At 37.8% G+C, this 55,491-nt stretch overlaps 4 protein-coding genes and 1 pseudogene across 4 annotated transcripts; all 5 read left to right on the top strand.

Moving 5' to 3' along the window:
* The first annotated feature begins 9,081 nt into the window (after window positions 1-9,081).
* Window positions 9,082-9,942, top strand: LOC111783616. The gene has a single exon (XM_023664531.1). The coding sequence runs from the start codon at window positions 9,082-9,084 to the stop codon at window positions 9,940-9,942; it is 861 nt and encodes a 286-aa protein (XP_023520299.1).
* A 2,554-nt stretch (window positions 9,943-12,496) lies between these two features.
* Window positions 12,497-14,218, top strand: LOC111783614. Its single transcript, XM_023664530.1, has one exon. The coding sequence runs from the start codon at window positions 12,497-12,499 to the stop codon at window positions 14,216-14,218; it is 1,722 nt and encodes a 573-aa protein (XP_023520298.1).
* Window positions 14,219-26,155: 11,937 nt separating this feature from the next.
* LOC111783613 (protein NUCLEAR FUSION DEFECTIVE 4-like) lies at window positions 26,156-27,877 on the top strand. The gene has a single exon (XM_023664529.1). The coding sequence runs from the start codon at window positions 26,156-26,158 to the stop codon at window positions 27,875-27,877; it is 1,722 nt and encodes a 573-aa protein (XP_023520297.1).
* A 7,917-nt stretch (window positions 27,878-35,794) lies between these two features.
* Window positions 35,795-37,513, top strand: LOC111783612. The gene is made up of 2 exons (XM_023664528.1): window positions 35,795-36,205; window positions 36,527-37,513. The coding sequence occupies exons 1-2, from the start codon at window positions 35,795-35,797 to the stop codon at window positions 37,511-37,513; spliced, it is 1,398 nt and encodes a 465-aa protein (XP_023520296.1).
* A 10,343-nt stretch (window positions 37,514-47,856) lies between these two features.
* On the top strand, window positions 47,857-54,293 carry LOC111783611 (annotated as a pseudogene).
* Window positions 54,294-55,491: the final 1,198 nt, after the last annotated feature.

Here is a 55,491-nt window from a genome sequence, read left to right as displayed (position 1 = left end):
AACTACTTAAGAAAAATGACTTTGATTTCTCATACATGAATCCATAATTTAGAATGTCATTGATGTAACAAAGAATCCTTTTTGCTGCAATTAAATGAGTCTCATGTGGCTTATCCATAAATTGAGACATAACTCCTACTGAAAAGCAATGTCTGGCCTTGTGATAGTTAAATAGAATAAACTACCAAAAAGGTGCAGAAAGAATGTAGCATCTTCTAATAACTTCCCTTAATTTCTAGCTAATTTAAGATTTGGTTATATAGAAGTAATTTTATCTCTTGAATTCTCTTGAATTCTCTACTGATTTCAAAAATATCATCACGAGTAATAATCACGTCATCAACCTAAAGTAAGGGCAGGGTGCATACAGTTGTTTTTTTCTTAACATATAAGCTCGAATCAGCACATGAAGACTTAAAACAACAAAAATTAAGATATTGAGCAATCTTACCAAACCAAGCACGAGGAGCTTGCTCGAGTCCGTACAATGTCTTCTTAAGTCTGCACACATAATCAGGATATTCCTTAGAGGTAAATCCTTGCGGCTGCTCCATAAAAATATCACGATCCAACTCTCCGTAAAAGAAAGCATTTTCCACATCAAGCTGCCATAACTTTCAGCCTTTACTAGCAGCTAAAGAGATGATTGTCCGTAATGATGTCATCCTTGCGACCGAACTAAAAGCCTCATCATAGTCTCGACCATATTGCTGAGAGAACCCACGAGCAACAAGACGAGCTTTGTGTCTATCAATTCTATCATCAGCTTTTTTCTTCAACTTGTAAACCCTCTTACAAGTAATTGAATCGGCATCATGAGACTTGGGTACAAGATCACAGGTGTCATTTTTTTCAAGTGCTGAAATTTGTTCCATCATTGCATTTTCCCATTCTGAAATCCCTTTAGCTTCACTATACAACTTCGGCTCACTTTCCCTTGTATCTCCCATAAAAAAACAAGATAGAACAGAAAATTGTCAACTACAAAATCGGACAAATGATCTCGTGACTTTTTCTGTCTTTGAGGATTTTTTCTTGTGCCAAGCTCAATATTTGTAGTGGCTTCTGTATTCTCCTCAGCTTAAATGTCTGTCGCAATTGAAAATTTTCTCTCTCCCTAACGTAGAATCATTAGGAAAGCGTGCAATAGTAGTTGTACTTTTGCTGCCATCTGCATCGTCTTTGTAACATGAAATTTCATCAAACACCACATCACGAGATACAATAACCTTCTTTGTTTCCAAATCCATACCCCACCAACGCTTTCTATGAGTATCATAGCCAACAAAAATTCATTTCTTGTCTTTTGGGTAAAGTTTAGTTCGATTATGTTTCAGTACATGAACATAACAAATAGACCCAAAATTACGAAAATAACTCACTTTGGATTTACGGTGATAAATTAGGTCGAATGGTGATGATTCCGTCCCTGGCCATGGAGGCAGCCATTTACAACATGACAAGCTATTTGAAAAAACGATGCCCATAACTCTCTTGGAAGACTCCTCGCATGCAGCCAAGACAAGCAAACTGATGTAAGATGAGCTAACTTGTGCTCAGCCACCCCATTTTGTTACGGGGGTTCTGGACAAGTCAGTTGACCCTGAATCCCATGCTCCTTGGAGTATTCCATAAAATCATTTGAAAGAAATTTCCCTCCATTAGCAGTGCGCAAGCACTAGATTTTCAATTCAAATTGTTTTTCTACAGCATACTTAAACTTGTTAGTGAAAGAATGAGTGATTGAATTGTTGATAAGAAGATTATATTATGAAGAGCAAGAATGATCTATATATATACAAACAATACAAAAAGATATTTAGAAAATCTATCTAAAAATATGCAGAAAATCTGGTAACAAACCAGTAAACGAATAAAAAACTAAATCAAATCAAAATTAAATCAAATCAAAATTAAATCAAATTAAAGCTAAATCTAAATCTTAACTATAAGGAGATTTAATCAAATACAACAATCTAAACAAATACATGATCTTTTAACACTCCTCCTTGTTTAGATGTTGTGGACTCGAAGCTTTTTCCTGAAGATCCATCTTACTCCAATTATCTTTCTATTCAGAGGTCAATTAACCAATTCCCAGGTTTTGTCTTTCTCGATCATCGAAAGCTCCTCCTTTGACACGTGCATCTCATCAACCAAAGCATCTTGTCGTTCATCTTTAGACTCTTCTTGTCGTTCATCTTCAGACTCTTCTTGTCATTCATCTTCAGACTCTTCTAGTCGTTCATCTTCAGACTCTTCTAACATGCTACCAAAGATTAAATTGCTTGGTGCATTAGAAATCTGATTCACCTTCGTCAATTCTTCCCAATTCCATTGCGCATTTCCAATAAAATGAATATCTCGGCTCACAATAACACGACTAGTGTGTGGTTGAAAAACTCTGTAAGTTTTGAATATAGTGCTATACCAAACAAAGATGCCAACTTCTGCCTTTTTGTCGAGCTTGTCAAGCTTATCATGCTTGACCTGTGGAATGTAAGTGAAGCAAAGACCCCCATAGGAACTTTAAAGAAGGTTTGTAACCATATCAAGCTTCAAATGGTGTCAGGTTCTTCACAGATTTTGTTGATATTCGATTTTGCAAGTACACAGCAGTGTTTGCTGCTTCTCCCCAAAAACGTTTTGGAAGATTCTTCTCATGAAGCATGCATCTCGTCATCTCCATTATGAATCTATTCCTCCTTTCACTAACGCCATTCTGTTGAGGAGTGCATGGTGCTGTCAATTGATGTTCGATTCCAGCCTCTTCACAAAACCTGTTAAAAGTTTCCAAAGTGTACTACTTGCCATTATCTGATCTTACAGTCTGAATCAAGCATGCAATTTCATTCTCAACTCTGGCTTTGAATTTCCAAAATACACCCGCAACTTCTGACTTTTGCTTCATAAAGAAGATCCAACACATTCATGTTAGATCAGCAATAAAAATAATGTAATAAAGATTACCATTTAATGATGGTGTTTGCTGAGGACCACAAAGATCAGTACGAACCAGCTGCAGTTTTTTCGAGGCTCTCTATGCCTGTTTAGGAAAGGGTTGCCTATGTTGCTTCCAAAAATTACAAGCACCGCAAAGAGGCATGTCATCAACAATGTCAGCGAGTCCTGCCAGTTTCTTTGACTGCATATGAAGCAAACCTCGATGATGAGAGTGCATAAGTCTTTTGTGCCAAATCTCAGCGGCACTAACTCTAGATATAAAGGCCGTCGGATTTAGAGAAAAGATTTTTCCTTTCATTTTGACATTGAACAAGTCTTTGCCACTAGCATCTCTGATCAAGGACTGCTTATTCTCAAACAACACTTTAGAGCCTTTATCAAGTAGCTGACCAAAGCTTAAGAGATTTTGATCAATTTTAGGCACAAATAAAACATCTCGAATAAATTTTGTACCTTCATAGCTTGTTATAGCTACTGTGCCTTTTCCCTTGACTTCCAAGTGTTCATCACTGTCAATCCTCACTCTCTTGACTTCAGTGTCTCTTAATTCCTCAATAAACTGCTTGTCATATGTCATGTGATTTGTGCACCCACTGTCATTCAACCATCTCTCGCTTGATTCTTTGCCTGTGGAACAAGTGACCATAAACAATTGATCTTCTTCTTCTTCTTCTTCTTGATCAACTACATGTGCATCTACTTCTTTCACCTGATCTTTGGCTTTGCAGATCACAACTTCATGTCCAAGTTGATTGCATTTGGAGTAGAAGGTGTTAGGTCTTCTCCAACACTTGTATGGTGGATGACCTTTCTTCTCACAATGGCAGCAAGGTGGATAGGATTTTTTGAAACCTCCTCCTTTTGTCTTCTGATAATTGGCAGATGGATCTCCATTCGTTGATTGATTTTTGAAAATTTTCTTGTTTTTATACCTGCTGTTGTTTTGATGCTTGACATGTAGCACACCTTCAATCACCCCTTCTTGCCGCCTCATAGAACTCCTTTGCTCTTGTGCTTGTAAAGCATTTAAGAGCTCTGTAAGAGAAATCTTTGACAAGTCTTTGGTGTTCTCCAGAGTAGTAATGGTGGCTTCAAACTTCTCTGGAACAGTGACTAGCAGCTTTTCAACGATCCTGGAATCATTTAACACAAAACCAAGCAATCTCACCTTGTTGGCAATGCTGAGAAGTTTGTCAGAGTACTCTTTCACTGAATCCGACTCCTTCATCATCTGCAACTTGAAATCCCTTATCAAATTCAGGACTTTCATTCCACGAATCCTCTCATCTCCTTCATATTCAACCTTGAGGTAATCTCAGATTTCCTTTGCTGTTTTGAGGGACATTATTTGCATGAAAATCATTTGAGTACCTTATTCTGGGGACACTATGGATGCGGCCCACTTTTGTATATGATATAAACAATGTGATCACTAAATTGTACATGTGAAGACATGTAAGTGGGGGCATCCTATGCAATGAGTATTGCATAAGATCGGACCATGAAGAAAATCACTCTCACTTTATAATGTCGTTTACGGTTGAGACTGATTTTCTTTTCATTCGATGACCTAGGTAACTCGATCTTAATCCTGAGCTAACCATGAACTCCTGTTTATTAGGAATTATCCTTAGATTTGCATGGGTGAGAGTGGCTCAAGTTTGCCGACTCAATAGACCTCCCATTTCAGGGGTAAGACTGGGTGAATAGCTGGGGACGTGGGGTGCAAGATGGAATTCGCTCCTACCCACTTTTAGGGATAGAAGAGAGGTAGTTCCCTTAAGTACTGACTCCAGATCTTGAACAAGGGGCCCCACCCACTCATTGACCTAAGAGGGATTCGGTTTACTGGTTGGACCACAAACCAATTGTTCATAAGAGTATCAGTGGGACATAAGGAAAAAGAAGCAACTTCAGGGGTAAAACGGCTAATTGACCCAACTTTAACTACGAACAACCTGTGAAGGATCGACTTACTAATCATGGTTATATCAAATGGACAAAAATATATCTATAGTGAGGGGAGTACAACTACTAGGCTATAGTGGAGTGTCCTAGTAGTTAACGAGTGTTGTTGATTAACAAGGTTAATGAGTTTAACCGGTTAATCTTGGATCGTTGGAGCCCATGATCTATAGGTCCATTAGGTCCATCTGCTAGCTCATATCGAACTAAACAATAGAATAGTGTGACGAGTGAGTTCGAAGTGTTCGAATTCAAATTAGAAAATATGCGCTACATATGTACGATATATTTAACCGCATTTTTGTTTTATTTACGAATTAAAAAAAAAAAGAGAGAATTTGAGATATTTAAATAAGTTTTAAAGATTTTAATCAAATATGTGTCGGAATTGATTGGGATTGGCCTTTTGAGTTAATATTAAATATTAATTAAATAGTTTAATTACTCATTTAATATTACTTTAATTTGAAATTAATTATTCAAATTAATTGTTGAATTCAATTGGCTTCATTTAATGAAAAAATCAATGTTAGTGGAATTTTGAGGTGTCAAAATTTGGTTTAACCAAACTTGCATGCTTGCCAAATAAACCCCACAAGTTTGAGTGGAATTTTGAGTATCAAAATTTGGTGATCTCAAATTTGCATGAACATGCAAACATGACTCTATAAATAGAGTGATCATGGTACATGAAAGTTCTTCTCAGTGAAAAACCTTGAGAAAAACCTCTCACAAACACTCTCTTCATATCTACAAAATCCCTCCCAAGTCTAGTCACTCACCGGATTCCACAATCCCGTTCTAAGGCCGGAGGATAGTGGAGAAGACACTAGTGGTGGTTCGAAACCGGTTCGTGAGGAAAAAGAAATTTGAACTACAAAAGGTTAGTATTCAAACTCATTAAGTTTTAATACTTGTGAACATGCTAGTTATTTACTATAATTGATGTTCTAAAAGTGCTTGAGATCCAAGTTGCTTCTGCATGTGTTATATTAACACCATCACAAACTTCTATTCCAGTGACTAGCAGCTTTTCAACGATCCTGGAATCATTTAACACAGAACCAAGCAATCTCACCTTGTTGGCAGTGTTGAGAAGTCTGTTAGAGTACTCTTTCACCGACTCCGATTTCGACTCCTTCATCTTCCGCACTTAGAAATTCCTAATCAAATTCAGAACTTTTATTCCACAAATCCTCTCATCTTCTTCATATTCGGCCTTGATATAATTCCAGATTTCCTTTGCTGTTTTGAGGGACATTATTTGTATGAAGATCATTTGAGATACAGCGGCAAATAGGCAAGCTTTTGCCTTTGATTTTCTCGTCTTCTTTTCCTTCTGTACTTTGATTTGTGCTACAGTAGGATTTGCTGGAAGCGGAGGGACCTCGTAATCCTCTTCTATTAGTTCCCAAATATCCAAAGCCTCTAGATAACTCTCCATACGAACTGCCCACATTTGATTATTGTCTCCATCGAAGACTGGTGGTGCAATAGCTGAAAAACTGGATTCTCCTTCCATTTTGATCTCACCGATCACTTAAGAAAATAGCTCTGATACCAACTGTTAATGAAATAATGAGTGATTGAATGGTTGATAAGAAGATTATATTATGAAGTGCAAGAATGCTCTCTCTATATATATAAACAATACAAAAAGATATTTAAAGAATCTACCTAAAAATCGGTAGAAAATCGGTTAACAAACGAGTAAAGAAATAAAAAACTAAATCAAATCAAAACTAAATTAAATCAAAATTAAATCAAATCATAACTAAATCTAACTCTTAACTATAAGGAGATTTAATCAGATACAACAATCTAAACAAATACGTCATCGGTAACAAAACTGAATAAACTTTGAAAAAACTTCACTTTTGTGTTCTAAGAAGTACGCCCAACTGAAACGAGAGAAATCATCCACAAACACCATCACGTACTGAAGGCCGATATAGCTTGTTGTTCGCGTGGGACCCAAAAGATCAGAATGGATGAATTTCAATACTGTTGAAGCTCTACTCCATGAGCTTGGGAAAGGAAGACGATGAGACTTGCCATATTGTCAGCCTGGACAAATCTCATCATGCTGAATATCTTTAAAAATAGGAACGATGTTCTTTTGTGGATATTTTCTGCAACAACAGAAAAACTCACCTAACCCAAACGAACATGCCAAAACGTTGAGCTTGCATTATGACCAATTTTCTTGATATATTCATCCCTAGCCGATAAAACATACAAGGATTCTTTTCTTTTTCCAAAGAACAGGATATCAACAGCAACATGTTTCACATAAGAAAGAATTTGAATATCTTTAGGACCAAAAAGAATATACTCTCCTGAATCTGTTATTTGTGATACAAAAAGCAAGATTTTTCTTCAAACCAGGAACATGATAATTCAACGATCTACTGGAATTTGTGTGTCATCACATTCAATTAAATTAATTAGAAATTAAATGTGAGTTAAGAAAAATTGATGCTTAGTTTTGATGAAATGTTAATTAAAGTATGTGTCGAAATGCTAAATGAAGGGTATCCGTCAATTATGTACGTCACGATACGAATTTTTAGGAAGCAATACTCGTAGAGAACGCTATTCATGCTAGTGAAGTTACCTTAGGTGGTAACTTTCCATGAATGAATTGAAGTAATGTGATTATATTGATTTTGGTTGTAATATGTGAAGCATTATGAGAATGGTAGAGTGTTGCACTTATGCTTTAAACTTCCGTTATATATATATATGTGTGTGTGTTTAATTCATGCCGAAAGAAGGATGAGAATTTGTGAACTCTGTGGCAAACTTTTAAGCTTAGGATGTGAATAGAGCCTACAAGTAGGCAGTATAATTTTTATACTCATCCTTATCTTCCTATCTTTTTTAGGTGTTTGCTTGCAACCGGTCGAGGTGAAGGAGCTTTCGAGAGCTGTCCGGTCATAAGGGGGTCAGTCAGATTGATAAATTAATATTCGAGAACTTTCTTTCCCACATAGAATGAGAAATTAATTAGAAATCAAATGTGATTAAGGAAAATTGATAGATGAAATGTTAATTAAAGTAGAAGGGACTAAACTCACAACCAACAAATGAATGAATGTCTTATTTTGGTGAGAGCATGTAGTTATGCTTTGGGTTATTTTAGGGTAACAAAAAGACAATGGTTATGTTGAGATGAGGAAGTTTGAGTTTGGCTTGTTGTCCATTAAAATTTACCAAAGCACACCAAACTATCGAATTGAATTGGTTTTAAAAGAGTGAGGCACTTAATTGCTTGACACCAAGAAAAGATATGGCAACAAGGGAGGATCAGAAGCTTGGGTTTTCATCAAACAAGTGGTAGCAGGACGATGGTTTAGTGTATTCGCGGGACTGATAATGATGATCGGCAATGGCACCACTTACGTGTTTCCAACATATTCCAAAGTCATAAAAACCCAATTTGATTACAGCCAAACCCAAATTAACACATTGGAATTCGCCAAAGATCTCGGGTCGAACATCGGAATTATCGCGGGGCTTCTGGCGGAGGTGACTCCGACGTGGGTTCTCTTCATAATTGGGGCATTTCAAAACTTCACCGGCTTCTTCTTGATTTGGCTCTCCATAACTGCCCGGATCGCCAAGCCAAAATTCTGGCAAATGTTCATTCTGTTTTGCTTCGGTACTAATTCTTCAAATTGGGCCAACACTGCCATTATGGTGACGAGCGTGAGAAACTTCCCCGACCGACGAGGGATCATTTTGGGTCTTCTTTAAGGGTATGTGGGTATTGGAGGTGCCATCATAAGCCAACTTTATTTAGCCATTTACGGCCACAATGATCCATCCAATCTGGTTCTTCTTTTCGCATGGCTCCCCTCTCTCCTAATCCTCATCCTTTTCCCCTCAATTCGACCCATCCGTATCCGTAAGCATCCTGATGAACTCAAAGTGTTTTACGAGTTACTTTACGTCTCAATTCTTTTGGCCATTTTCATCTTGTTTTTAACCATTGCACAAAAACAAGTGGTTTTCTCTCAAGCTGGGTACGTAGGTGGCGCATCCTTTGTGGTTTGCTTACTATGCGTACCCATTTTAATCGCATGTAGAGAAGAGTTGTTGCTCTACAAACTCAACAAGCAAACCGCTGGTCCTTCTATCCCAGTCTCCATGCTTCACCAAAACCCTCCCACCCTCGCTACCTCTGCCAGTTCGGAAGTCCCCGAGGTTTCGCCCTCGTGTTGCCAAAACATATGGAACAAGCCTGAAAGAGGGGAGGATTTCACCATCTTGCAAGCCGTGTTCAGCAAAGATATGGCTCTTATTTGCTTAGCTACATTTTCTGGATGTGGGTCCTCTCTAGCCGCTATAGATAATCTAGGTCAAGTTGGGGAATCACTTGGCTACCCACAACGAGCCATAGGCATCCTTGTTTCTTGGGTTTCCATATTCAATTTCTTCGGCCGAGTTTTCTCTGGCTTCATCTCAGAAACCCTCATGACCAAATACAAGTTGCCTCGTCCTCTAACCTTTGCTTTTGCCTTTCTCATCACTTGCATTGGCCAGCTTTTCATCGCCTACCCTTTCCCAGGCTCCGTCTACTTAGCTGCCATAATTATTGGGTTTGGATTTGGAGCTCAAAATCCAATGCTATTTGCCGTAATATCTGAGATGTTTGGTCTTAAACGTTACTCGACGCTGTTCAATTGTGGGCAATTGGCAGCCCCACTTGGGTCTTACATACTGAACGTGGATGTTGTCGGGAAGCTGTACGATATGGAAGCTTTACGTGAACATAAGCAGATTGCGGGGAAGGGGTTAACTTTCACTAGAGCTCATTGCTTTGGTGGGTCTTTCACAATATTGGCTGCAGCGACATTGTTTGGAGCCGTGATTATGTTTGTGTTGGCTTACCGGACTCGAGAATTCTACAAAAGGGATGTGTATAAGAACTTTAACGAGGAGATATGGATTCCACAAACCGAAATGGAGTTCTATCACTTAGATAACAAGAAGAACATTGAGGATTAAATTCAAACCATTAATCTTTCAAACCTCCCATGCCCACTGAATTTGAGGACACCCTTAGGGTCCTTTGAGAAAGATATTTTCTGACAGGGAAGATTCAAATATTTGTATCCCTAAATTTTTTAATATTTCATTTTAATATGATTATTCATTTCATTATTAACATAAAACTTTATTATAAGACTTTTTTGTTGACAGAACATGAAATATCGAAAAAATGAGCAGAAATGACAATATTTTTCTTTTGAAATAGAGCTGCTACTACATGCATCACATGACTGTTAACTCACGACAACATATTAAGACATATAACATGCATAACCTATGGGATAGTAGCTCGTAATCTCATTTTTAGCTTAAAATATAATTTAAATTGACAATTTATAACTCATACTAACCTTAAATGCTTCAATAAGGTCAGAAATAGCTCTAGAAGGGCCAAGGGCCAAAAGCGTAGGGAAGGAGTCCAAAAACCCTAATCCAACCCGAATAAGCACATTAGAAGTCGTGGAGAACTGAGTCATGTTGAAGCTAAGCCGAGCTAAAGACAGTGGCGCGTACAGGTCAAAACTGTGATCGAGTTTCGTTTGTGGGTCGATTTTAGGGATAGGAGTTCACGCGAGTTGTAGAATTGAGTCGGGGCAGGACTGCACGCGATGTGCCATCGAGGAGGTTGAGCCCCGAAGGGGGGTGGACGCGAGGCGGTGTGCCTGCAAGGATGTTGGGCCCCAATGGGGAATTGATAGGGAGGTCTCACATTCATTGGAGAAGGGAACGAGTGCTAGCGAGTACGCTTGGCCCTGAAGGGGAGTGGATTGTAAGATCCCACGTCGGTTGGGGAGGAGAACGAAATACCCTTTACATGGGCGTGGAAACCTATCCCTAGCAAACATGTTTTAAAAACGTTGATGGGAAGCCAAAAAAGGAAAGTACAAATAACAATATCTGTTAGTGGTAGACTTCAACAACCTCTGGTTTGTAGACCCATTTTAAAACCCCTTTTAAAGGGGCTTTCGTTTAAGAAAATAGAGAAGGGAAATAACTTTTGGAAACCCAAGTTTAACCAAGTTTTTCATAATTAAATGGTATGAATTTAATTTTTATAGATTCTTTGAGAAAAACTTTTAACTTTGTTCATCGAAGTTGAAATGAGTGAAGTGGAAAACATATGAAAATGGGATGAGTTATGCTCAATAATAGAATTTAATATGTGCTAGTATCATATGTTAAAATAAATATGGGTCTCCCAATGGATATCCTACTTTTTCGAGGCCATATGAGTACTTAGTAGTTGGCAGTCACAAGGATAGCTCCCTCTTAGAACTTGACACGACGTTATGGATCTGTTCACCAATAATCTTTTGTGGATAAAAATTCGGTATTGATCAAATTTATTCCACGATGACCCTAGCAAATCATTCAGTATTAGAACTAAAACGATGTAGCGCCTCATAATTCTAAGATACACAGGATCACGACATAGGCGTAAATAAAGTGGTTAACTAATTTACCTTAAGGATCCTATACTCAACCATAAGGATCAGATGTACCCTAAGCAACTTTGTGGTCAAATGTCACACCTATTGGATTGATATGGCAACTCTAGAGGGAGAATAGGGTTTTAAATAAAAAAGTATTTAAATATGCTTAATTTTCATAATTATCCAACTTTTTAGATCCATTATAACTCTATTCAAAACAATAAATAATTATGAAAGGCTTAGAATATGGAATAAATCACGATATTAATTTCACAGTTCAATAGGGAAGAGTAAGAAAATTTAACATTGTATCCCTTACACTGGTTCGATCAAACTCGACTTACTCCACTCACCAAGTACCTAGAGAATTTTGAAAAGAATCTTACTTGACTCCTTCCAAGATCAGAGTAAAATTGCTACAAACTCTTTTTACGAGTTTAAAAGCAAACTCAATACTTTATAAGACTCAAGATCAAACCGTTATAGTTGTTGAAATTTTAAATAGCTGAGGTCAAGAGTAGATTTACCATTTGAATACTCAAAACAATATACTCAAAATATAATATAACTCTCTCTAAAGAAGATTAAAAAATAAAAAGCCAAAGTTTGTAGAATCAAACACAGAAACTTTAGAAAAGTATAGAATTCAAGAAAGGAAAAACTTTTGCATAAATTAGGACGAGTTTAAAAAGGAAGATGGAGTAGCAAAAATCATCGTATAAATGGTATATTTCATGAAATTATGTTGTTGTGAACATATCTAAAAAGATATATGGTGTAGGAGAGGAAGTTAGTGTTTGTTTCCGCTTGCGAAACCATTTTCCATCATTAAACTCTATCTATGTTGCGTTAGGTAAGATGTTTGGAACTGAATTTGGTTTATAGGGCACCAAATTGGGGACTCAAAATCTCATTCCCAACTTTCATTCTTCATTCTTCATTCTTCATTCTTCGTTCTTCATTCTTCATTCTTCATTCCTCATTCCTCATTCTCGTTCTCATTTTCAGCCAATTTTGACACCTCTTATTCCTAAGTAATAATAAATTTTTAGCGCCCAATAGTCCAGTTAGTGACCATGGGCGACAACCATGAAACACAAAGTTGGCTATTTGTGAAACAAGTTGTCGAAGGACGATGGTTTTCAGTGTTCACCTCTTTTCCGATCATGATCGGTTGCGGTTCACCTTACTTGTTCGGAACATACTCCAAACTCTTAAAAACAAAATTTGACTACAATCAAACTCAACTTAATACCTTGGGATTTGCTAAAGATCTCGGCTCCAACCTCGGAGTTTTTGCCGGGCTTTTCGCCGAGGTGGCTCCTCCGTGGATGCTTTTCCTTGTGGGGATATCCTCCAATTTCTTCAGCTACTTTATGATTTGGCTCTCCGTTTCTAGCTACGTCCCAAAACCCCATTTATGGCTAATGTTTGTTTACATCTATATTACTTCTAATTCACAGAACTTCCCCAACACCGCCGTTATGGTCACTAGCGTTGGAAATTTTCCTGATCAACGCGGTATCATTTTGGGCCTTCTCAAGGGTTTCGTTGGCCTCGGTGGTGCCATCCTAACTCAAATTAATTTAGCAATCCACGGCAACCAAAATTCTATCGATCTTCTCCTCCTTCTTTCATGGCTACCCTCCATTGTATGTTTCTTGTGTTTTCTTCCAATTCGGACAATCAAAGCTCGAAAGCATCCACAGGAGCTCAAAGTGTTCTACCACTTGCTTTACGTGTCCATAGCGATAGCGGTGTTCCTCTTGTTTCTCACCATAACCCAGAGAAACATTGCTTTCTCTCAGGCTGGTTATGCCGGTGGCGTCGCGGTCATCATCGTCTTAATTTGTCTGCCCCTTCTGATAGCTATTAAAGAAGAACTTTTTCTCTTCAAACTCGGTAAACAAACCATGAATCCTTCTGTTGTTGTTTCGATTCCCCGTGAACAACTTAAGGAAATTTCAAAAATTTCTTTGCCGAGTGTCTCAAATGTATGTAAGGAGCCGCAAAGAGGAGAAGATTTCAGCATCTTGCAAGCTCTTCTAAGCAAAGATATGGCTCTTATTTTCATAGCAACGGTTTCTGCATGTGGGTCGTCCGTTGCAGCCATTGACAATCTTGGGCAGATCGCCGAGTCACTTAAATATCCAAATCATTCCATAAGTATTTTGGTTTCATGGATTTCCATATTCAATTTCTTTGGTCGAGTCTTCTCCGGTTTCATCTCTGAAACCCTTATGACCAAATACAAATTACCCCGCCCTTTCCTGTTCGGTCTTACCCAAGTTTTCACCTGCATCGGCTTGCTCTCCATCGCATTCCCTTATATAAATTCAGTCTATGTAGCTTCGTTGATCATTGGGTTTGGCCTTGGAGCCCAAACTCCATTGATATTCGCCATAATCTCTGATCTCTTCGGCCTCAAACATTACTCGACACTGCTCAACTGTGGGCAACTGGCTGTCCCACTTGGATCTTATATAATGAATGTGGAAGTAATAGGGAGGTTTTACGATGCAGAAGCCACTAAAATTGGAAATGTGAAGAACGGGAAGGGCCTAACTTGCACTGGAACTCATTGCTTTAGTGAATCGTTCATGATTTTGGCTGCAGTGACCTTGTTTGGAGCGATGGCTTCATTGGTGCTAGCTTATAGAACTCGAGACTTCTACAAAGGAGATGTATATAAGAAATACAGAGATGACATGGAGGTTAAGCATTCGAACGTAGAATTATATTCTTCCGATGATAAGAACAATGAACACAAAATGAAAACTCATGATCAAAGTAAATAAGAGAAACTACTCAACAAAAGCATACCTACTTTAGGACATTCTACTTTAGTTTTAGCCTTTTGATTTTGTGTGGTTGATGTTTCATTCTTTTATAAGGATTTCTTTAATAGGTGACCATTTATAAATTTATTATCAAGAAAGTTGCATGACTAGTAAAACAAATTGTGGACATGGGAGAAGGGAGTTTGAAATTTAATGGTTTTGGAACATTAGTGGTTGATATATTTAATATCAACTATCTTTTTATTTCTTACCATTGACATACTTTACATTTGATATGCCATATATATGCCATATACAAAATCGAGACGGTCACTCTTGACTTAGAATGAAAATCGACTCGATAATTTCTATAATTTAAAAATAATAGTTAATCAAATAGATTTTTATATAATTCAACAAAAATTTACAAAAAGTAGGTTGTGGAAATCATTAACAAACATATCAAAAACAAAGTATACATTCAAAACATAAAATATCTAAATCATGACTTACATCTATGTTCTACCGTGACTCGTTTTCTGAAACTTCAAATCAAAAATTGCAAGAGGACTGACAAATAGATATCGAATGTACCATTTGAGATTTAATTAAACAAAATACAAATCAAGTACCAAAAAGACTGACGCCCTAGGAAAAGCCTCCTTCATGGCCACATAACTCCCACAAATTTTCCACCTAGACTAATAAATCAACTATCACCTAAAAAACGAAAAAGGTAATATCTTGTGGGTATAAATAAACTCAATAAGTAATCTACTTATAAGTTCTTAATTGCATCCATGACTTAGTTAGCTATCATTGGCTTTCGTCTAAAATCTAGGAAGTTCAGACCTAAGTTGTACAACTTTTGGGAGTTCCTGAAGTACCTAAGGTAGTTTCCATGCATGCCATAAACCAAAATGTGGTTTAGAGGAAGTTCACGTAACCTGGTGTCGTAGGATCTCCTGAAGGGCCTAATTGAGCTTTAGAGTGAACAACTTACTTAACTAGCTTACATTTCTTAGGAAGTAAATTATGGGTATCCTAAATTGAAGAGGAGCAACCTCATCAAACATAATAACATGAAGGATGGTATGGCATCATCAATCTTGAACATCATTTATGAAAAGGATAGTTGGTAACCTTCCACAAACCATAACGTCACACTAAAATGGAGGAAAGACCTCGTGTGGAGACAAACTACTGAGTCTACCTGTGTTGCCCATTCTCTTGCTTGAGATGGGTTTATGGAAAAAAATCCTATTTAGAGACTCTTAACCATTTCCATACATGATAAAAGCATTAACACTAAACAACCTCAATGCACTACCTCTATGACCAAACTGAGTCAAACTCAATAGTACTCATCATGAAGCTACCACTAAACATGGTATTTTTAGGTCTATTTGTGTCCCTTAGTATTAATAATTTCCTAGAGGGAATATGAAGTGGTCTTGGCTCTAGTGATATCATTCACCACTGCTAATAGGCAAGATAAGCTTTCCAAGTTCTCCTACATGCTATAATTGTAAACTAGGTACTTGTATTAAGGACTTTTTGGACTAATTCATGGGATTAATTATAATCTAGGTGCACTGAAGTTCAGTTCTTTAAGCATAACTCACGATCCATTGGCCTTTGATTCACTGAAAATGTCCTAACATGATAATTGTGACATAACTCTTGTTCTAGTGCTCTAATCTTATCATAATTTTCTTATTCAAGTTTGTGCAAGGATTTAAATTTTGAAATCCTATTATTAGTGTTTTAACTAAAATCAAAGTTTCTAACATAGCAAAAATCTTCTTATATAGCTTAAAACTTTTAGTTCTCATCATGGAAGAATGTAGTCTTTTGACACTATTCTTCTAACATGCAAATCAATATGCTGAGTTTAGCATTCTAATTATGCACTCTAGCTATTTAAAATAATCATGCTCATAAGCTATCCTATCCCAACAATTCCTAATAATAACAACTTATGGGTCATTTTGTCCTTGGGCCCATTATGGGTCTTGATTGGTCTTAACACAATACGTGGAAAAGAAAGAAAAGTTGGAAAGTTGGGAGAAGTAGAAGAGAAGAAAGAAAGAGTGGCCAGAGTACTCACCGGACCACCGCCGGAATTCGCCCTCAACCTTGATGTAGTTTCATGGACCTCTATCTTGGAGTTCTAGTGAGGTTCAAGAGGTCGGAGTCCCATTTCTTCCGTCAACAAACCGAGAAGGTCCGTGAGGTGAGTTATTGGTATTCTTCAGATCCAAGACCACCATTTGCGACTCGTGAATATGTTCATATAGGAGGATTGCTCTACAAGATCAGTGAAGAAACTTGCCCGGGAAATGTGACTGATATCGATATTTCGAGGTCTCTTTCCAAGAACTATAAGGAGGCGAACGACCTATTTTTAACTCTCTTATTTTGGTCTATGTTGAAGTAAAGTTTAAGAAAAAAAATATCCAGACCCAGTTTAAATCACGGTCTATAACTTTACCGACGAAACTATATCAGATTTGGATTCTGGATCAAAAGATATGAAAAAAGAGAAAATGGGAAAAAATCTAACCAAAAATTTGATTAGAGAGGGAGGGGGGGAGGGAGCGCAATAGGAGAAACGTGTCGAGACCAAAGAGGGACACGAGTCAAGTTTTGGGTGGAGCCACGATTCGTATGCCACGTGGAGCAATGCAGCTTTGTCCTTTCTGTGACGGTCTGACCCAACCCACTAACTCGAGTAACGATCCACAACCCAGCGAAGCAGTCGACCCGTTGTCTAACCTTAACTGCCATCCAAAACCTAGTCCGTGACTCGCGTGTGAGACCTGCGATTGGAATCCTCTTGGGCACTCGGGGCGCGCGGAAGGTGCGTGTAAGCTCCTTTTAGGCCTGTTCGATTTCTATTTGTCCGATTTTTATCCCGATTCTAATCCTAACCATGTTTTTATGTGAATTAGGACCTTATTGGAGAAAATGAGTATTTTTAGAAATGCTATTTGTGTAGAAACGCTAAATGAAGGGCATGCGTCAATCATGTAAGTCACCGGATTTTTAGGAAGCAATACTCGTAGGGATTGCTTGGAATGCATGCATGCTAGTGAATTTACCTTAGGTGGCAGCTTTCCATGACTGAATTTTAGTAATGTGATTATTACGAGTTTGGATGTAATATGTGAAGCATTATGAGAATCGTCTGAGTGTTGCACTTATGCTTTAAACTTCCGTTATATATGTATGTGTTTAATTCATGGTTAAAGGAAGATGAGAATTTGTGAACTTTGTGCTCCGGAAGCTTGATGGATGTTATCGCTCCGTTGAGCATGTATTTTTTTATTTTACATGAATTATGTATGATGATGCTAGAAAATAGTTGCACGCACACTTAGTTTTCATTATCCAGTATTATGTTAAGTCTAGAGATTTGTGGTTAGAATGACAAGTCATAGAAGCCTAATAAACCACCACGACATACAAACCACCTTAGGAGTACCCTTAGGCTGCAAGTGTATGAACGGTCTCTTAGCTTCATGAGGGACCAGGGATTCCCGATTAGAATCCACTGCTCCTAGCCGTTTTGCATGGGAAACGCGAGCCCATCTCGTACAGACCATTTAGTTGGATGAGATAAGGGAAGGGTAGCCCCTCCCCGATGAGGTGGACTATTATGGATCTAGGGGGTTGCAGCTCACTTCCTAGGTAAGATAGCAAGTAGTCCCATAAGCCATTCTTGAGGTAGCTCCTCGTAGGTCACGAGTCATTCACAGCTTGGCATAAGGGAACTCTTAGAGTTTAAATTAAAGGATAGAGAACCATGACACAATATCTAACACTCAAAAGCATGAATAAATCTGAAATTATTATTACTCAAGAAAGACAATAGAGAGAAAACTGAAATATGAAGTGTTGTACTATAGGTGTATTTTACTAACGGTAAGACTTCTATTTAAACTTAAATAACTTCTATAAAGACTGAACCGATTTGCACCAAACTACTTAACGTGCAACTAATTTATTTGCAGAAATAAAGCTAACAGACTTCTAATAGAAATGAATAACTTGACTAATTCAAACTAGCAATAAGTTACACTAAATTCTGCAGCCTCCGTTAGTGCAAGCTTATTTCTCAATAACTCCGAGAGTCTTACGAAAAACTTCAAACTTCACTTTGACAAGTGCCTTAGTAAATATGTCTGCAACTTGCTTATTAGTATGTATTTTTTGCAATTCAACATCCTGCGATAGCACTTTCTCTCGAACATAATAATAATGAGTTTCAATATGTTTCGAACGAGAATGAAACACCAGATTTCCAGCAAGTTTTATTGCACTTTGATTATCACAATTAATTTGAGTGGGATGATTGAGAGTAGTCACCATTTCTTGAATAAGCCTCCTGAGCCACAAACATTCTTGAGTAGCCATTGTAGCAGCTACATATTTTGTTTCACAACTGCACAAAGCAACAGTGCTTTGCTTTTTACTGCACCATGAAATTGCAGCTGAGCCTACTGTAAAACAAAAACTTGTTGTGGAGCATCTGTCGTTCACGTCACTAGCCCAATCAGCATCCACAAAACTACTTAAGAAAAATGACTTTGATTTCTCATACATGAATCCATAATTTAGAATGTCATTGATGTAACAAAGAATCCTTTTTGCTGCAATTAAATGAGTCTCATGTGGCTTATCCATAAATTGAGACATAACTCCTACTGAAAAGCAATGTCTGGCCTTGTGATAGTTAAATAGAATAAACTACCAACAAGGTGCAGAAAGAATGTAGCATCTTCTCATGACTTCCCTTAATTTCTAGCTAATTTGAGATTTGGTTATATAGGAGTAATTTTATCTGTTGAATTCTCTATACCAAACCGCTGCAATAAACATGCTATATATTCTTTTTTAGAGAGAAAATAACCATCACACTTCTTAGTTTCCAAACCCAGAAAACAATCAGCTTCACCTAATCTTGTCATTTCAAAACGAACAGACAAGACATCTTTGAGACTACTGATACAAGTAGTCCCATAAGCCATTCTTGAGGTAGCTCCTCGTAGGTCACGAGTCATTCACAGCTNATGAGGTGGACTATTATGGACCTAGGGGGTTGCAGCTCACTTCCTAGGTAAGATACCAAGTAGTCCCATAAGCCATTCTTGAGGTAGCTCCTCGTAGGTCACGAGTCATTCACAGCTTGGCATAAGGGAACTCTTAGAGTTTAAATTAAAGGATAGAGAACCATGACACAATATCTAACACTCAAAAGCATGAATAAATCTGAAATTATTATTACTCAANAATATCTAACACTCAAAAGCATGAATAAATCTGAAATTATTACTCAAGAAAGACAATACAGAGAAAACTGAAATATGAAGTGTTGTACTATAGGTGTATTTTACTAACGGTAAGACTTCTATTTAAACTGAAATAACTTCTATAAAGACTGAACCGATTTGCACCAAACTACTTAACGTGCAACTAATTTACTTGCAGAAATAAAGCTAACAGACTCCTAATAGAAACGAATAACTTGACTAATTCAAACTAGCAATAAGTTACACTAAATTCTGCAACCTCCTTTAGTGCAAGCTTATTTCTCAATAACTCCGAGAGCCTTACGAAAAACTTCAAACTTCACTTTGACAAGTGCCTTAGTAAATATGTCTGCAACTTGCTTATTAGTATGTATTTTTTGCAATTCAACATCCTGCGATAGCACTTTCTCTCGAACATAATAATAATGAGTTTCAATATGTTTCGAACGAGAATAAAACACCAGATTTCCAGCAAGTTTTATTGCACTTTGATTATCACAATTAATTTGAGTGGGATGATTGAGAGTAGTCACCATTTCTTGAATAAGCCTCTTGAGCCACAAACATTCTTGAGTAGCCATTGTAGCAGCTACATATTTTGTTTCACAACTGCACAAAGCAACAGTGCTTTGCTTTTTACTGCACCATGAAATTGCAGCTGAGCCTACTGTAAAACAAAAACTTGTTGTGGAGCATCTGTCGTTCACGTCACTAGCCCAATCAGCATCCACAAAACTACTTAAGAAAAATGACTTTGATTTCTCATACATGAATCCATAATTTAGAATGTCATTGATGTAACAAAGAATCCTTTTTGCTGCAATTAAATGAGTCTCATGTGGCTTATCCATAAATTGAGACATAACTCCTACTGAAAAGCAATGTCTGGCCTTGTGATAGTTAAATAGAATAAACTACCAACAAGGTGCAGAAAGAATGTAGCATCTTCTAATGACTTCCCTTAATTTCTAGCTAATTTGAGATTTGGTTATATAGGAGTAATTTTATCTGTTGAATTCTCTATACCAAACCGCTGCAATAAACATGCTATATATTCTTTTTTAGAGAGAAAATAACCATCACACTTCTTAGTTTCCAAACCCAGAAAACAATCAGCTTCACCTAATCTTGTCATTTCAAAACGAACAGACAAGACATCTTTGAGACTACTGATTTCAAAAATATCATCACGAGTAATAATCACGTCATCAACCTAAAGTAAGGGCAGGGTGCATACAGTTGTTTTTTTCTTAACATATAAGCTCGAATCAGCACATGAAGACTTAAAACAACAAAAATTAAGATATTGAGCAATCTTACCAAACCAAGCACGAGGAGCTTGCTCGAGTCCGTACAATGTCTTCTTAAGTCTGCACACATAATCAGGATATTCCTTAGAGGTAAATCCTTGCGGCTGCTCCATAAAAATATCACGATCCAACTCTCCGTAAAAGAAAGCATTTTCCACATCAAGCTGCCATAACTTTCAGCCTTTACTAGCAGCTAAAGAGATGATTGTCCGTAATGATGTCATCCTTGCGACCGAACTAAAAGCCTCATCATAGTCTCGACCATATTGCTGAGAGAACCCACGAGCAACAAGACGAGCTTTGTGTCTATCAATTCTATCATCAGCTTTTTTCTTCAACTTGTAAACCCTCTTACAAGTAATTGAATCGGCATCATGAGACTTGGGTACAAGATCACAGGTGTCATTTTTTTCAAGTGCTGAAATTTGTTCCATCATTGCATTTTCCCATTCTGAAATCCCTTTAGCTTCACTATACAACTTCGGCTCACTTTCCCTTGTATCTCCCATAAAAAAACAAGATAGAACAGAAAATTGTCAACTACAAAATCGGACAAATGATCTCGTGACTTTTTCTGTCTTTGAGGATTTTTTCTTGTGCCAACCTCAATATTTGTAGTGGCTTCTGTATTCTCCTCAGCTTAAATGTCTGTCGCAATTGAAAATTTTCTCTCTCCCTAACGTAGAATCATTAGGAAAGCGTGCAATAGTAGTTGTACTTTTGCTGCCATCTGCATCGTCTTTGTAACATGAAATTTCATCAAACACCACATCACGAGATACAATAACCTTCTTTGTTTCCAAATCCATACCCCACCAACGCTTTCTATGAGTATCATAGCCAACAAAAATTCATTTCTTGTCTTTTGGGTAAAGTTTAGTTCGATTATGTTTCAGTACATGAACATAACAAATAGACCCAAAATTACGAAAATAACTCACTTTGGATTTACGGTGATAAATTAGGTCGAATGGTGATGATTCCGTCCCTGGCCATGGAGGCAGCCATTTACAACATGACAAGCTATTTGAAAAAACGATGCCCATAACTCTCTTGGAAGACTCCTCGCATGCAGCCAAGACAAGCAAACTGATGTATGATGAGCTAACTTGTGCTCAGCCACCCCATTTTGTTACGGGGGTTCTGGACAAGTCAGTTGACCCTGAATCCCATGCTCCTTGGAGTATAACATAAAATCATTTGAAAGAAATTTCCCTCCCTTAGCAGTGCGCAAGCACTAGATTTTCAATTCAAATTCTTTTTCTACAGCATACTTAAACTTGTTAGTGAAAGAATGAGTGATTGAATTGTTGATAAGAAGATTATATTATGAAGAGCAAGAATGATCTATATATATACAAACAATACAAAAAGATATTTAGAAAATCTATCTAAAAATATGCAGAAAATCTGGTAACAAACCAGTAAACGAATAAAAAACTAAATCAAATCAAAATTAAATCAAATCAAAATTAAATCAAATTAAAGCTAAATCTAAATCTTAACTATAAGGAGATTTAATCAAATACAACAATCTAAACAAATACATGATCTTTTAACACTCTTCCTTGTTTAGATGTTGTGGACTCGAAGCTTTTTCCTGAAGATCCATCTTACTCCAATTATCTTTCTATTCAGAGGTCAATTAACCAATTCCCAGGTTTTGTCTTTCTCGATCATCGAAAGCTCCTCCTTTGACACGTGCATCTCATCAACCAAAGCATCTTGTCGTTCATCTTTAGACTCTTCTTGTCGTTCATCTTCAGACTCTTCTTGTCATTCATCTTCAGACTCTTCTAGTCGTTCATCTTCAGACTCTTCTAACATGCTACCAAAGATTAAATTGCTTGGTGCATTAGAAATCTGATTCACCTTCGTCAATTCTTCCCAATTCCATTGCGCATTTCCAATAAAATGAATATCTCGGCTCACAATAACACGACTAGTGTGTGGTTGAAAAACTCTGTAAGTTTTGAATATAGTGCTATACCAAACAAAGATGCCAACTTCTGCCTTTTTGTCGAGCTTGTCAAGCTTATCATGCTTGACCTGTGGAATGTAAGTGAAGCAAAGACCCCCATAGGAACTTTAAAGAAGGTTTGTAACCATATCAAGCTTCAAATGGTGTCAGGTTCTTCACAGATTTTGTTGATATTCGATTTTGCAAGTACACAGCAGTGTTTGCTGCTTCTCCCCAAAAACGTTTTGGAAGATTCTTCTCATGAAGCATGCATCTCGTCATCTCCATTATGAATCTATTCCTCCTTTCACTAACGCCATTCTGTTGAGGAGTGCATGGTGCTGTCAATTGATGTTCGATTCCAGCCTCTTCACAAAACCTGTTAAAAGTTTCCAAAGTGTACTACTTGCCATTATCTGATCTTACAGTCTGAATCAAGCATGCAATTTCATTCTCAACTCTGGCTTTGAATTTCCAAAATACACCCGCAACTTCTGACTTTTGCTTCATAAAGAAGATCCAACACATTCATGTTAGATCAGCAATAAAAATAATGTAATAAAGATTACCATTTAATGATGGTGTTCACTGAGGACCACAAAGATCAGTACGAACCAGCTGCAGTTTTTTCGAGGCTCTCTATGCCTGTTTAGGAAAGGGTTGCCTATGTTGCTTCCAAAAATTACAAGCACCGCAAAGAGGCATGTCATCAACAATGTCAGCGAGTCCTGCCAGTTTCTTTGACTGCATATGAAGCAAACCTCGATGATGAGAGTGCATAAGTCTTTTGTGCCAAATCTCAGCGGCACTAACTCTAGATATAAAGGCCGTCGGATTTAGAGAAAAGATTTTTCCTTTCATTTTGACATTGAACAAGTCTTTGCCACTAGCATCTCTGATCAAGGACTGCTTATTCTCAAACAACACTTTAGAGCCTTTATCAAGTAGCTGACCAAAGCTTAAGAGATTTTGATCAATTTTAGGCACAAATAAAACATCTCGAATAAATTTTGTACCTTCATAGCTTGTTATAGCTACTGTGCCTTTTCCCTTGACTTCCAAGTGTTCATCACTGTCAATCCTCACTCTCTTGACTTCAGTGTCTCTTAATTCCTCAATAAACTGCTTGTCATATGTCATGTGATTTGTGCACCCACTGTCATTCAACCATCTCTCGCTTGATTCTTTGCCTGTGGAACAAGTGACCATAAACAATTGATCTTCTTCTTCTTCTTCTTCTTGATCAACTACATGTGCATCTACTTCTTTCACCTGATCTTTGGCTTTGCAGATCACAACTTCATGTCCAAGTTGATTGCATTTGGAGTAGAAGGTGTTAGGTCTTCTCCAACACTTGTATGGTGGATGACCTTTCTTCTCACAATGGCAGCAAGGTGGATAGGATTTTTTGAAACCTCCTCCTTTTGTCTTCTGATAATTGGCAGATGGATCTCCATTCGTTGATTGATTTTTGAAAATTTTCTTGTTTTTATACCTGCTGTTGTTTTGATGCTTGACATGTAGCACACCTTCAATCACCCCTTCTTGCCGCCTCATAGAACTCCTTTGCTCTTGTGCTTGTAAAGCATTTAAGAGCTCTGTAAGAGAAATCTTTGACAAGTCTTTGGTGTTCTCCAGAGTAGTAATGGTGGCTTCAAACTTCTCTGGAACAGTGACTAGCAGCTTTTCAACGATCCTGGAATCATTTAACACAAAACCAAGCAATCTCACCTTGTTGGCAATGCTGAGAAGTTTGTCAGAGTACTCTTTCACTGAATCCGACTCCTTCATCATCTGCAACTTGAAATCCCTTATCAAATTCAGGACTTTCATTCCACGAATCCTCTCATCTCCTTCATATTCAACCTTGAGGTAATCTCAGATTTCCTTTGCTGTTTTGAGGGACATTATTTGTATGAAGATCATTTGAGATACAGCGGCAAATAGGCAAGCTTTTGCCTTTGATTTTCTCGTCTTCTTTTCCTTCTGTACTTTGATTTGTGCTACAGTAGGATTTGCTGGAAGCGGAGGGACCTCGTAATCCTCTTCTATTAGTTCCCAAATATCCAAAGCCTCTAGATAACTCTCCATACGAACTGCCCACATTTGATTATTGTCTCCATCGAAGACTGGTGGTGCAATAGCTGAAAAACTGGATTCTCCTTCCATTTTGATCTCACCGATCACTTAAGAAAATAGCTCTGATACCAACTGTTAATGAAATAATGAGTGATTGATTGATTGATAAGAAGATTATACTATGAAGTGCAAGAATGCTCTCTCTATATATATAAACAATACAAAAAGATATTTAAAGAATCTACCTAAAAATCGGTAGAAAATCGGTTAACAAACCAGTAAAGAAATAAAAAACTAAATCAAATCAAAACTAAATCAAATCAAAATTAAATCAAATCATAACTAAATCTAACAATTAACTATAGGATATTTAATCAGATACAACAATCTAAACAAATACGTCATCGGTAACAAAACTGAATAAACTTTGAAAAAACTTCACTTTTGTGTTCTAAGAAGTATGCCCAACTGAAACGAGAGAAATCATCCACAAACACCATCACGTACTGAAGGCCGGTATAGCTTGTTGTTCGCGTTGGACCCTAAAGATCAGAATGGATGAATTTCAATACTGTTGAAGCTCTACTCCATGAGCTTGGGAAAGGAAGACGATGAGACTTGCCATATTGTCAGCCTGNTGATGTTCTTTTGTAGATATTTTCTGCAACAACTGAAAAACTCACCTAACCCAAACGAACATGCCAAAACGTTAGCTTGCATTATGACCAATTTTCTTGATATATTCATCTCTAACCGATAAAACATACAAGGTTTCTTTTCTTTTTCCAAAGAACAGGATATCAACAGCAACATGTTTCACATAAGAAAGAATTTGAATATCTTTAGGACCAAAAAGAATATACTCTCCTGAATCTGTTATTTGTGATACAAAAAGCAAGATTTTTCTTCAAACCAGGAACATGATAATTCAACGATGTCTAGAGTATCTACCCGAATTTGTGTGTCATCACATTCAATTAAATTAATTAGAATGATAAATTAATTAGATATTAAATGTGGGTTAAGAAAAATTGATGCTTAATTTTGATTAAATGTTAATTAAAGTAGAAGGGATTAAACTTGTAACCTACAAATGAATGAATGTCTCATTTTGGTGCTGAGAGCATGTAGTTATGATTTGGGTTATTTTAGGGTAACAATGGTTATGTTGAGATGAGGAAGTTTGAGTTTGGCTTCTTGTCCATTAAAATTTACCAAAGCGCACCAAACTATCGAACTGAATTGTTTTTAAAAGAGTGAGGCACTGAATTGCTTGACACCAAGAAAAGATATGGGCAACAAGGGAGGATCAGAAGCTTGGGCTTTCATCAAACAAGTGGTAGCAGGACGATGGTTTAGTGTATTCGCGGGACTGATAATGATGATCGGCAACGGCACCACTTACGTGTTTCCAACGTATTCCAAAGTCATAAAAACTCAATTTGATTACAGCCAAACCCAAATTAACACATTGGGATTCGCCAAAGATCTCGGGTCGAACATCGGAATTATCGCAGGGCTTCTGGCGGAGGTGACTCCAACGTGGGTTCTCTTCATAATTGGGGCATTTCAAAACTTCACCGGCTTCTTCTTGATTTGGGTCTCCATAACTGCCCGGATCGCCAAGCCAAAATTCTGGCAAATGTTCATTCTGGTTTGCTTCAGTACTAATTCTTCAAATTGGGCCAACACTGCCATTATGGTGACGAGCGTGAGAAACTTCCCCGACCGACGAGGGATCATTTTGGGTCTTCTTAAAGGGTATGTGGGTATTGGAGGTGCCATCATAAGCCAACTTTATTTAGCCATTTACGGCCACAATGATCCATCCAATCTGGTTTTTCTTTTCGCATGGCTCCCCTCTCTCCTAATCCTCATCCTTTTCCCCTCAATTCGACCCATCCGTATCCGTAAGCATCCCGATGAACTCAAAGTGTTTTACCAATTACTTTACGTCTCAATTCTTCTGGCCATTTTCATCTTGTTTTTAACCATTGCACAAAAACAAGTGGTTTTCTCTCAAGCTGGGTACGTAGGTGGCGCATCCTTTGTGGTTTGCTTACTATGCGTACCCATTTTAATCGCATGTAGAGAAGAGTTGTTGCTCTACAAACTCAACAAGCAAACCGCTGGTCCTTCTATCCCAGTCTCCATGCTTCACCAAAACCCTCCTACCCTCGCTACCTCTGCCAGTTCGGAAGTCCCCGAGGTTTCGCCCTCGTGTTGCCAAAACATATGGAACAAGCCTGAAAGAGGGGAGGATTTCACCATCTTGCAAGCCGTGTTCAGCAAAGATATGGCTCTTATTTGCTTAGCTACATTTTCTGGATGTGGGTCCTCTCTAGCCGCTATAGATAATCTAGGTCAAGTTGGGGAATCACTTGGCTACCCACAACGAGCCATAGGCATCCTTGTTTCGTGGGTTTCCATATTCAATTTCTTCGGCCGAGTTTTCTCTGGCTTCATCTCAGAAACCCTCATGACCAAATACAAGTTGCCTCGTCCTCTAACCTTTGCTTTTGCCTTTCTCATCACTTGCATTGGCCAGCTTTTCATCGCCTACCCTTTCCCAGGCTCCGTCTACTTAGCTGCCATAATTATTGGGTTTGGATTTGGAGCTCAAAATCCAATGCTATTTGCCGTAATATCTGAGATGTTTGGTCTTAAACGTTACTCGACGCTGTTCAATTGTGGGCAATTGGCAGCCCCACTTGGGTCTTACATACTGAACGTGGATGTTGTCGGGAAGCTGTACGATATGGAAGCTTTACGTGAACATAAACAGATTGCGGGGAGGGGGTTAACTTGCACTGGAGCTCATTGCTTTGGTGGGTCTTTCACAATATTGGCTGCAGCGACATTGTTTGGAGCCCTGGTTATGTTTGTGTTGGCTTACAGGACTCGAGAATTTTACAAAAGGGATGTGTATAAGAACTTTAACGAAGAGATATGGATTCCACAAACTCAAATGGAGTTCTATCACTTAGATAACAAGAAGAGCATTGAGGATTAAATTCAAACCATTTGTCTTACAAACCTTCATGCTCATATTTTGTGAGAGGATGGATTCTTTCTTTGTATCCCACCACCTTTTTGTACTAAATTTTTTTAATTTTCATTTTAATGTAAGTATTCATTTCATTTATGTAGACCAAACTTTTTTTAAAAAAAATTATTTAAAAAATATATAAATATTTAAAAATTCTTAGAGAAACTTCTAAAACGTGAGCTCAGTCTTAAATTGACGGATTTGGTCTTTTTAAAAATTGAACTCTCTAGTTATTGGGCTTTATCTCTGATGATCTCTTAAGATAAAAGTTTCTTGGGAAGATCTTTTTGTGGACAGACATGAAGTATAAAAAAAATGATTTTTCTCCTAATTATAACCACCTTTTTACTAAAATAAAGCTGCAAACAGCTATTACAAACATCATATAACTGGTAAGTGCACAATCATTCATTTAAAATAATTCATAAACAAGGTCATGGACTTAAGTGTTCATAAAATGAAAATAATCTTTAAAACAACATACAAAAATATATATAAAATGAAAATAAATGTCGTAACAACTGTGACAACATCAGGAAAACAAAATAATGTCCTAATCTAACCTAAGGCTACAAAATAGACAAAAATGCAGCTACCCTAACATTGGTTTCATGACCTCCACCCTGACGCGGTTGTCATTTTTATAGGGGTCTTACCTTTACCTAAAATGTAAGAGTAGCACATGGCTTGAGTGTTTTAAGAAATACTCAGTAAATAATCTCACTATTGGGGTCGGGTAATGCAAAACACATGGAACATGATGGGATCTATCCTTTTAATATATCATAACATAATGTGGCATAGCATAACATGACATAACAAAGCATAACATTGAACAATATAGCATAACTTAACATATCATGCATACATACGACACGTGTCGGGGCCACAGGGCACGACTCATCATACATTATGCAATTTATCCAACTAAGTCAATAATAGAGCCACTTACCTGGCTGGCCTATGCCCAAATCACTCAACAATCCTAAAACTTGTTTGAATCGAAGTTCAATTCAACCTATGTAACTCACGACAACATATTAAGACATATGACATACATAAATTACCTAAAAGTATCCGTTCATTTCACATTTAGCTTAAAATATAATTTATATTGGTCATTTATAAGTCATACTAACTTTAAAGGACTCTAATAAGGTCAAAATAGCTTTAGAAGGGCAAAAAACGTACGGAAGGAGGCCAAAAACCTTAATCCAACCCGAATAAGCATATTAGAAGTCGTGGAGCACTGAGTCGATTTGAAGCTAAGCCAAGCTAAAGACAATGGCATGTACAGGTCAAAATTGTGATCGAGTTCGATTTGTGGGACTAGAGTGCACACGAGTTGTAGAACTGAGGCAGGGCAGGAGTGCACGCGATGTGCCATCAAGGAGGTTGAGTCCCAAAGGGGGGTGGACACGAGGCGGTGTGCCAGCAAGGACTTTTGACCCAATGGGGGGTTGATTGAGGGGTCCCACATTGATTGGAGAAGGGAACGAGTGCTAGTGAGTACGCTTGGCCCGAAAGGGGGGTGAATTATAAGATCCCACATCGGTTGGGGAGGAGAACGAAACACTCTTTACAAGGGTGTGGAAACCTCTCCCTAGCAGACATGTTTTAAAAACCTTGATGGGAAACTCGAAAAGGAAAGTCCAAAGGACAATATCTGCTAGCGGTTGCTCGGGCAAACCTCTCCTTAGCAGACGCATTTTAAAAATCTTGAGGGAAAGTTCGAAAAGAAAAGTACAAAGAGGACAATATCGACTAGTGGTGGGTTTAGACGGTTACATTTAAAGGGACAATTGTTTTAAAAAATCGAAGGGAAATAACTTTTGAAAAGCCAAGTTTAGCCAAATTTTTCATAATTATTTGAGCCAAGTTTTTCATGGTTAATTAAATGGTATGAACTTATTTTTTATAGATTTTTTTGTGAAGAACTTTTCAACTTTGATGAAGAAAAAAGTTGAAGTGAGTTGGGTGGAAAACATATGAAAATGGGAAGAACTGAACTTTAATGAATTATGCTCAAGAATAGAACTTAATATGTGCTGGTATCATATGTTAAAATAAACATCGTCTTCCATTAGAGCTCCTACTTTTTCGCCTCCCAAATGGAAGAGAGGCCATATGAGTACTTAATAGTTGTCAGACACAAGGGTCGTTCCCTCTTAGAACTTGACACGACGTTATGGATCTGTTCACCAACTAATCTTTTGTAGATAAAAAATCGACATTGATCAAATTTATTCCACGATGACCTTAGCAAATCATTCAATATTAGAACTAAAACAAGGTAGTGCATCATAATTTTAAGATAAACAGGATCTCCACATAGGCATAAATAAAGTGGCTAACTAATTTATCTTAAGGATCCTATACTAAACCCTAAGGATCTAATGTTCTTCAAGGAACTTTGTGATTTCATATTCATTGGATGGATATGACAACCTAGAAGGTGAATAGGGTTTTAAATAAAAAAAGTATTTAAATAGGTTTAATTTTTCAAATTATCAAGCTTTTTAGATCCATTAAAAATCACAATTACACATCAAGTATGTTCAAAACAATAAATAATTAAGAAAGACTTAGAATATGAAATTAAATCACAATATTAATTTCACAGTTAAACAAAGAAGAGTAAGAGAATATAACACCGTAGTCTTTATATAAGGGTTGGATCAAACTCAAATCTTTCTTTTGACTCTCGATGAGAAACCAGAGGTGAGCAAGTGGGAGTTGAAGTTGAGTTGCTAAAAGATTCACATAGTGATGTTGTAGCAGATACTCAAGAAACTCCTGAGACTCATGCTGTTGGCGAGGAACTCGGTCTACCAATTGGTATCAGAGCTAACGACTGGTATCGATCCTAACAACTGGTATCAGAGCCAGGCGGAAGTCAGAGCCAGGCAAAATTCACCACGATCTGTGAAGATGGAAAGTTCAAAGATTGGAATTGAGAAGTTCGATGGATCCGATTTCGGTTTCTGGAAGATGCAGATTGAAGATTATCTGTACCAGAAAGATCTTCACGAACCTCTGTTGGGGGTGAAGCCGGATACCATGACCACGGAACAGTGGAAGCTCAAGGATCGACAAGCCTTAGGGATGATCCGGTTGACGCTATCCAGAAACGTGGCGTTTAACATCATCAAGGAGAAGACAACGTCAGATCTGATGAAGGCGCTGTCAAATATGTATGAAAAACCGTCGGCTATGAACAAGGTGTATTTGATGCGTAGATTGTTCAATCTACAGATGTCTGAAGGTGGACGTGTTGCGGATCATATAAATGAATTCAATATGATCATAAGTCAACTGGGTTCGGTGGAAATTAATTTCGAAGATGAAATTAAAGCGTTGATTTTGATGTCATCCTTACCCGAGTCATGGGATACTGTTGTTGCCGCAATCAGCAGTTCCCGAGGATCTGATAAACTGAAGTTTGATGAAATTCGAGATGTAGTTCTCAGCGAAAGTATTCGCAAACGGGAAACTGGAGATTCATCAGGCAATGCTCTCAGTGTTGATCGAAGGGGAAGAAGCAAATCAAAGAGCTCAAACAAACATGGGCGTTCAAAATCAAAGAACCGGGGAAAATCTCCAAACAAACCCAACGTAACGTGTTGGAGCTGTGGGGGAAAAGGACACTTTCGGACAGATTGTACAAAGCTAAAGAAGAAGCAGAATCATAAATCTGAAGATGATGATGATTCTATATACACAACAGAAGATGCTGAGGACGTTTTAATCCTTAGTGTGGATAGCCCAGCTGAATCCTGGATTTTGGATTCAGGTGCATCGTTCCATTCGTCTCCAAGTAAGGAATTGTTTCGAAATTTCAAATCAGGAAATTTCGGGAAGGTGTATCTTGCCGACAATAAAACCTTGGAGATTGAAGGAAAGGGAGATGTCTCCATACAAACTCCAGCAGGAAATCAATGGACATTACAAGATGTCAGATACATTCCTGGTCTCAAGAAGAACCTGATCTCTATTGGTCAGTTGGATAGCACAGGCTATGCAGCAGAGTTTGGAAAGAGTTCCTGGAAGATTGTGAAGGGGGCCATGGTTGTTGCGCGTGGCACAAAATCTGGAACCTTATACACTACTGCAGAGTGTATAAACATGACTGCTGCTGCTGAGAGTGCTTCCAATTCAAGTCTATGGCACAATAGACTTGGACATATGAGCGTCAAAGGAATGAAGATGCTGACTGCGAAAGGAGCTTTAGAAGGCTTAAAATCTGTTGATATGGGTCTTTGTGAGAGCTGCGTTATGGGCAAACAGAAACGAGTTAGTTTCACAAAGGCTGCCAGAGAACCGAAGAAAGTGCGGTTGGAAATGGTCCATACAGACGTCTGGGGACCATCTCCAGTTTCATCACTTGGTGGATCAAGGTACTACGTCACCTTCATCGATGACTTCAGCAGGAAGGTATGGGTTTACTTTCTGAAACATAAGTCAGATGTGTTTACCACCTTCAAGAAGTGGAAAGCTGAAGTTGAAAATCAGACCGGCTTGAAGATCAAATGCCTGAGGTCTGACAATGGAGGAGAGTACAACAAATCAGAGTTTATAACATTTTGTGCAGCTGAGGGAATTAGATTAATAAGAACAATTCCCGGTAAGGCAAGACAAAATGGTATTGCAGAAAGGATGAACAGAACCTTGAATGAGCGAGCAAGAAGCATGAGGATTCATTCTGGATTGCCAAAGGCATTCTGGGCTGATGCTGTGAACACAGCAGCATATTTGATTAATAGAGGGCCGTCAGTACCCTTGAAGTTCAAATTGCCCGAAGAAGTATGGACAGGAAAAGAACTCAAGTACTCTCACTTGAGAACCTTTGGCTGTACTGCGTATGTTCATGTTGATCCAGAGAAGAGAGATAAGCTTGATGCTAAGGCTGTGAAATGCTACTTCATAGGCTATGGCTCTGACATGTTCGGGTATAGGTTTTGGGATGAGAAAAATATGAAGATCCTAAGACACTGTGATGTGACCTTTGATGAAAATGTCATGTACAAGGACAGAGAGAAGATAAACTCTGAGACTACGAAGCAAGTGGGAGTTGAATTTGAGTGGCAAGAAAATTCACACAGTGATGGTACAACAGAAGCTCAAGAAACTCCTGATCCTATTGCTGAAGAACCAGACGTGGCTGATCCTATTGCTGAAGAACCAGACGTGGAGCAAGTTGCACCTGAACAGGTGTTGAGAAGATCATCCAGAACTACCAGAGCACCAGACAGATATTCAACCTCATTACACTATCTGTTGCTGACTGACGAAGGAGAACCAGAGTCCTTTGATGAGGCCCTACAAGTGGAAGATTCAACTAAGTGGGAGCAAGCCATGGATGATGAGATGAGCTCACTTGAAAGGAATAATACGTGGGTGCTGACTGAGTTGCCTACAGGAAAGAGAGCTCTGTTGAACAAATGGGTGTTCAAAATCAAGGTTGAACCAGATGGCAGAAGGAGGTTTAAGGCTCGGTTAGTAGTTAAAGGATATTCACAAAGAAAAGGCATTGATTATGCTGAGATCTTTTCTCCAGTTGTGAAATTAACTACTATCCGAATTCTACTGAGTATTGTTGCATCGGAGAATTTGCACCTTGAGCAAATGGATGTAAAAACGGCATTTTTACATGGAGATCTAGACGAGGAGATCTATATGCAACAACCCGAAGGATTTGCAGCTCCAAGCAAGGAGCACATGGTGTGTAAGCTCAATAAGAGCTTGTATGGACTGAAACAAGCACCGAGACAATGGTACAAGAAGTTTGACTCCTTCATGAGCAAGAGTGGTTTCCACAGAAGTGAAAAGGATCAGTGTTGCTACCTCAAGAAATACACTGATTCTTATGTGTTTCTACTCCTGTATGTGGATGATATACTAATTGCTGGATCAAGTATGAGGGAGATAAACCACCTGAAGGCAAGCTTGTCTTCAGTATTTGAGATGAAAGATTTAGGTGCAGCGAAGCAGATCCTTGGGATGAGGATTTCTCGAGATAGATCTGCTGGCACATTAAATCTATCCCAAGAGCAGTACATTGAGAAGGTGTTGTCCAAATTCAAGATGAATAACGCTAAACCCAGGACTACCCCCTTGGCAAATCATATTAAATTGTCAAAGGGGCAATCTCCCAAGACAGTTGAGGAACGTGAGCACATGGCATCAGTTCCGTACGCTTCTGCAGTTGGGAGTTTGATGTATGCTATGGTCTGCACTAGACCTGACATAACACATGCAGTGGGAGTTGTTAGCAAGTACATGGCAAATCCAGGGAAGGAACATTGGGAAGCTGTGAAGTGGCTTCTAAGATATCTGAGAGGTACATCCAATACTACACTTTGTTATGGCAATGGCAAAGTAGTTCTGCAAGGTTTTGTGGATGCTGATCTGAGTGGAGATGTAGACTCCAGCAAGAGCACATCTGGGTATATCTACACTATAGATGGAACAGCAGTGAGTTGGATGTCTAAGCTTCAGAAATGCGTTGCTCTTTCATCTACTGAAGCTGAGTACGTGGCCATAGCTGAAGCTGGAAAGGAGATGATATGGATGACAGACTATCTAGAAGAATTAGGCCGGAAGCAGTGCAAGAAGATCCTTTATACAGATAGTCAGAGTACCATACAGTTGGTGAAAACCCCAGTCTATCATTCAAGGACAAAACACATTAGAAGACGGTACCATTTCACTCGCAGGTTAGTGGAAGAAGGCGATATGTGTTTGGAGAAGATAGAGGGTGCAAAGAATCCAGCAGACATGTTGACAAAATGTGTTGATGTTGGAAAATTAAAGCTATGCAAAGCCCTAATTGGTATGGTGTAGGATCAGTCTCCAAGTGGGAGAATTGTTGAGTTATGGAGTCTGCTCCCTGTATTTATAGCTTGGTCAATGGCTATATCCGGTAAAGCTATATTTGGTAAAGCCATATATGGTGAAGCTATATCCGGTAAAGCTATATATGGTACATAGCTATATATAGTAGATGGTTAAATCTGGTAAAGCTATATTTAGTAGACTGAACCATATATATATCCCGTTCAGTAAAGCTTTGAAATGAACTTTTCTATTCACTGTACTCTCTCTTGTTGTACATACCTGAAGTCATCAATACAAAATTCTTTTAGCCAGAGTTCTCCTTGCAACTTTTCTCTATCCCATTCTTTGTGTTCATCTAGATCGAGCGTGTGCGTTGTTGTGCGATCCTAACAACTGGTATCGATCCTAACACTTTCCACATATCAGAGTAAAATTGTTGCAAACTCTTTTTACGAGTTTAAAAGCAAACTCAATCCTTTCTATGACTCAAGATCAAACCGTTACTGATATTGAAATTTTGAGGAATACATCACAGCTCATTTTTGAATTGTGGATTTACCATTTGAATACTCAAAACAATATCCTCATAATACAATATATATCTCACAAGAATAAGATTAAAAACAAAAAAGAGAAAGTTTGGAGAGATCAACCAGAAGAGTTTAAAAAGAAAGATGGAGTAGCTCATGAAATTATAGTGTTGTGAAATTATATTATTGTGAAAAAGATATATATGGTGTAGGAGAGGAAGTTGCGGTTTGTTTGAGCTTGCCAAACCATTTTCCATCAACAAACTCTATCTATATTGGGTTAGTTAAGATGTTTGGAATTGAATTTCCTTCGTAGGGCACCAAATTGGGGACTCAAAATCTCATTCCCAATTTTCATTCTTCATTCTTCATTCTTCATTCTTTCTTCTTTATTCCTTATTCCTTATTCCTAGATCGGTATTCCTCGTTCTCATTCTCATTTTCAGTCAATGCTGACACCTCTTATTCCTAAGTAATAATCAATTTCTAGCGGTCATTACTCCAGTTAGTGACTATGGGCGACAACCGTGAAATAGAAAGTTGGCTATTTGTGAAACAAGTTGTTGGAGGACGATGGTTTTCAGTGTTCACCTCTTTTTCGATCATGATCGGTTGTGGTTCACCTTACTTGTTCGGAACATACTCCAAACTCTTAAAAACAAAATTTGACTACAATCAAACCCAACTTAATACCTTGGGATTCGCTAAAGATCTCGTCTCCAACCTCGGAGTTTTTGCCAGGCTTTTCGCCGAGGTGGCTCCTCCGTGGATGCCTTTCGTTGTGGGGATATCCTCCAATTTCTTCAGCTACGTTATGATTTGGCTCTCCGTTTCTAACTACGTCCTAAAACCCCATTTATCGCTAATGTTTGTTTACATCTATATTACTTCTAATTCACAGAACTTCCTCAACACGGCCGTTATGGTAACTAGCGTCAGAAATTTTCTCGATCAACGCGGTATCATTTTGGGCCTTCTCAAGGGTTTCGTTGGCCTCGGTGGGGCCATCCTAACTCAAATTAATTTAGCAATTTATGGCAACCAAAATTCTATCGATCTTCTCCTCCTCCTTTCATGGCTACCATCCATTGTATGTTTCTTGTGTTTTCTTCCAATTCGTTCAATCAAAGCTCGGAAGCATCCATAGGAGCTCAAAGTGTTCTACCACCTACTTTACGTGTCCATAGCGATAGCGGTGTTCCTCTTGTTTCTCACCATAACCCAGAGAAACATTGCTTTCTCTCAGGCTAGCTATGCCAGTGGCGTCGTGGTCATCGTCGTCTTAATCTTTCTGCCTCTTCTGATAGCTATTAAAGAAGAACTTTTTCTCTTCAAACTCGGTAAACAAACCATGAATCTTTCGGTTGTTGTTTCGATTCCCCCTGAACAACTTCAGAAAATTTCAAAAACTTCTTTGCCGAGGGTCTCAAATGTATCTAAGGAGCCGCAAAGAGGAGAAGATTTCAGCATCTTGCAAGCTCTTCTAAGCAAAGACATGGCTCCTATTTTCATAACAACGGTGTCTGCATGTGGGTCGTCCGTTGCAGCCATTGACAATCTTGGGCAAATCGCCGAGTCACTTAAATATCCAAATCATTCCATAAGTATTTTCGTTTCATGGATTTCCATATTCAATTTTTTTGGTCGGGTCTTCTCCGGTTTCATCTCTGAAACCCTTATGACCAAATACAAATTACCTCACCCTTTCCTGTTCGGTCTTTCCCAACTTTTCACCTGCACCGGCTTGCTCTCCATCGCATTCCCTTATATAAATTCAGGCTATGTAGCTTCGTTGATCATTGGGTTTGGCCTTGGAGCCCAAACTCCATTGATATTCGCCATAATCTCTGATCTCTTCAGCCTCAAACATTACTCAACACTGCTCAACTGTGGGCAACTGACTGTCCCACTTGGATCTTATATAATGAACGTGGAAGTAATAGGGAGGTTTTACGATGCAGAAGCCACTAAAATTGGAAATGTGAAGAACGGGAAGGGCCTCACTTGCACTGGAACTCATTGCTTTAGTGAATCGTTCATGATTTTGGCTGCAGTGACTTTGTTTGGAGCGGTGGCTTCGTTTGTGCTAGCTTATAGAACTCGAGACTTCTATAAAGGCGATGTTTATAAGAAATACAGAGATAACATAGAGGTTACGCAGTCGAATATGGAATTATATTCTTCCGATGATAAGAACAATGAGTACAAAAAGAAAACTGATGATCGAAAGTAAATAAGAGAAAACTGCAAACACATCCATACTTTAGGACATTCTACTTAACTTTTAACCTTTTGATTTTGTGTGGTAGATGTTTCATTCTTTTTAAGGATTGCTTGTGTAACCATTTATAAATATATTATGAGGACAGTTGCATGACTAGTAAAACAAATTGTGGATATGGAGAAGGGAGTTTCAAATTTAATGTTTTTGAAACACTAGTGGTTAATATACTATCAACTGTCTTTTTATTTCTTACCATTGACATACTTTACATTTGATATGCCAACAATATGTACAATAACTCTCTTTTTTAGATATACAAAATATGGACGGCCACTCTTGACTTGAATGAAAATCGGCTCGCTAATTTCTATAATTTAAAAAACAATAGTTATGATTGTAATCGTCACAGGTACAAGTGTGGAAGGAGTCAAAGAGTTCAAGCAGCAAATGATGAAAGAATTAGAGATGACTGATCTCGGGTTACTCACTACTACTTCGATATTAAAGTACACCAAAGAAAAGATTTCATCATGCTAAATCAATCGCCCTATATTAAGAAGTAGAGTGCATGTAAGGATTCGAATTTTTGTTTTATTTATTTTAGATTTTATGCTAAGATTTTATTTTTGCTGCCAAAACGAAAAGATATTATGCTGCATTTATTGTCGCTGGAAAAGGTATGATTTCTAACAAGAAAATTACTGCCTTAATGGAAAAGTCATAAAGACCTTTTATATTCCCATATACAACTCTCCTCCTTCGTTGGAAACAACTTTTGCTCTTCAAACGTTTAGGGTTTTTTAGGGTGTCTGAGAGTACGGAAAAATCGAGAGGGTTAGCCAGGAAAAACGTGCGAGATGGTTCGCTGGATTTTCTTCGGTGAGTGGCCGGAGGGAGAAGCGACCGAGGCTATCGGTGTTGAATATCGTTGCGCGTCGGTCGGAATAGGCGAGGGGTGTCGTCGCATCGTCGGAATCGGGGTTGTGACGTCGTCGTTGGCGGCGCAGCGATGATTAGGGTTTTCACGAGATTTCGGGTAAGGAAGACGAAGGAAAACGGGTCGGGTTCACGTTTGGCCTCTGGACCAGCCCACGGAACGAACGCGGGCCCTGTGCGTTTCGGCCCAACGCAGACGCGCGCTGCAGCCTTGGTCTCGGCTCCGCACGCGTGCTCTCGGCTCGGCTTGACGTGTACGGCAGCTCGGCTCCATCAAATCCCGCAGCTCAGCTCGGCGGCTTAATTGGTCGGCTCGGCAGCTCGGCTTGGTGAATCGGTATCACTATAATATATCGATTCCAAGGTTTTTGGCCCTTCCGAAGCCGTTTCTGCCCTTAGTTTTACCATCCGAGGTCAGTATGGCTCCTAAACGTTAAAGACAGATTAGGTCAAGGGTTTATTTGATAAATAGCATGAGGTTTAGTTAGGGTACCTTATGAAAGGTTCTAAATTTTTATGTGGTTATCATAGGACTTATTTAACCGCTGGGATTAGCTCGTTGTGAGTGACTTCAACCAAGACCATCGAGGTAAGTGACCTTACTGTTGGAGTTAGCTTTCTACGTGTTGTATGATGGTGCGTGCCCTGTGGCCCCTGCATGCACCATATTTTATGTGATATGATTATGTGATGTATAGATTGTGTTGACCGTAGATTGTGTATGTTATGTGATGTATGAACTTGTGTTGACTGTTGACTGTTTATGTTATGTCATGAATGAGATGTTAGTATTGTATGCCATGAATATGTTGATTGATGCCATAGATACACGTAGAATTATCGAGTCATGTTATGAGATGTTTATGCAACTGGAATGTTATGTAATATGCCATGTAATGTAAGTCATGTGAGATGTCATGTGATGTAAGAAACGTAAATGCAATGTTAGCACTGCTTATGTAATGCCATGTTAAATATGTTAAGGGACCTCATGCATATATGTATGTCACGTGCATCGGGATTCTTCCCCTTTATGATACGAAAGAATGAAATACGATATTTATGTTCGCCATGATATCATGCGGGCCCTTTTCTGTTCTGTGGTGTCCGGCTACGTGTAACACGTTTTGCCCGACCAAGTCAGGCCCAGGGGGTATGTTTAAGAGCCCGCCTGGTGGGTTCATGTATACGTACATGGGCCATGTGTGAAGGAGTACCACACATCCAACCCTACCCGGAATAGAAAAGCGCCCAAGGCTATGAAAAGTTTATGAAAAGTTAGGTCCCGCTCATATGTTGCATGTGTTTGCATTCCTAACCCCAACAGTGGGGTGACTTACTGAGTATTTCATAAAATACTCAAGCCACGTGCTACCTACATTTTTCAGGTAAAGGCAAGGCGCCAATGTACGGTTGACGGCGGAGCTGAGGCCACCATGGAAGTTGGAGACGGGATATTTTTAGGAGTTTACTTTTATTAGACTATTTTAAGTTATAGGATTGAGTATCGTTTTATTTGGATTTATTTTGAATTCAGTATTGAAGGTTTATTTTCGGAGTTTAGGTAATGTTTTGGATTCATGAATTTTTATGAAAGACTATTTCAAGGTTATTTATGATGAGCTTCCGCTTAATGAGATAAGTATGCATGGGTGACGTCACTAATTAGGTTAAAGGAAATTAGGGGCGTTACAGTGCAACCTAACCAAGTATCTCATGGAAGCAAAGTTACAACTCGAGAAAGATGTTGAAGGAAGCTTGGTGAATTCTACTGAGTATAGGCACGCCATCGGAAGTCTTAGGTACTTGACTCATACTTATATCGATCTTTCATATGTTGTTTGAATGGTGAGTAGGTACATAGAAAAGCTCACTACGATGCATCATTAAGCGGTTAAGCACATTCTCCACTATGTGAAGGAAACAACAAGTTACGGACTGAAGTATTAAAGAGGGCAAGATTCTGAAGAACTAGTCGATTTTACGATAGTGTTTTAATTGGAGACATTGATGATAGAAAAAACACCGCAAGAATAGCGTTTTATCTCAACAAAAATTTGATCTATTGGCGAAAACAGAAGCAGCGATCTGTGCAACTATCTTCATGTGAAGCCAAGTTCATTTCAGCAACTGTGGTATTGTTTCAAGCATTGTGCTTGATGAATTTGTTGAGCAAAGTGAGTAGAAGTAAACTAAAGCAACTCTTTGCGTCGACAACAAATCTGCAATTGCACTTATGAAGAATCCAATATTTCACAAACGCAACAAATGCATTGACATTCACTTCCACTTCATCTATGAGTGTGTCGAGAATGTGAGTTAATAAACTTGATTTAATAGAATAAGTTACTAAATTATTGAGTAACTCTTGAGAATTTTTAGTAGACTTGGTAGAAAAAGTTTTTAACTTATGGAGCATCAATTTAGTAGTTGTCAAATTGTGAACAAGTTTTATACTTTAAATAGGAAGATTGTTAGTGGTTCAAAGAAAAAATTTAGAAAGCTGGTTAGTTCTTTTTCACTGTAAATACTTATCAGATTTATGCTCTATTCACAACAACAAAAAGATTTGAAAAGCTAAGTGCTTTAATGGTTGCAAAATTAGGAGAATTTTTAATGGTTGCAAAATTGTGGACAAGTTTAGTGCCTTAATTACTAAGATTGTTAGTGCTTCTTAAATTGAGGAGAAAGTTTAGGAAACTAGTCTGTGTTTTCTCCACTGTAAATACTTATCAGATGTGCTCTTCTCACACCATCAAATAGAATTGAAAATCACAAGGTTGGGAAAGGAATATTGAAGGAGATAGGAAAAGATAAAATAGATCAAAGTTAGAATAGTTTATTATTGTTTTCTCACTCAATGCTTGCTCTATGTTTAAAGAGTTACAAAATTCCAATATTGAAAGACTTATACCGTAACCATAGTATATTATGGAAATGGTAGATAAGTTCAAATCTACTAACAACCTCCTAGAGTCTTGATATTTGAATACTTTGAATCATATTTCAACTACTTTAAATCATATCTCAACACTCTCTCTTAATTCAAAGTTGCAGATGTCAAGTAATTGTCAAGTAGTAGAACTTTTCTTTTGACAAAGCAGTTTAATGTCTATCTCAGCTTGTATACCTTTGTTTATGTCTTTGTTTATGAATCCCTCTAGCTGTGTTACATAGACTTCTTGTAAATCTCCATCAAACTGATATACAGGCCACCACAATGGACTAGAACTCCCATGTAAATCTCCATAAACTTTTCGTTTTGTAAGTCAACCCTATCCCATGTTCAATCGTTCTCAATGGACTGCATCTCTTACTTTCTTCCACTCTTCTTTTTCAGGTGCTTCTTCATAACTCATAGGGTTTGAAACAGTTAGAGCAAATTGACATGATGCATATGGTCAGCTAATGATTTATACTTCCTTAGAGGTGTCTCATCCACAAATTCTCCACAAATTCTTCAAGAGAAGAGTCGTTGTTTAGTGATGTTGAAGATGATGAATTTGACAAATTTTGTGTTGTAGTGGAAGCACTAGGAGATGTACTAGAGTAGACCCTTGTCTCTTCATCAAGAGAAACTTCAATTGTAGTCTCTTTTGTATCACTATCTAATAGTTTTATCTTACCATGACTGGTTTCGACTTTCACTATGCCTTTTTCCTCAACTTGTATCTCTTTTTTATTTCTCATTCTTTGTGTCTCATCAAGCTTTTGGAATAAATATTTGATGTCTGTCATATGGTTCTCTTGGAATAAAGATTTGATGTATGTCATACGGTTTGAGCATCCACTATCAACAACCATAAGTCACCTTTCTTTAGATTAATATCAATACACGCCATAAAAAGTTTTTCTTCTTCTTCTTTATTTTCTGCTGTAAAATTCATTTGTTGATTTTTATACCAACAATCAGCTTTTGTATGCCAATACCTTATGCAAGGGTAACATTGTATGACCTTTCTTATATTACTTTGTTCATTGAACTACCTTTGTCCATCATTTCTCCATCTACTCCTATTATCATGACCACCATGGAAGCTGCGAAATTCTCCTCTTCCACGACTTCTACTTGCTAAATGAATATTTTTTTCTTTCATTGCCTTCGTTGTTGGTTGTCTCCTTTGCTTGTAGAGCCTTTTTTTCATTCCTCTAGATGATCTATTGATTCTTGACTCATGAGCATGAAGTGAGCCCATTAGTTCATCAATGGAGATTATTGATAGATCCTTAGCTTCTTCTATGGTAGTTACAATTGTTTCATCTAAAATTTTCTCTCCATAGGTACACATCTGACTGACTATTGCCATTGCTCTTGATAAGAAGTCAACAATTGATTCGCCATTCGTCATAAGCAGAGTTTCAAGATCTCGTCTTAGAGATTGCAATTTCACTGTTATGACCTTTGAATCTCCCTAAAACTCTTTCTATAGAATTGACCAAGCTTGCTTTGATGTGGTTGCGGCTGCAATTCGTGAAAAAATAGTCTCATGAATTGCTTGCTGAATAATGAATAGAGCCTTAGCATCGTTTTCTTGGTTTCTGTCTCTCCTTTTCTTCCATTGTGGGTTCTAATACATCAACAAACCCGTGCTCCACCAAGTCTCATAGCTCTTGCGATTGAGCAAGGTCTTCATCTTGATACTCCACTCATATTTTTCACCATTAAAAAATGGTAATAGCGGTGCGAAGAAAGAAAAACCAACTACTCCCATTTTCGTTTTGTGAAAAAAATAATCACTCACCCTCGTGTTGACAGGAACTTGGCTCTGATACCAAATTTGTTGGGAAAGGAATATCTAAAGAGACAGGAAAAGAGATACCAAATTTGTTGGGAAAGAAATATTGAAAGAGATAGGAAAAGATAAAATAGATCAAAGTCACCGTGCTTATTATTGTTTTCTCACTCAATGTTTACTCTATGTTTAAAGAGTTACAAAATTTCAATATTTATAGGTTTATACAATAACCAGAAATAGTAAATTATGGAAATTGTACATAAATTAAAATCTACTCACAACCTCCTAAAATCTTGGTAGTTTGAATACTTTGAATCATATCTCAACACACAAATGATTAAGGTTCCTATGTTTAAAAGTTCTTCTCCCTCAAGTTGTTCTTCCTACTTCAACGGTTTGTTTTGGCACATTTGGATCGCAGGATACATCCAACATCCAAATCAACACCTTAGGATTTGCCAAAGATCTTGTCTCCAACTTTGAAATTTTCACCAACCTTCTCAACCAAATAGCTCCGCGTGAGTCCAATTCCTTGCGGCTCAACTCTCGACTTCTAAAGCTACTTCATGATTTGGCTCTCCATCACCAGCGGTTTCGCCAAGCCCCAACCTCAAAGTAGATGGATAATACTATATAGCATTGGTTTTGTCATATATAATTTTTAGTTCTCCCTACTTTTAATGAAAAAAAATTACTATCTTTCATGAAATTATGTTGGTGTGAACATATTTATAAAGATATAGATGGAAGGGGAAAGAAATAGAAGGTTAGAGAGTTGAAAATGTATGGATGACACCAAGAACTGCTTATCGAAGGATGAGTTGTTGGGGGTTTATTTATTTTTATCCTTCTTGTCCAACTTCACCTGAAAAGCTCATTGTTGACCAGGTGTAGGAGAGGAAGTTGCTGTTTGGTTCAGCTTACAAAACCATTTTCCATCATAAGACTCTACCTATGTTGCCTTAGGTAAGATGTTTGGTACATAGATGGTGGAACTGAATTTCCTTTATTGGGCACAAAATTGGGACCCATAATCTCATTCCCAATTTTTCATTCTTCATTCTTCATTTGGTTCTCGTTCTCATTTTCAGCCAACGCCGACTCCTCTTATTCCTAAGTAATAATCAATTTCTAGCCCCCATTAATTCAGTCAGTGACCATGGGCGACAATTGTGGAGCAGAAAAATTGACTATTTGTGAAACAAGTTGTTGAAAGACAATGATTTTCAGTGTTCACCTCTTTTTTTATCATGATCGGTTGTGGTTCACCTTACTTATTCGGAACATACTCCAAACTCTTAAAAACAAAATTTGACAACTTAATACCTAGGGATTCGCTAAAGATCTCAGTTCCAACCTCAGAGTTTTTGTCGGACTTTTTGCCGAGGTGGCTCTGCCGTGGATGCTTTTCCTTGTGGGTTTATCCTCCATTTTCTTTGGCTACTTTCTGATTTGGCTCTCTGTTTCTAGCTACGTCCCAAAACTCCATTTATGGCTAATGTTTGTTTACATCTATATTACTTCTAATTCACATAACTTCCCCAACACCACTGTTATGGTCACCAGCGTCGGAAATTTTCCTAATCAACCCGGTATTATTTTGGGCCTTCTCAAGGGTTTCGTTGGCCTTGGTGGGGTCATCCTAACTCAAATTAATTTGGCAATTTACGGCAACCAAAATTCTATCGATCTTCTCCTCCTTTCATGGCTACTCTGGTCCATTGTATGTTTCTTGTGTTTTCTTTCAATTCGGACAATCAAAGCTCGGAAGCATCCATAGGAGCTCAAAGTGTTCTACCACTTGCTTTATGTGTCCATAGCGATAGCGGTGTTCCTCTTGTTTCTCACCATAACCTAGAGAAACATTGATTTCTCTCAGGATGGCTATGCCAGTGGCGTCGCAGTCATCGTCGTCTTAATATGTCTGCCCCTTTTGATAGCTATTAAAGAACTTTTTCTCTTCAAACTCGGTAAACAAACCATGAATCCTTCTATTGTTGTTTCGATTGCCCGTGAGCAACTTGAAGAAATTTCAAAACTTTCTTTGCCGAGTGTCTCAAATAAATGTAAGGAAGCCGCAAAGAGGAGAAGATTATAGCATCTTGCAAGCTCTTCTAAGCAAAGATATGGCTCTTATTTTCATAGCAACTATTTCTGCATGTGGGTCGTCCGTTGCAGCCATTGACAATCTTGGGTAGATCGCCGAGTCACTTAAATATCTAAATCATTCCATAAGTAGTCTTGTTTCATGGATTTCCATATTCAATTTCTTTGGTCGCGTCTTCTCTGGTTTCATTTCTGAAACCCTTATGACCAAATACAAATTACCTCGCCCTTTCATGTTCGGTCTTACCCAACTTTTCACCTGCACCAGCTTGCTCTCCATCGCATTCCCTTATATAAATTCAGTCTATGTAACTTTGTTGATCATTGGGTTTGGCCTTGGAGCCCAAACTCCATTGATATTTGCCATAATCTCTTATCTCTTCGGCCTCAAACATTACTCAGCACTTCTCAATTGTGGGCAATTGGCTATCCCACTTGGATCTTATATAATGAATGTGGAAGTAATAGGAAGGTTTTACGATGCCGAAGCCACTAAAATTGGAAATGTGAAGAACGGGAAAGGCCTAACTTGCACCGGAACTCATTGCTTTAGTGATTCGTTCTTGATTTTGGCTATAGTGACTTTGTTTGGAGCGATGACTTCATTTGTGCTAGCTTATAGAACTCGAGACTTCTACAAAGGTGATGTATATAAGAAATACAGAGATGATATGGAGACTACGCAGGTCGAACGTGAAATTAAATTCTTTCAATAATAAAAATAAGGAACACAAAAAGAAAACTGACTCACAAAGTAAATAAGAGAAACTGCTCAACAAAACATACTTACATTAGGACATTCTATTTTCCTTTTAATCTTTTAATTTTAAATTGTAGATGTTTCATTCTTTTGGTTTATTAATATTATCAAAGAAAATTGTTTGTGGATATTGGAGAAGGGAGTTTGAAATTTAAAATTTTTGAAATATTAGTGGTTTATATATAGAATATCAACCGTCTTTTATTTCACATATTTGTTATACAGACTCTTTTTTGAGATATCCAAAGTGACCTGGAACAACATGTTAATTTTTATAATTTAAATAAAAATATACTTTATCAAATAGAAATGGTCCCTTTTTATCTTCTAAAATCGTATAAATAATAAATAACTAGTAGATTCCCTGAATTTTTCTAAAAGAATTGTCCATTGTTATTTAGCCACCCACCCTACTTTTTCAGAAAGAAAATTTTATTGGCAAAAAAAAAAAAAAAGAGGAAAGAAGAAAGAAAAGAGTGTTTTTTTTTAATGATAGTGTAAAAGTTGATAGATAAATCACCCTTATAACTACTTGATTGAATCGTACATGAGATTTTCACTCCATACAGCTCCTCATTCAATCCTTTCGAAGTTATTGGATCCTTTTTTTTCGTTTGAGAATCTCCTCCCCCTCTCCACTGCATCCCTAAGAGTGACCAACTCCACATGAGTAGGACTTCATCTAAAGCATAATCAGTCATTTCCTTGACTAGAGAACCATATCAACAAATCGATTACAACATATTTTTTTTTAAAGAATGAACATTAATTTTTGTTTGGAACATAATAAATAAATAAATAAATAAAAATAAAAAAGTTATAAGAACCTGAAAGAAATCCACAAGAGATTAAAAGAGGAAAAACTTGGAGAGAATTCATAGAATGTGTATAGAGAAATCTACGTATGAGTAATTTTTTTTTTTTTTTTTTTTTTTTAAACTTAATACTCATTGTAAAAGGTGTTTTGCTTTTTTTTTTTTTTTAATAAATATATTTTTTTTAAAAAAATTGAAGATATTAATAAAACTTTTGAAAACTCAAGGGATTGATGAAAGTTGAAAGGTATTTTGTAAACTATCTTAAAAGTTCAATCATATTTTTAAAACAAAATGGTGACGATTTCCATCTAAAACTAAGGTTTTTTTTTTTTTTTTTTTTTTTTTTTTTTTTTTTTTTTTTTTTTTTTTNGAGTATTATTGAAACTTTAGAAAGTTGACCTGCATTCATTTATACAAAGTGCAAACTTCAATAATATTTTTATTAATTTAGCCAAGTAATATAGGTATACGATTTATATTTTCAATATAAAGTAAATCAATGATGTTTCAGTAGTGCATACGAGTAATATATCAGTAGTATATCAACACTCATCCAAAAATGCAATTTTAAGCATAACATTGATTTATCAATAGTACATCAAACGATCACTTATCCAAAATTTACTTCAAGTATAAAACATTAGTGTTAATTAATATATCTTTGTCACTAATATATTTATTATTGATATATTCTCTATTTTACTTTTCGTGTTCTTCATCTCGATCGAATCTGTATCGAATGTATGAGTTGTGAGATTCTAAGATTTTTCTATTTTGTTAAGTTTGATATCCAACAAAAGGTTAACTGTAGTTGTTGTGATATCATTGAACGACAATTCTCCAACGTTAAATTATACAAATGTCAGATGAGATAGGTATTTGTTACACAAACTGAAGAACTGAATTCCTTTTATTAACCCACCAAATTAAACACAATTCTCACTTCCAATCTTCTCGGCAGCTCTCCTCTTCCATTACCAACCATTCTTTGTAGCAATGGCCGACAACTCTTTACTAGAAAGCTGGCATTTTATCAAACAAGTCATAGAAGGACGATGGTTTGCGGTATTCGCCTCCATTCTAATCATGATCGGCGCTGGTTCAACCTACATTTTTGGAACATACTCGAAAGCAATAAAGTCGCATTTCGATTACAATCAAACACAAATCAACACATTAGGATTCGCCAAAGATCTCGGCTCAAACTTCGGAGTTTTCGCTGGCCTTCTCGGCGAAGTTGCTCCACCGTGGGTTCTATTCCTCGTCGGCTCAACTCTCAACTTCTGGAGCTACTTCATGATTTGGCTCTCCATCACCGGCCGTATCGCCAAGCCCCCGTTTTGGGAAATGTTCCTTTTCATCTGCGTAGCTGCGAATTCACAAAATTTTGCCAACACCGCCATTTTGGTCACGAGCGTTCGAAACTTCCCGGACCAACGAGGCATCATTCTCGGGCTTCTCAAGGGTTTCGTTGGGTTCGGAGGTGCTATTTTGACTCAATTCTATTTAGCTCTTTACGGCCATGATAACCCAACCAATTTGGTGCTTCTTCTCTCTTGGCTACCAACCGTTGTGTCTATGTTGTTTTTTCTCTCAATTCGACCAATCAAAGTCCGTAAACATCCAGATGAGCTTAGAGTTCTTTACCATTTGCTTTATGTGTCCATAATTTTGGCGCTGTTTCTTTTATTCTTAACCATAACCCAAAAACAAACAGTGTTTACTCAAGAAGCTTACATGAGCGGCGCCACCGTCATCATCGGCTTATTGCTTATCCCTCTTTTGATAGCCATTAGAGAAGAGTTCATGCTCTTCAAACTCAACAAACAAACCCTAAATAACAATCCTACCGTCCCCATTTTAATGCCGGAGCACGAGCCTTCCCCCAAAGCCCCGCCCACAATACAGCAAATTCCCGAAGCTTCAACCTCGTGTTTCTCAATGGCATTCAAAAAGCCACAAAGAGGTGAAGATTTCACCATTTTACAAGCTTTATTCAGCAAAGACATGGCGCTTGTTTTCATAGCCACACTTACTGCCTGTGGCGCATCAATTGCAGCAATTGATAACTTAGGTCAAGTTGGTGAATCACTTGGCTATCCATCTCAATCAATAAGCATATTCGTTTCATGGGTTTCGATATTCAATTTCTTCGGTCGGGTCTTCTCCGGTTTCATCTCGGAAGCGCTTATGACCAAATACAAATTACCCCGTCCTCTCATGTTCGCTTTTTCCCATCTTTTANACTTTTTCCCATATTTTAACTTGCGTTGGCATTCTCTTTATTGCCTTCCCATATAAGGGCTCCGTTTACGTAGCGTCCTTGATCATTGGGTTTGGGTTCGGAGCGCAAGTTCCAATGTTGTTCGCCATAATCTCGGAACTATTCGGCCTCAAATATTACTCGACAATCTTCAATTGTGGGCAATTGGCTGTCCCAATTGGATCTTACATACTGAACGTTGATGTAATTGGGAAGTTGTATGACATTGAAGCAGCAAAGCTTGGTGGAGTTAAGAATGGAAAGGGGCTAACTTGCACGGGCACTCATTGCTTTAGTGGGTCTTTCTTGATTTTGGCTGTGGTGGTATTGTTCGGGGCAGTGGCTTCGCTTGTGTTGGCTTATAGGACTCGAGACTTTTACAAAGGCGACGTTTATAATAGGTATAGAGAGGACATGTGGATTCCTCAATCGGATATGGAATTCTATTGTATAGATGACAGGAAGAAAGGTGATGACAATTTAGCACGGATGGATATGCCACCCAAGTATAATTTTCTCAAGTCTTAATGTAGTTATTGTGTCGCCAAATCTTGTCAAGTATTGTATTCTTTGCCTCAAACATTTTATTTGGGCACATAATTGAAATTGATATTTGATGTATCCAATCAACTTCAAGTTGAACACAACTCTTTGTCCGAAACACTCTCATTCTTTATTCATACCATATAGATGAAAATGAATGTACCAATTGATACTAACGAGTAAGTAGTTTCAAAATGAAAATGACAAAAGAAGCTTGATAGACGACCATATCTTATAGTATACTATAGATATTATAAGTGGTAGTGTCAAAAAAAAAAAAAAAATTGTCAAAATATGAAATTAAAATATAAGTATGAAATATATATATATATAAAAGTTAAGACCTTAAAAGTTGAAACATTGTAAAAATAATTTGTGAACGACACCAATGACTTTAGTGGAAGATAAGCTTTGGAAGTAGTGAGACGTAAAAACCTCTCTTTCTTAACACTAATGGGAAAGTTTTGGAAAGTTTTAGGAAAAGTTTTGGAAAGTTTTAAATCTAAGTTTGAGAACAATCGTATACATAAAAGTTATGAGGTAATTTAAAAGTATTGAACTAGTTTGGATGAGATATTAGGTCAGAATTTTATAGGTATGTATAGAGATGGATTACAATATGATATTGTCAAGATGTTTTTCAGCGAGACCAATACGGCCAAACTCGACGTCAAAATGCTCGATTCACTCCACAAAAAGGATCCTCGACCATTGTACGCTAATCCAAGGTACGTTCCGCGTTCCCCTTTACATACATCTCATCGGTATCAAGAGAGATGTCCCGGTTTCCTTAGAGATTTGTGGATCTGTGGATATATGTGTTTTCAAGACACAAAGGATGGGAAACGGCATCGAAAATGACGGATCTGAATTCGAGTCGAACTCAACCCGTACCACACTCACCATCAATTGATCGAGGCCCAGGAACAAGCCCAGATAACTCGGCCTACACCTGCAACGATCCATGTCTGCAACTCGCACCCGGTGACCTGCCACGCCTGCAACCAACGCGCACTGGGGCCAAACCCCTACGGTCAGCCGTGCAGCCTGCAGCGCCTGCGACCCATGACCCGTGATCTTTAAACTCGCGCCTCAACCCGAAGTCACCTACACATGCTTCGGCCTCATGTTGCACCACGTGGCACACCTGCAGCAAACAACTCCTTCGGCTTAGACGGCTCGACTCGGCTGTCCTTAGCTCCAACTCGACTGATTCGGCTCGGGTTTCCTTTTTAAGCCCAATTTCCACCGTTCCGACTCCCCTGAACCTGTTTTCGACTCTAATTAAGGTAATCAAGGTTGTTTTAATGTCGTATTTCACATATGTCAGTTGAAATTATTATTAATTGTGAAATACTAACAAAAGGTGACGAATGATCTATTAGAAAACGAACCCTGGCGACATTTAGAGGAGCTTTCGAGGAATGGAGGCTAACGTATAATTAATTAGGGAGAACGCCGGCTAAGGGAAACCAAGTAATTGGTCTTACTATAGGATAGGCTAGATACTTGTTTGTTGTATGACGACACGTGCCCAATGGCACCAGGTCATGTCCTTTATGATGTATAACTATGACGTATGATGTAGGATTTATGATGTATGACGTATATGAGTTATATGATGATGTATGATGATGTTTGATGATGTGCTATGATGACTATGATGTATTTGATGGCGTTATGATGATGATGTATGATGATTATGATGCATTATGTTATTACCCTAATATGACGATGTTTTCCATATTAAGTAAGATGTATGTTCTGAATGACATGTTGTATCATGTCGAAAAATCGGCATAGTACACAAACCTACAGAATATCAATGACGATGTCAAGATGAATAGCTAATGCGCATGTATTACTAATAGTAATATAGAGATGAAACTAGGGTTGTGTCATAAAGATGTCTCAAAAGAAGAGAAAAGGTCGAGGGACCTCATGCATTTCTGTATATACACAAGCATCGAGACACTTTCCCTTTTTATGATGATGAGTACGGACGCGTATACTATGATAATGATAGTGATCATGTTGAGCACGACACTCAGGGGTCTGTTGACCTTCGAACTTCGCTACGGATAGCTAGCTCGACCAGGATGGGTCCAGGTGGGGTGCGACAGCCTGAGGATTCACACTCGCATGTGTGGGTCGTATGTAGGAAAGTGCTACACATCCAAGTTTAGTCCGGACTCGAGACCACCCCTAGAATGAGATAGTGATAGGTCCCTAGAGAATTTGTTGCATGTGGTTGCACAGTGGGGACACGTATTGAGTATTCTTTGAAATACTACATCATTTTTCAGGTAAAGGTAAGACGCCCATGTACGATTGACGATGACATCGCATAGTTCATTTCATGTTTTTAAATTTATTTCATTATCACTTTCAATTTCATTTCTGGATTATGTTTTGAACACGTAAGACCATAGTGGTGTTCTCATTGATGAAGTTATGTTGGAAATTTTTTTGCATAAAAATATGATGTTTAAGAGTTATATTCCGCATATAAGCTTAGAATGGTATGATAGTAGCAACTCTATGTAAGTGGAAATTTAGGGTCGTTACATCGAAAAAGTTGAGATTAACGTTGAGATAAATATTTAAGGCTTTCCAACATGAGAATCCATATAAATGTTGATTTCAATGAAGTGCTTGAGCCATGAACCTACTGAAAAGGACTATGTTACTCATGAAATTTTAGTTGAAGATTCAATATGGCATGATAAAGTTATGTACAAAATTTTATGATCATTAGATCATATAAGGGGCTAAACCAAGGGTAGGTGTAAAATGACTAAAATGCCCCTATAATTATGTATTAGGGGTTTATGACCAAAGTGACCTCTAAATGACATGAAATTTGATGAAAGCCTTATTTCATGTTTTAAAAGGACGGTACAAAGTTACAAGATCATTGAGATATGCAAAATATTTCAAGACTTTAGACTCAAAATACTATGGGAGATCATTTATGATATTAATGGTAAGTATGTAAGATCGTAAGGGGATTAAGACAACTTTGGAATATGAACCAAGAGAAAATGTATGTAACTACCTCTCAAGACACTTTATAAGAAATCAAGATTTTAATTAATACAAAGTGACAAGTGCTTATGAAAGAATTATGCATGCAAATAAATTTTTATGAATCATATGAATTAGGGCGTACTTGTTAAGAATTTTCCTTAGTTGTGCTTCACGACTTAACAAAGAACTCTTAGAATGAGAACCCAAGATATCCTAAAGGCCTCCCGATGAGAAGTGCAACATGGTCCTATGACATAAACTACGTCGCAAGAAACACATGAAGCCCTAGGAGTAGGTACTCAGACTAGGTCGCAAGGAACGCATGAAGCCTTCGACATAGGTACGCAGATTGTTAGGATCGCACAACAATGCACACACTCGATCTAGATGAACACAAAGAACATGGTAGAGAAAATGCAAGGTAAAGGATTTGTATTGATGACTACAGATTTGTAGAGAATAGAGAAAGTAGTTTTCAAAGCTCTGGGATATATATATATATAGTTCTGCTTACAATATATAACTTTACGAGATACTGTATATATAGCTTTACGAGATATAATCATCTACTGTATATATAGCGTTACGAGATATAATCATCTACTGTATATAACTATCTACCATATATAGCAGATATAGCTTTTTACTGTATAGTTATGAAAATTTACCTTATATGTCATTTACCATACTAAGCTATAAATAAGCAGCAGGCTCTATAACCTAACATAGATTGTATCGCACGAAATGCAAGAAGTCATGGATGCAAGTATTAAACTATGCCACGGGCAACGCATGAAGCCTCAAGCATAGGTCAGGATTGAATTGTTCACTGAACATAGGACCCCACATGTCTCAAAAGGGGAGTGTCTAAGGGATAAGAACTCAAAACTCCGGAACAAGATCTTCACTTGTTACAAATTACCCGAAGACAAGTTTCTCATTGCAAGCATGCTTATTTTTTTGGAAATGGTTTTCCAACAAGTGTGCTTTTTCTACTTTCATTTAAATTATTCTCTTGGTGAAAAACTTGTTACAAATGACAAAGTCATTTGTTACTAAATCACGACGTGGATCGAGAAGTTTGAGATCTAATCTCGAAGTAGAAAAATTATGTGGAACCAATAATGTGAGATCCCACATTGATTGTGGAGTAAAACGAAACACCCTTTATAAGGGTGTGGAAACCTCTTCCGAATAGTAGCGTTTTCAAATGTTGAGGAGAATTTCGAAAGGGAAAGCTCAAAGAGGACAATATCTGGTAACAGTGTGCTTGAGCCGTTACATTCACAATTCTAATATAATTTAACTTGAATTTATGAAAAAAATAGGGCATATACTGACCTTAATTACCTTAATTATGGTCAAAATCATAATCGGGATTGTTGGAACGATGGAAATTGGTCAAAACATCCTTTACCGAGTTGAGGGTCTGGTTTTTGAGCTTTCGAGCCGACTATGCCATGTAAGCCAAAGGAATTTCTGGCTGTAGGTGCGCCACGGGGCACCACAAGATGCTTACGTGTGTGCAGGTCAAGGCGTTGCATGTGGGTTGATCCATTCGCCTGACTGGGTTTCTGTTGTGACATTGCATATCTAGCCTGCAAACACGAGTATTGAGCCAAGGGTGCAGGGTTGGATCAAATGGGTTTTTGGGTTGCAGGTTTGAGTATTCGATCTAAATCTGACTTGCTATCTCAACGAAAATTTGATCTATTGACGAAAACAGAAGCAGTGAACTGTGTTGATTTTCGTGTGAAGCCAAGTTCATTTCAGCATAGTGTTAGTGGTTTGAGGAGAAAGTTTAGAAAGGTAGTTAGTCCTCTCTTCGCTATAAATAAGATCTATCCCCAAGTTTTTACTTTGCTTCTTTTATTGTTTCAAAGTATTTCAATTCTGGGTCAAATCCAATAGAGAAAAGATAAAATTGTTGTGGAGTTCGTATGCACTAGAGAGCAACGTGCGGCTATTCTAACCAAGACCCTAACAAGGGTTAAGTTTGTAGAGATGAGAGAGTTGTGGGGAGTGAAGAATCTCGAACAAAACCAAGTTTACGAGAGAAATTAAGAACTAATAAACATGACTTAGTAGAATAAATGAGAGAGTTGTGGGGAGTGAAAAATCTCAAACAAAATCAAGTTTACGAGGGAGATTGAGAGCTAATAAACATGACTTAATAGAACAAGTTACTAACTTTTGGTGCAATTGAGTAGAATGGTTAGTAGGCTGGTAGAATAAGTTACCAACTTATGGAGCAAAATTAAGAGAATTGTGAATGGTTGCAAATTTGTGTTTTAGTGTTTAGGGCTTATTAAATTAAGGAGAAAGTTTAGGAAACTAGTCCGTGTTTTCTCCACTGTAAATACTCATCAGATTTTTGTTCTTTTCCTAACGATAAATAAAATGGAAAATCATAATTGCTTAAGTTCCTCTATTTAAAAGTTTTCCCCCTCAAGTTGTTCTTCCTGCTTCAACGGTTTGTTTTGGCACGGCATATTTCGATCGTGGGATACATCCAACATCCAAATCAACACCTTGAGATTCGCCAAAGATCTCGGCTACAACTTTGAAATTTTCGCCGGCCTTCTTGGCCAAGCGGCTCAACTCTCAACTTTTAAAGCTACTTCATGATTTGGCTCTCCATCACCAGCGGTGTCGCCGAGCTCTAACCTCGAAGTAGATGAGTGATACTATTTAGCATTGATTTTGTCATATATAATTTTTAGTTCTCCCTACTTTTAATGAAAAAAATTACATCTTTCATGAAATTATGTTGTTGTAAACATATTTATAAAGAT

The sequence above is a fragment of the Cucurbita pepo genome, chromosome LG20 (genome assembly GCF_002806865.2).
Source record: "Cucurbita pepo subsp. pepo cultivar mu-cu-16 chromosome LG20, ASM280686v2, whole genome shotgun sequence".
Lineage (NCBI taxonomy): Eukaryota > Viridiplantae > Streptophyta > Magnoliopsida > Cucurbitales > Cucurbitaceae > Cucurbita > Cucurbita pepo.
Note: the sequence above shows the minus strand (reverse complement) of the source record. Positions and strands in the feature narration are given on the sequence as shown.

What these genes read in the sequence shown, in the direction of transcription:
- LOC111783616 (XM_023664531.1), top strand. Translation starts at nt 9,082, where the DNA reads ATGCTTCACCAAAACCCTCCCACCCTCGCTACCTCTGCCAGTTCGGAA.
- LOC111783614 (XM_023664530.1), top strand. Translation starts at nt 12,497, where the DNA reads ATGGGCGACAACCATGAAACACAAAGTTGGCTATTTGTGAAACAAGTT.
- LOC111783613 (XM_023664529.1), top strand. Translation starts at nt 26,156, where the DNA reads ATGGGCAACAAGGGAGGATCAGAAGCTTGGGCTTTCATCAAACAAGTG.
- LOC111783612 (XM_023664528.1), top strand. Translation starts at nt 35,795, where the DNA reads ATGGGCGACAACCGTGAAATAGAAAGTTGGCTATTTGTGAAACAAGTT. An exon ending in TCCTCAACACGGCCGTTATG is followed by an intron (nt 36,206 to 36,526) that starts GTAACTAGCGTC and finishes GCTTTCTCTCAG; the next exon opens with GCTAGCTATGCCAGTGGCGT.